Below are 72,089 nucleotides of genomic sequence, written 5' to 3'. Positions count from 1 at the left end.
CCCACTTTGGGGTCCATGTCCCTGCTCCGCTGTGTCAGGTATACTTGGACCCAAACTCGAGCTTGTTAATAAATCCTTGTGTACTTGCATTGGTGTTGGCTCCTCGGTGGTTTCTCAGATTCGCAATCTTGGGCACAACAATTTTTCTATGTCTCCACATTTTTTTTTTAAACCATGACGGAGAGTTTAATCACAAATATGCAGCATTATTACATAACTAGCAGAACAGAATTTGACATTTAAATATATATTACAATCTACTTGTCTCCCCAGAAGTTGCCAAAACCAGTTTACAATAGTTAGGCTTCATTTTGTCCATGGTTCATGGCATATTCAAAGTCTTTAAAGCTGAAAAGACCATCTGAGTCTTGATCTACTTCCCTAAAGTTACGTATCCAACTGGCAACAAAACCAGGATAGAACACCAGGTCTCTTGATGGACAACTCAGTTCTACACCCAGCTCATAATAATTCTGGGCTTTCAGAGATCATGAGGACCTTTGTCAAAAATCCACATAGGTCCTAAATACATCCAGAATAGTCCTTTCTGATAAGTTGGGAACTACCAGCCTAAATGCTTTCTTGAAATCTTCCAAAGCTAAATACCCACGATAGTGCCTGTCAAAAGCTGTGAAGATGTGTCTTGTTTCATTCCAATGGAGTTGGACATTAAAAAGAACCAATTCATTTAATTTAACAACTTATTTAATATATGTCATATCTACTGAAGTGTACATGTCTTATAGAAGTTCAGACTATTTTAGTTTTTACTTCTGTTGCTGTTACAAAAATTACTGCTGGGTTGAACAACACGGGCATTTAAAACTTTAAAAAATACTGCTAGAAAAGTTGCCAAAATAAATGATTAGCTATGTATCTTGTCATCTTTAACAAGAAGTTTAACTTGCTAGCCCCTCATCAACCTGATAACAATTGGGGGTCACTGAGATAGTTGAGAATTTAAGTTCTAGGTTAATATTAAGTGTTTTCTTGAAATACATGTTTTCTATTTCAAAAATCCTCATTCAACAAGCATTCTTTTCTGTCCTATGATCATAAACCTTTTTGGTTTTATTTATTTATTGATTTAAAGATTTTATTTGTTTATTCAGGAGAGACACACAGAGAGAGAGGCACAGACACAGGCAGAGGGAGAAGCAGGCTCCTCGCAGGGAGACTGATACAGGACTCCATCCCTAGACCCAGGATCACACCCTGAGCCAAAAGCAGGTGCTCAACTGCTGGGCCACCCAGGCATCCCTCCTTTTTGATTTTAAATAAATCTTGATTTTGGTAATATTACTCACAGTTGTGGCTTTTTTTCTTCATCTCTTGCTATTTAGAAATTTTTGGTTTGATTTAATTTTTATATTGCTGGAGTATTTTGTAGAGTTTCTCAGAAGGTGATTATAAATGCACATTTACTATCTTTCTTTTGCCTTTCTATGACTACCATTTTGGCTGAAGATTAGATGATTGAGTTGCTATTTCCTTAATAGTTTCTAAACTCATTCCACTGCCCACTGGCTTCTAAAATTACAAATAAATTCTACAGTAGCCTGATCATCTTTCTTTCTTTGTTTTTTTTTAAAGCAGCATTTTTGACTTACAACTGATATGTAAAAAACCATATATTTAATATGTACAACTTGATGAGTTTGGACATATGCAAGTACCTATGATACTATCACCACAATGAAGGAATTTCTAACTGGATAGCTACAACGTTTCCTTTCTTTGGAATCAGAGCCAGGCTAAGTGTATTTGCCTTACTTTATATGGTCATACCCATATAAAACTGACTTAAGAAACTTAAATAAGAAACGACTCTGAATGAAATATCTGAATATGAACTCTGGAGCTAACTGCATGGATATGTGCAAAGGGGAAGAGCAATCAAGGGAGAGGATGCAGCAGCTCAAAGGACCTGAGATGGGAACATGCTTTAGTGTGTTTGCAAAGTTAGCAGATGTCAATGTGGTTGGAGCAGACCCAGCAAAGCAGCAAAGAAGACATGGGGAACCTGTGGAAGCATATAAGGCTACACTGAACAGAGCCTTACAGGTCACAGTAAGAATTTTAGCTTCACCTTTGAGTGAAAAGGGAAGGCACTGGTGGGTTTTGAACCCAGCAACATGATCTGACAGATTCACCCTGCTGCTGTGCAGAGAACAGAAGCAGAAAGTAAGAACAAAGGTGAAGGAAGCAGCAGTTCTGAGTGTGGGAAGTAGTGGCCAAGTCTGGAAATGTTCTGAAGATACAGCAGGGAGAATTCACACATGGACTGAGTACAGGCTGGGAGGAAGTTATCATGGGAAACAACAAGGCTTTTGGTTTAAGCAGCTTGAAGGGGTCTTCCATTTATGAAAGTGGAAAAGATGGTGGTTGGAGAAAGATAAGGAGCAGGAGGAAATTGGGAGTTGGATTTTGAATTTGTGAAGTTGGAACTGCGTGCTGAAGAGCGTGGCCTATAGTGCCCACTGCCTCTGTTCTATGCTCCCTGTGGCCCATATAAAGTAAGGCACCATTCACCCATTCTGCGCCTTTGGTCAGGCTACCCAACCTCTTGAGGTTACAGATTTCTCATGCAAAAAAGAAAGAAAAGGAAGAAAGAAAAAGCAAGCAAGCAAGCAGGCAAGCAGACAAGAAAGAAGAAAAGCAAGCAAGCAAGCAAGCAATTTTCTAGGCTTTCTTGCATGAGAAAGCTGTAACCCCAAGAGGTTGGGTAGCTCCTTATCCTTCTCCAACCGCCATCTTTTCCACTTCAGATCATGTTGTTGGGTTCAAAACCCACCAGTGCCTTCCCTTTTCACTCAAAGGTGAAGCTAAAATTCTTACTGTGACATGTAAGGCTCTGTTCAGTGTAGCCTTATACGCTTCCACAGGTTCCCCATCTCTTCTTTGCTGCTTTGCTGGGTCTGCTCCAACCACATTGACACCTGCTAACTTTGCAAACACACTAAAGCATGTTCCCATCTCAGGGCCTTTGGCTGCTGCATCCTCTCCCTTGATTGCTCTTCCCCTTTGCACATATCCAAGCAGTTAGCTCCAGAGTTCATATTCAGATATTTCATTCAGAGTCAGTTTCTTTTTTTCTTTTTAATTTTTTTTTTATTGGAGTTCAATTTGCCAACATATAGCATAACACCCAGTGCTCATCCCGCCAACTGCCTCCCTCAGGGCCCATCACCCAGTCACCCCAACCCCCTGCCCACTTCCCCTTCCACTACCCCTTTTTCATTTCCCAGAATTAGGAGTCTCTCATGTTTTGTCACCCTCACTGATATTTTCACTCATTTTCTCTCCTTTCTCTTTATTCCCTTTCACTAATTTTTATATTCCCCAAATGAATAAGACCATATAATGTTTGTCCTTTTCCGATTGACTTATTTCACTCAGCATAATACCCTCCAGGTCCCTCCATGTCGAAGCTAATAGTGGGTATTTGTCGTTTCTAATGGCTGAGTAATATTCCATTGTATACCTAGACCACAGCTTCTTTATCCATTTATCTTTCAGTGGACACAGAGGCTCCTTCCACAGTTTGGCTATTGTGGACATTGCTGTTATAAACATCGGGGTGCAGGTGTCCCAGCATTTCACTGCATCTGTATCTTTGGGGTAAATCCCCAGGAGTGCAATTGCTGGGTCGTAGGGCAGATCTATTTTTAACTCTTTGAGGAACCTCCACACAGTTTTCCAGAGTGGCTGCACCAGTTCACATTCCCACCAACAGTGCAAGAGGGTTCCCTTTTCTCTGCATCCTCTCCAACATTTGTGGTTTCCTGCCTTGTTAATGTTCCCCATTCTCACTGGGGTGAGGTGGTATCTCATTGTGGTTTTGATTTGTATTTCCCTGATGGCAAGTGATGCAGAGCATTTTCTCATGTGCTTGTTGGCCCTATCTATGTCTTCCAGAGTCAGTTTCTTATTTAAGTTTTCCATGGCTACCTTATCCTGAAGTTCAGTCCTCTCCCTAAATATTGCAGCTCTCTCTTTGCTTTATTTTTCCCCTCAGCAAACATTGCAATCTAACTTCTTATTTATTGATCACATTTATCATCTGTGGCTCCCACCCCCACTGGAATGTAAGCTCCCCAAGGGACGGGAAGTTTTGATGTGCCTGTTCATTGCAGCACCTAGTGTCTGACAGAGGGAAGGCATTCACTCAATATTTATGAAAAAGAAATAGTGAATTTCTCTTTCTTTGTATTGTAGCTTAGTGTGTGTGATGTTCTTCCACTTGATTCACAAGGTTAGTGATTTGGTCTTCAGCCGTGATTATTCTCTTTTATAAATCCTTTAAGGATTTATAAAATACCTGATATCATTTCCTTTGGTTATAGAGTATTTTTCTGTGCTGTTATTTAATTTTTCTTGTTTTTTATTATATTTTGTTTAAAGTTCTCACTTTTCTGCCCCTAGAGTAGCCACCATTCCTAATTGACTTGACCCTTCTTTGTGCTACTACTGCTATTTTCCTAAATGAGTCGTGAACTTTGACAGTTCTTGTCAGGGCTGTAGACATTTTTGGCATCCATGAAGATCAGGCTGTCAAAGTCTCTTGGGTGGAAGCTTTTCTTTCACCAGCAAGGCTGTTTATAATGCTTGTTTCCAATTTATAAATGGTATGGTTTACCTCTAACTTGCTTTTAAAACATGTATCTCTTCATCAACTGCATTTCAATTACAAAGCAAATTTTATGGGGTGCCTGGGAGGCCCAGTCGGTTAAGCATCTGCCTTTTGGCTCAGGTCATGATCCCAGGATCCTGGGATCCAGCCCCACATCTGGCTCCTTGTTCAGCTTTTTTTTTTCTTAAAGCAAAATTTGCCAGAATTTAAAGATTTTATTTATTTATTTGAGAAAGAGTCAGAGAGAACACAAGCAGGGGGACAGAGACAGAGAGGCCGACTCCTCACTGAGGGGGGAGCCTGACATGGACATGGGGCTCAATCCCAGAACTCTGAGATCATGACCTGAGCTGAAATCAGATACTTAATCAACTGAGCCTCCTAGGTGCCCCTGCCAAAATTATTTTAAACTCAATCTTTTGTATGATTTGCAGAAAGCTAATTATTAGTCCTTTTATGGCTTCATTTCCCAATTCTTGAGATCCTAATTCTCATACCTTCCATAGCACCTGATGCTTCTCTGCAAATAATTTGGTTTTCCTTTTTCCAAGTACATGAGTACTTTTCCATAGTACATGAGTACTATGTTTTATGAATATTGGAATATAATAGACCATCTTTCACAGTCTGTAAGTACATATTTCCACATTTAAAATTCTCTAATTTCAAAATTTTCTCCTCATAGCTCCTTATACTGAGGTCAGCCTTATTTTTGTTCCTGTGCAGGTACATTATTTTGAGGTTTGGGATTTATAGGAAGATACCACATTGTATCTACTGTATTTCAAAGTTAAGTTCTGGACTGTATTGGCTGTAAATGCATGAACTTACCAGGTATCTTTAATTAGAGAAGAATGTGAGCTAGCCCTACAAACGTCAACAGTTTTAGTTTCTCCAGAAACTTTGACAGAGACACATAGCCTCTGGCAACAATCTCACACAGGGTGGGATCTTGCTAGTTTAGAAAGTTCAGGCTTGCTATGTCCACTGCTCTCCGTGGAGCCTTGAAAACCCTTTCAGAAGATCTTATTCTAAAAATCATCTTTCCATTTTAGGACATGATTAATAACATCCTGCTTTCTTGATTCTGGAACCAAATGCAAGATCAACAGGTTTCCAGTCCCATCTATTGGGAGAAGGCAATTATGGTCTCTAAACAAACTTGGGGACTATTTACTGGATTCACACAGACTGTATGGGTTTTTCCTATTATACTTTAGATCCTTTATCCCCTTTGAGCATCATAGACTTGTGAATTTTCATTAGCTCAACTGGTTGCATTAGCTGACAATGTTTTCTTATGAGGCTCAAATGGTCACATATTGGTCAAGGATCATTTGAAACTTTGAAAGTTTACCAATAGTTTGAGTACAATAGTTTATGTAGGGCCATACAATAGTTTAGAATATTATCTAGAAGTAGTAAACATCAATATATGTGGGTTAAAACAAAATTTAGTTGCAATTTTAGGTCCATATTGCTTTTAAATTCCCTCCCTCAAGTCAGTCAGGATATTATATACTTCAGAGTTTTCCATATAAAAGCGAGTACAGAATATCCATGGAAAGTTCTAGAACAAAATATAAAATCCTGGGTTATCCCTCATTTTATATTATGTGCTAACTAAAGTCACCATCTAGAAGAAACAGAAAGTCACTTAAAAAAAATAAATCCAAACAAGCCAACAAGGTGTTGAGATTTTGGCTTCTATCTGGGTCAAGGACAAGTGTTTATCCTTAGTTTCCTTTAAGGTATAAGTGGTCTTTGCCTTGAATTCCCCAGGAATTCAATTGCCCTACATCTACTAGGAAACTACTTTTGCATTTCTGTCTGGCTTCTGCATTTGCGTTAGAACATACCAGAAGGTTCTGCCCTGTCACAACTCCAGACTACTTTACTGTTGTTGTCCTTGAATAACTGCTAGTTTCCTTGGGGTAGAGGGCAGAAGATCTCGATGTCTTCCTAAATGTACTTTGGAACTCAGGTGACTGTCTTCTGTAGGGTTTTGACATGCTGAGAAAGTTTTCATCTAGACTTGTATAACTTCTGCCTGTCCCTAGTTCTGTTCCCCTGGACACCAGTGACTGCTGCCTGGTTTTTTAAAAGCCGTGACTGGGGAGGTGGGCCAGGGGGTGTGGGGCGCGGTGCCCTGGCCTGGCCTCCTTGGAGCTCCAGCCCCGGCGCAGGATGCTGCAGTCCCGACCTGCGAGCACTGCAGCGGCACAGCTGAGAAGCTGCCTCCCCGGCCCTAGGAAGCCACGTGTGGTTCTCAAAAACTGGCATTCTGATGTGAGTTCGTGTATTAAAGTAAAAGGTGATTTAGTTTGTTTGGTGTATAGAACGGACCACGCCCGAGTCCTAAAGATTGAGAAATTCTAGAGTCAACTAACACGACTTCCTGTAACCAAGAATTCTGCAGTGTTGCCATTGGAAACGGACTGAAGGGATTGAAATGTTCTTAGGAAGTATTTTTTGAATCTGAAAAAATGTGAAAGAAAATACTTCGTGTAACTAAGTGGACTCCTCAGAAGCTGAAAGAGTATTTTTTGTACTTTGTTGCTGAATGTTTAGAGAGCTAGGAATGTAAATGCTTTCAGATAGAAAGCTTTTATTTATTTTTGGAAATTGAACAAGAAATGAATCTATGTTTGGATACTTTTTGCAGATTGATGTTGGGCAAAATACATAATTATTCTCTGGTAAGTTTGTATCAGTAATTTGAAAATGAGGTATCAATAGAAGGCAATTCTTCCTTAAAAAAAAAAAAAAAGCTATGACTGCTCTGTACTCTATGATTACCTTTTCAGAGGTTCCTGTGGGCCTCCCTTCCTTTAACTTTATAACTAATTATTACAACTGATGGCAAACGGAATGAATTTCTCCTTTGCTTAACATCAGCTGTTGAACACACTTTCCACACTATCCACAGAAATCATCTATCTTCTTTACTTTTTATGAAAGAATGGGGAGGAGGGAACCAATCCATTCCTTGGCTTTGAAGCTATGTACTCAAATCAATCTAGAATTAAATTAGAAAGGAAAGGGGGAGAAAAGCAGCAGGGAAACCAGTTGGGAGGCTACTAACCTGATAGTGGTTGGTAGCTTGGACCGTGAACACTGGTCCAAATATGGACATATTTCCAATGAAGTGTCAAGATACTTACTGATGGATTGGTTATATTATTGAGTATAAGAGTAGCCAATAATTACTTCAAGGTTTTGGACTGAGGATTTTTCAAGAATGGAGTTGCTTTATTTACTTATTTATTTGGGACACAGAAAGAGAGGCAGAGACACAGGCAGTGGGAGAAGCAGGCTCCTGGGGGGAGCCCGATGTGGGACTCAATCCCAGGACGTGGGCTCACACCCTGAGCCAAAAGCAGACACTCAACCGCTGAGCCACCCAGGTGTCCCAGGGTTGCCATTTTTAGATGTGTTGGAAGCAAGAGAAGCTGGACACATGCTGTGGAGAAGATTTGAGGCTTTAGACATAGTGGTGATATTCTCTAGACAGCAGGAAAAGTTTGTCCAGAGGGTAGGGGGGAGGTCATGGCTGGACATATTCATTTGAGATTCCTCAGCATATAGATTAGCTTAAAGCCAGGAGACTGTAAGGAATCACCTAGGGAGCAGATGTAAGTAGAGAAGAGACCCACAGGTGAGTTGAGGGAAGAACTGGCCAGGGGGATTGTAAAAAGGAGTCATTGAATTCAGAGCTGCAAGGGAAGGAATTGTTTTGAGAAGTATCTAGGGGGTCAAGCAAGAAGAAGCCTGAGAATTTGCTACTGGGTATAGTAACCTAGGACAACATGATCTGAGCTTTCAGCCTTAGGGCCCCCTTCTTGGAAAGCCCCTGCCATGAGAGCCAAGTGGAGGAAGCAGTGAATGAGCATGCAGGCTGAAGGGGAAAGGAAGAAAGATGGAGCAGAGGTCCAAGTAGACTGCTTGTACGCCTGTGGAAGCCACAGGAGCAGAAATAAGGAAAGCCAGAGGCCAGGGATGCTGGTATCAGTTTTTGGTCTGCATGCCTACTTTCTAAAATTTGATTCAGTGGATCCAGAACATTCATTGCCATCTGAATGACCACCTTTGAAAGACCCACCTTCCTCATACCCAGATAGTCCCTTTTGTTCCTTTGCCCTGGATCTATGACTTTCAGGACTAATTCTGTTTTCATTTGGGGCCGAATGTGACACGTGTGCAATGAATCATCTCTTCTGCTGTCTTAGCTGGAAAAAACAAAACAAAACAAGACAAAACAAAAAAACCACTCTTTTGGTGAAGCATTGACAATAAAAGTCTTGTTACATTATATTCAAAAGGTTAGTAGAAGAATGAAAGATAAGGAGTGTGAATGACTCTTTCAAAGAAGTTTTGTTTTGTTTTCCTTTCTCATAAAGGGGAAATACAAATTCATCAGAAGATGTGGATTTAAAAACAATTGTGGGTATTCATTCTTTTTATGGTATATTACTACACATATTTGAATATTATTATTTAGAAGGGAAGTACTGAAGAGGCAGGGGAGAGAGAAGAATTGAACGGTATATTCTGGAACAGGCATGAGGAGATACTTAAGGGACACATGTGATGGAGGATGGTCAGTTCATTTGTGCTAATAAGAAGGACGGTTGAGTATCCAAACAGGTGTAGGCTGGAGGGAAGGTGAGGAGGTAATGTGGACATTCTCTTCTGATCGTGTCTGTTTCTCAGTGAAACAGGATGCAAGGCCAATAGTTCAGAGTAAAGATGAAAGATATTTGAGACAGAAGGAGGGAAAACAGAACTGTTTGTTTAGCTAGCTAATCAAAGAGCTTTATTAACTTTCCATATTATTATTATAGTTTCTGCTGGCATTATTTGTATATAAAAATAATAATAATTTCTAGCTAGCTAAATTCTTAGAACTGGAAGAAAAGAAACAAAAACAATATTATGTCATGTTCTCAGGTAAGCATTCAACTCATAATATCATCATACACCATTTATTTGAACAATTAAATCTATTTAAAGATAAATTTTAACATCTTAATAAATACTTGCATAAATTATATGTAAAATTCTTTAAGATAGGTAGGAAAATTATTCTACTGAAGTGTCACTAATTTATCAATAATTTCCAAGATACTATGCCTATGGTTCTACTTCTCTGAAACTAGGATGTACAACTATGAGGAGGAAGCCTCTGAGCCATTTGGTTTTTATCTGGGAAACCAACATTTTGATGCATAATGAACAGGTCATACAGAGTTGTCACGTGATATTTCCATTTTTTACAAATTTAGTCTTCTAAAATTGAACAACAAAGTTTTTTTCCATCTTCTTTTACTTCTTTTTAGACTCTGGTTCCCTATTCAGTATGATAACAGGTGGGAATGTTATTTTGACTGGCAATAATTAGCAAACATTTCTAGACAGTGCTTAGAATGTGTTGATTCCTTTAATATAAAGCGTAAATAAACAAGGAAAAGTAGAATATAGAAAAAAGTCTAAGTAGAAGATTTATAACTTAAGTTTATTTGGGTGCATACTCAAATTTCTTAATAAAAGAAAATCCATTATTCTGTTAGTGAAATTTTAATTATAATTCAAATATTACTTAGTACAGATAATCTATATAGTTTTAGCCTGCTCTTTGTTCTGTCATGGAATCAGCCTGGGTGTTGTTTGAAATACATTTTACAGATTCATTTGGTGTAAAGATGTTTCCTTCTGGGAATAGAAGGCAGGAAGGGATTGGGGGAGAAGTGTTGAAATACATTAAAATATATATTTAGTACCTAAATATTTTATCCTGCAGTTCTGGTTATGGACACATTTAGATTTCTGTGTAGTCTTGATCTCAACTGGCAGCCCAGAGGGAATGGGAGGAAATGAAAAGAAAGGCAGACTCCTGGAATATTCTAAGACTTGTTGCTATTTTCTATCATTTCAACATAGCGACAGGTTGCTCATTGACTACCAGAAATTCACTTTCTTCCTCCAAACTCTCTCTCCCTCTCTCTTAATATACATACAGACATATATATATATATTTATATATGCCATATATATGTGTGCATGTATATTTATATTTCAAAATATATTGAAAATTCCAGAATTCAGTTGAGAATTACAGAATCATATAGAAACAAAGGTGATTTTTTAAAAAAAAGATTTATTTATTTTTAGAGAGAGAAATAGAGAGAAAGAGTGCATTCTCCAGTGGAGGAAGAGACAGAAGGGAGGGAGAAGGAGAGAAGCAGACTCCTCACTGAGTGTGGAGCCTTGGGGTGGGGGCAGGGTCCAGTGCTCAATCTCATGACCCTGAGATCCTGACCTGAGCTAAAATCAAGAGGCTCACGCTTAACTTACTATGTCACCCAGGTGCCCCCAAAGTGGATATTTTTTTATATATAATTTTTTTATTGGTGTTCAATTTGCCAACATAGAGAACAACTTCCAGTGCCCCCCTCAGTGCCCACCACCCAGTCACCCCCACCCCCTGCCCACCTCCCCTTCCACCACCCCTAGTTTGTTTCCCATTCAGGAGTCTCTCATGTTATGTCTCCCTTTCTGATATTTTCCACTCATTTTTCTCCTTTCCCCTTTATTCCCTTTCACTATTTTTTATATTACCCAAATGAATGAGACCATATAATGTTTGTCCTTCTCCAGATTGACTTATTTCACTCAGCATAATACCCTCCAGTTCCATCCACATCGAAGCAAATGGTGGGTATTTTTCGTTTCTTATGGCTGAGTAATATTCCATTGTATACATAGACCACATCTTTATCCATTCATCTTTCGATGGACACCGAGGCTCCTTCCACAGTTTGGCTATTGTGGACATCGCTGCTATAAACATCGGGGTGCAGGTGTCCTGGCGTTTCACTGCATCTGTATCTTTGGGGTAAATCCTCAGCAGTGCAATTGCTGGGTCATAGGGCAGGTCTATTTTTAACTCTTTGGGAACCTCCACACAGTTTTCCAGAGTGGCTGCACCAGTTCACATTCCCACCAACAGTGCATGGGGTTCCCCTTTCTCCGCATCCTCTCCAACATTTGTGGTTTCCTACCTTGTTAATGTTCCCCATTCTCACTGGTGTGAGGTGGTATCTCATTGTGGTTTTGATTTGTATTTCCCTGATGGCAAGTGATGCAGAGCATTTTCTCATGTGCTAATGTTGGCCATCTGTGTGTCTTCTGTGGTGAAATTTCTGTTCATGTCTTTTGCCCAATTCATGATTGGGTTGTTTGTTTCTTTGCTGTCGATTTTAATAAGTTCTTTATAGATCTTGGAAATTATCCCTTTATCTGATACGTCATTTGTAAATATCTTCTCCCCTTCTGTAGGTTGTCTTTTAGCTTTGTTGACTGTATCCTTTGCTGTGCAAAAGCCTCTTATCTTGAGGAAGTCCCAATAGTTCATTTTTGCTTTTGTTTCTCTTGCCTTCGTGGATGTATCTTGCAAGAAGTTACTGTGGCTGAGTTCAAAAAGGGTGTTGCCTGTGTTCTCTAGGATTTTGATGGAATCTTGTCTCACATTTACATCTTTCATACATTTTGAGTTTCTCTTTTTGTATGGTGCAAGAGAGTGGTCTAGTTTCATTCTTCTGCAGGTGGATGTCCAATTTTCAAAGTGAATATTTTTAAGCCAGGTCTCATGGAGCCTTGGTTTTTTAATGGACCTGTGGAGGAGAAGGTGACATCTCTGTTTTAACAAGATTTTACTTTTGTTTTAAATTTAGGATCGCATGAGAGGTGCCTGGATGGCTCAGTTGGTTAAGCATCTGGTTTCAGCTCAGGTCAGGATCTCAGGGTCCTGGGATTGAGCCCCACATCCAGCTCCTGCTCAGTGGGGAGTCTGCTTCTCTCTCTGCCCCTCAGCCTGCTCGTGTTCTTTCTCTCAAATAAATAAATAAAATCTTTTTAAAAATTGGGATTGCATGAAAAAAAATTTAATAATTTAATGGGTTTCAGAGCTTAAAAAAAAAAAAAAAGAGCTCCAGTGCCTTGCCCACTGATGACACTGAAGCTCAGTTTCCCTGGATTCTTACCTCAGCCATCTTTTACCTGTGCCACAATACGTCTTACACAGACTTTGGTCTGTATATTTAAAATCCTTAATAATTTGGACCACAATATCACACTTCACTAGTAGGTACCACTTTTTAAGACATCCTATGTTCTTAAATGAAAGTTCAAAGTTTAATGTTCTTGAAAATACTTTATTTGAATCGTTTTTTTCTACCGTGGAAAGAAAATGTGGATTAATAAAAAAGAAACTGTACTAGTAATTGAGATGTCAGGTCATATTCTAGCTTTAATGGTTCCATGAATGAAGACTCAATATCCTGCCAGTATAATTATACTAACAAAACATGTCATGTCTTCCTTATAAGGAATAATGTTTATATCATAGATGCAAAAATGTTAAGTGAAGTAATGCCTGGAATATATGAATAAGTGCTCTGTATGTAAACTTCTTTCCATTATAATTAATTATAAAATAAGAAATATATATTATCAAGTCCAAAGGCAGGCACTAGTGGATATTACTTGTGTTCAAGAGGCACATTTAAAATACTGCACTTTTTCTCTTGAATATATTTTAATTCTAAAATTTCTGGTAATTTATATCTACCCTTTAGAATATAAATCTTCCTCCCAAGACCTTCCTTTGAGCAAAGACTATTTCCATAGATTGATTGAACCATATGAAAAATTCATCATTTGACCTTCTCTTACCTAAAAAAGTGGCAGTTTCATATATTTCAACCTAATAATTCAGCTTTTTATTTTTAGCACAGTATCCAACATCAGGTAGATGTTTAAAAAATTATTGAACTGAACTAGTGAAGTAAACTTAGGAATAAACACTCTTCCTAAAATAACGATTTTTCAGCAAGAAGTAATAAGTAAGTGTGTTAGAAGTGAAAGGAATCAAATTGCCAATGATTCTCTCCTTCTCTGTTTTTTTTTTTTTTTTTTTTTCCCTCCTGGGTTTCTGGGGAAGGTATATTAAATAAAAGAAGAAACTCTAACCTGATTATGGATTTTGAATAAAGATTCCTCAACACATTAAGAAGTAAACTGGTGGATAACACTCAGGAATGATGTCTTTTGCCACAATATAATTAGTATTTTCAGTGTGAAAAGCAGCAGGTCAAATGGTGTTTGTGCTTTCCTGTATAGTTTAATGGTGCTCATAATTTTGACCACACTCATTGATAATCTGATAGTTATTATTTCCATATAGCACTTCAAGCAACTTCATACCCCAACTAATTGGCTCCTTCATTCCATGGCCACCGTAGACTTTCTGATGGGGTGCCTGGTCATGCCTTATAGCATGGTCAAATCTGTTGAGCATGCTGGCACTTTGGAGAAGTCTTCTGTAAAATTCACACCAGCACTGACATTATGCTGAGCTCAGCATCCATTTTCCACTTGTCCTTCATTTTCATGGACCGCTACTATGCTGTGTGTGATCCATTGAGATACAAAGCCAAGATGAGTATCTTGGTTATTTTTGTGATGATCTTGGTTAGTTGGAGTGTCCCTGCTCTTTTTGCACTTGGAATGATTTTTCTGAGCTAAACTTCAAAAGAGCTGAAGAGACGTATTACAAATACATTCACTGCATAGGAGGTTGCTCTGTCTTCTTCAGCAAAACATCTGGGGTACTAGCCTTTATGACTTCTTTCTATATACCTGAATCTATTATGTTGTGTATTTATTCCAGAATATATTTCATAGCTCAAGGACAAGCAAGGTCAATTAATGATGCAAATCAGATGCTTCAAATTGGACTGAAAGAGAAAAATGGAATGTTACAAAGCAAAGAAAGGAAAGCTGCAAAGACTTTAGGGATTATGATGGGAGTCTTCCTAATATGCTAGTGTCCTTTCTTTGTCTGCATGGTCATGGATCCTTTCCTGGACTACAGTATTCCACCCACTTGGAATGATGCATTGGTTTGATTTGGCTATTTGAACTTTACTTTTAATCCAATGATTTATCCATTTTTCTATCCCTGGTTCAGAAAAGCACTGAAGATGATTCTATTTGGTAAAATTTTCCAAAAAGATTCCTGTAGGCACAAACTATTCTTAGAATCACATTCATAGAATTATTATATCTACTGTTTACTGTTTTGCAAAACAACTGGTGGTTGTATTTATGAACACAACATGATCAACTACATGCACCAATTGTGGGTCTTTTATCAGTCATTGGAGCCAAAGAATGTATAGTGAGATATAATTCTTACATTTTGCTTCCTATTTGAGACATAGTAATGTGATCTTTGCCATTCTTACTATACACACTGAAGCTTTGTAAGCCCAAAATTTAAGGCTCTACAATGAACATGAATTTTCCAGGCCTTACATGAACTGCCATGAAATTGACAGTGGTATCTTACTTAGTTGTTCAGGGGCTGCATTTGGGAATGCAAGTTAGAATGGCTTTGTCATTCATTTGTTTGAATATATATGTCTTTTTGTAAAATCAAAGAAAGTACACATTATATATTATTAAATAATTATTTACACATAATTTACTCTTTATCATCAATTCTTATTAATATATATTCTAATTTTAAAATATATTAATTTTCATGTTTTTATAATAGTTTTTCTTGATTCTCATACTTGTAGAAAATTCAGAAAATAAAAAATAAAATAACATATAGAAATGAAATGAGAATAAAGACATCACTCATAGCTCACCTCCTGAAAGGACTATATCATTTAAAATTCTTAAAAACATAACTTTTTGGTGACTGTATAATGTTACATTGTATTTATATATAAAACTTTTTTTGTTTTGTTTTTTTCAAATGTTGGGCTTGAACTCAAGGCCCTCAGATTGAGACTAGAGCTTAGGTAAACTGACTGAGTCACCTATGTGCCCCCAAAGATTTTTTTTTCCAAAGATTTTTTAAAAACCATTTCTCTATTGTTGACCTCTTAGATTTCAATTTCTTTTTTTTTTTAATAATGGAAATTAAACCAAATTTTTATTTATTACTTGCTAGTGAAGTTTATAAAACTGTCTGGAAGGATTTTACTATATTTTAAGATTGTGCCACATATGGCAGGACTCAAAATATAAACTCTATGAAGTAAAAAAAATAAAAATAAAAAATCACTTGTTGGGCTCCAGGCTATCCCAAAAGAGAGGCAGCCAACCATCAATGCAGCTAAACATGGAGGATCAACAAGAGATATAATCATGCCTATTAACATGGCATATACAAAAAGAAAAAGAGGAATAAATGGTGGCTTCAAATAAGACTTCCTAACAGGAAGTGGGCAAACATTCTACAATTGAACTGTTTCTCATACAGACTTCGTAGTCTGTTGCATGTTGAGTAGCCCTAGAGATTTGGATTTAGTTATTTAATAACAGTGACTTATGCTCATGAGTAGGTTAGGGTAAGGCAGATAATTTTACATGAAATGACAATGCACTTTTCTGCATCCAAGTTGTTGGATATGTTAAATCCCTCCACCTATCATAGTCTGTTTCAGAACTATGTACTATGCCTTATTTATCTGATTAGATTTTTGTTCGGGTACATTTACCTTTTCATTTAATACATGGTAAGACAAATTGTCGCAAATTACTCCTACTGTCAAACATGACCTTGACTTTTTTTTCACCTGTGAGATCATATTGTCAGATTTTAAATGAGAAAACAAAAGAATTTAGACAATGTTCTGTACCTTACAGCAAGTTTATGTGGTGTTCTTCATTTGCTGCCACACATTCCTCTTCAAATTATTTCTACAAGTTCTGTAGTTCTGTGTGTGTGCGTGTTTTGCCTATTGTGAATAAATCTTTTAAAAGTCCTTATATTTTCTATGTAACCATTATTGCTGGCACACAGTAAAATTTATTTTGGTTTTGAGTTGATTTGTTTGGGCTTTCATTCTATGTAGTCATATTATCCTCAAACAATGTTAAGTTTTATCTCCCTTCCAAAGTTATGATTCTTATTTACATTTTTTGCTATACTTCATGAGTCAGAATTGCTAGAGTAATACTGATGTTGGTGATAATAATCATCCTTGTTTTACAACTATTTTAAATTATTATTCAGGTTTTACTACTGATTCCACATTTTTCTTGGGACAAATTCCTGATTCAGATAATTCTACCTTTTTTAACTCAGTGCTACAGCCCCATTGGTAGCCTCTGTTTTTAATACAATAAGAGATACCCATAACCCACTCTCTTAGCACAAGAAGAAGATAGGCTCACTTTGCCTTTCCATATGCCCAGCTTCTCTCTAGCTTCCATTCCTTCATGCAGAAAGAATATTTGCCTTTTGGTAACCCAGAGTCCATTTTCCAACTGGCATTCAGTTAGCTTTTAGAATTTCCCGCTCTGACTGGATATAGCCTGCTGGAACTTTAGTGAAAAGATAGGCCCCTGCTTTTTTCCTTAACTAGACAGGTGGGCAAGCCAAGCTAATATTTCCAGAAAGTCTCTCTAGAATTTGAATCTTTAGCAGAGGGGAAAAGACAGTGATCTTTAGCAGAATTGTTAGAGAAAACAATGAAGACATGTGGGGTTCCATTCCATCCATGTGGTAAGCTCATGACCAGATTGCTCTTGGTTTTTTGGGGTTCTTGCTTACCAAACTCCAGAGCTGCCTCACACTCTGTCCATTTCCAAACTAAGTTCTCCAGTATCTCAGGTATTCCGTTATTCCAGATAGTCTTCTGGTAAATTCTCTTTGAGAATAATTTTAAGTTGCATCCATGGAAAGAACCTTAACTTGATATACTGTATATGTCAAGAAAGTGATTGCAATGACATGACATTCCTTTACCCAAGTCCAGACAACTTCCAATCAAAACAGTCTCATTTTCTACTTGTCTCTCAAAGAGGTGAACTTGTATAAAATACCAGTCAGGAAGAGACAAAAATAGGTGTATTAGCCAAGAAGTTTGTTGGAACTAATTTATTATTAATAATTACAAAGCCATCTTAAGAGGTCAGTAAACTGGAAGTTCCATCCCCATTTTATTTTTTATTTTTTTTTCCACCCCCATTTTAAACTTGATTCTTGAACTCTTAAACAATACGGTCTTTGGAGAGTCATAAGTACTTGCCCAAAACATAAGGTAAATCATATGACCCTAATCTATTGTAGATTCTGGTGAGTCGCAGTTTCTGTTTAAGCCATACATTATTTTTATTTAAGTATTTTTTAAGATAAGGAGTATATGCATTTTCCAAAGTGTTTTAATACAGGTTATTGAGTATATGGCCAGCAGTAAAAAGTATTCAAAGTAGGTAAATTTATCTTTGAAAGATCCTGACTCTATATTTTCTACATCCCTCCTCCCCCTAAAACCTCTTTCTTGTCTTTAAGCTCCGAGTAAGTTTATATTGCTCCAACATTTTAACTTGATTGAGGCTGATTCTCCTGTGCATATCAACATCAGCATCTAAAATTTGTTTTTGTCTTTTATTTTTCCTGGGAAAGAGAAATCCTTGACTCATACAAATTGAAAGTTCTTAGCATATTTACCAAGTTAAGTGACTTCGAAGCTTAAAGTCATCAATGGCAAACTTCCATCTTCATAAACGTACAAGTTAGAGAAACAAGAACTGAGATAGAAGATAAACTCTAATATTTGTTTAGTGGTCAATGTTTTCACAATGTGGTGTGTCAAAAAAGTAGTGTCCCTCAACTCTGGCTGCTACTGGGAGCAGTAATATAAAAAATAATGTGGATGCTCAGGTCCTATGTCAAGAAAATGATCTGTGGTGAAGAGGGAAAGCTTAGAAGCCAGACACCATGGATTTAAATTCTGACACCATATTTATCAGCTAATGTTTGGACAAAGTTGCTTAAAAACTCTAAGCCTTGGGGAATCCCTGGGTGGCTCAGCGGTTTGGCACCTGCCTTTGGCCCGGGGCGTGGTCCTGGGGTCCCGGGATCGAGTCCCACATTGGGCTCCCTGCATGGCTCCCTGCTTCTCCCTCTGCCTATGTCTCTGCCCTTCTCTCTCTCTCTTTGTGTCTCTCATGAATAAATAAATAAAATCTTTTTAAAAAACCAACAAAACTCTAAGCCTTAGTTTACTCACCTACAAAATAAGGACAATAATATTACCCATCTCACCGGACTGTTGATTATTAGATGAGAGATACTGTCTAGCATGAAGATTTGCACATAAAAAAACACTCAGCAAACATACTTTATTAGTATTATTCCCTATCATTTTATTGGCACGTGCTATGGAGGTGCTCATTCAGAATATGCTAAGGCCGTGTACACAAAGAATTTGATACAGGCAAACATTACATACTGTTTTTTTTTTTTCCTTAAAGGTGATGCAGAATTATTTCATCCTCTTCCCTAATAAGTTTCAAAATTACAATTATGCAAAAGAATAACAGAGAAGATTTATTCCAAGGTCTACACAAAAAGAAATTTAACCTGGTGCCACATTTTTTTTGCCACTGGTCTATGATGTGTCAGTGTCTGGCATACAGTATGTTTGAGAGGCTGTGGGAATTTTTATTTATTTAAAAAATAATTTATATAAAATGTATATATATAATAACTATATATTTATATATGCATATATATAATACTGCTATCTATTTGCAAAGTAACTATTATCTACCTATCTAATGAGTTTGAACGGATACTCTGTAAGCCCAGAAGCACAGTGGTGTAGAGCAGGTTCCTGCAGCACCCACACACAGGGACGTCCTCAGGCTTTAAAACCAGGCAAACCTGAGTTCAAATCCCAGTTCTCTTTGTAGTTAATGTGCTTTCTTTCCTTTGTGCCTTTGCTCCCATATGCCCCCATGCCTGAAATACTGAAATGCCTCTTCCCTAACTCCACCTCCCTTAACTGGCTGACATTTACTCATTTTAAAGGACTCATCTTAAGGGTTATTTCTCTAGGAATCTATAATCACCCCAGATCAGGTAGGTGTTTTTCTCTGAACTCCCAAAATATCCTATGCACATCCTTGCTGGTGCATTTATTAATTGTGCTCAGATGTCTTCTGCCTCACTGAACTAACAATGGAGAAACTATAGGGATTCACAGTTTGATCCCCAGCCAAGTCTAAGCTGATATGCCTATATGGGTTTAATTTTGGCAATAAATGTGTATTTGTTATGAATAGAAGTGATTTTAAAAGTTATTTTTTAATTTTTAAAAGATTTTATTTATTTATTTGAGAGAAAAAGAGCAAGAGAGCACAAGCAGGGACAGTGGCAGAAGGAGAGGGAGCAGCAGACTTCCCACTGGGCAGAGAGCCCCACATGGGGTTCTATCCCAGGACCCTGAGTCAGAAGCAGACACTTAACCACCTGAGAGCCACCAAGGTGTCCCAAGAGTTAAGTTACTAAAACATATCTAGGTTTAGCTTATGTCTACTGCCTAAGCCAACATTTGAAGCCCAAATTGCTTGGAATTTTTTGGGATGTTTGGACTGAGACTCAGAAGTCTTTAATTTCAACCCACAATCCAGGTTCTTTGGACATTTCTTCTGACAACCATTGACTTCGCTCCTTAAGAAAAAGGAATTCAAAAATTTTCAGTTTGCATAGTATGGTGAAAACTTAAGAAGATACTAAATAACTATAGCACATTTATAAAGGAGCTCAGAAGCCCTGGCACATGAATCTCCAGCATCTACCATAGGGCCTGCCCAATACAGGGGGGTTGCTCCAGGAAAGTGTGTCCAGGGAAGGGAGAGGGGAAAGATAGTAGTTAAAACGTGATGTTTTTAAATTAGCAAGAAAAATATTATTTCTCAAGTTATCTCCTGAAATTTAGGCATTTTAATGTCATTTTCTCAAATCAATGGTGACTTGACAGTCCCACTCAGAGTTTCTGAAACGCTCTCAGTCTGTGGATTAGTGCTGGATGTGACAAACATTTTACAGATCATTATGAAATAAGATAAAAACAAGGTAGTGAGTTTTTCATTTTGGAATACTTACTCAACTTAATAGATAGATTTATTTTTATTTTTTTATTTTTATTTTTTTATGAAGTAGGCTCCACATGGAGCCCAACACAGGGTTTGATCTCACCATCCTGAGATCAAGACCTGAGCTGAGATCAAGAGTCAGACACTCAACTGACTGAGCCATCCAGGTGCCCCTAATAAATTTTCTTTTATCTAAGATCATGACCTTGCTCAATGTTCAGGACTAAGATGTTCTTTTCTTTTATGAAAATATGGTGAAGGTTTTTTAAAATGACTATCTGACAAACTTACATTTACCACCCATGTTTAAAAAAAAATTTTTTTTTAATTTTTATGAAATTCCCAAATCCACTCTTCTACCCTGTTACTAACTCTAATGGCAAGAAAGGTGTTTTTGGCAACAAGATCTTATGGTAGGCCTAAAATATACCAGGGTGGCATCTGGTCAGCTCTAATCACAGAAGAAATGAATGTCCTAAGGACTGCTAATAAACCACAGCCACAATCAGTGGTAACAGATGACAAAGGCAACAGCCAAGCACATGCAAAATAATTCTTGCTAAGACAAAAATTGGCCTTTTCCTGTCTTATTCTCCTTTTTGCCACAGATCTTAATTTATTCCACCTGTCTTACTCACCTATAAGCTTAAAATCTGAAATTACTCAAGGGACAGAGAAAATAAGTATCTGGTTAAGAAGTCTCTTGTTTCAGCCAACTCAGGACTAAGTTGTGATGTTAGTTGGATGACTTTTCTGAGACTTCTAAAATCTTCCAGATAGCTGACTCTGTTTCTTTGCTCATGATACCAGCTTTGTAAACAGTTTCATCATATAAGAAGGGAGACTAAAGTAGAAGTTACTGTTTTGCTTCTCTTGCATCAGCTGAAGTTTTCTTCCTCGGATTTACACTTTGCCTTTGCTTAGTAGTCTGAGAATTCCCCAAACATTTAATTCCTCAAATAAAGTTCTGTGACAAATGTTTTCCTAGCTCCACTAAGTACAACTGCTTCCCTAATGACTTACAGCATGAAGTTATTTCCCATCATGATCAAGGCAGAACAGCAGATGTGTTAATGATGCCCTCTGGTCTCTACTTGGAAGTTTTGCAAATGAGAACAAAGTGAAAGAGATAGGTGCTTATACTTGTCCCTCTGGAATGTGGATTCAAATTGCACCTTCAATGTGTCAAAGTGTAAATGAATTACAGTGGACATTGGTAAATATCCAATCAACACATTTAATTACTGTTATTAGCGATTCTCACAAGGCTTTGAACAAACAGAAGAGTCTGTAAACAGTGATATCATATATTTGAAATACATTAACTTTATTTTTAAATGGCTTAGTTTTTCTCTTGTCTGTAAATTGCCCTAAGCTTGGAAAATTATAAAAGTTTGAGGAATAAGGAAAAACACATAGACCATCCTTCCATGGTTCATATTACAAGGAACAATAAAATAAAACACAACAAAAGAGGGGCACCTGGATAGCTCAGTTCTTGAGTGTCGTCTGCCTTTGGCTCAGGGCGTGATCCTGGAGTCCCGGGATCGAGTTCCACATTGGGCTCCCCACATTGAGTCTGCTTCTTCCTCTGCCTCTCTCTCTGTGTCACTTTGTGTCTCACATGAATAAATAAATAAAATCTTTTTATAAAAAAAAAACCTTTAAAACACAACAAAACAACATGCAGTAACACCTGTTTTCTACCACATAGTAGACTAGATGTAGGATTACCACAATGCTAAATTTGGTCATGTACAGCTAGGTGACAGGTTAGTTCTATATAAAAAAGTGAAGTGAAAAATGTGGTCATTACCTGGGTGAGTCATCTAAACTCTTCCTCATGACTCCTGTTGCCACCACCAAATAAAACCATAAGCAAAAGAGACTTGGAATCATTGCTTGTGATGCACACTAGAAACATATAGGCCTGAGTTTATATTAAAGTACTGTTGATTATTTGCTGTTTGGCAATGTTTAGTAGCAGAAAGAAATTTATTAAACCTCTTTAAATTTCAGTTTTCTCATTTGTAAAGTGGACAATATGTAACTTCCAGTGTGTTGTGAAGATTTGTTCATTCCTTAAATCACTTATTCATTCATATAGCAAGTATTTATTGAGCATCTGTTATAGCCTGTTGTGTTAGATACATGCTAAGGGTACAAACAGGAACAAGGCCAACATGTTCCCTCTCCCTCTGGAATTTTTACGAAAATAAAACTAAGCTTTTGGAAATGAAATGAGATGATATTTTATCACATTTTGCTTGATGTACAGTATATAGTTCATAGCACGTAGTCAACAAAGTAGCTATGGCTATGATTATGATGTAGAATTCATTTAGGCATTTCCAACTTAGTCCATATTGCAGAGAAATGTTTTTAAAAGATTTTATTTGACAGGGAGATAACACAAACAAGGAGAGAAGCACACAATAAGAGAGGGAGAAGCAGCCTCCCTACTCGGCAGGGCCCAGTCCCAAGACCCTGGGATCATGACCTGAACCAAAGGTAAATGCTTAACTGACTGAGCCACCCAGGCACCTACATACTGCAGAGAAAATTTAAAGATACATCCCTGACTATCCATTTTGAGCTCAAATCTCTTTCTGTTTAGCCCAAACATCAAATCCTCAAGGTTGTTGTGATCATACTCTTACTACCTCCTCCTCTGTTTCTGTTCCTGTCTGGCCAACTTACATAAAACACACTAGTATTGTTTGTTTGTTTTTAAAGATTTTATTTATTTATTCATGAGAGACACAGAGAGAGAGAGACAGGCAGAAATAGGCAGAGGGAGAAACAGGCTCCATGCAGGGAGCCTGTCATGGGACTTGATCCCGGGTCTCTGGGATCACGCCCTGGGCTGAAATCAACACTAAACCGCTGAGCCACATGAACTACCCCACACTGGTGTTTTTGTCTCCACTTCAGCAGACGCCAAAATTCTATATGTACCAAATTAAACTAATTTGTCCCATTATCCCACCTTCTCCTCCTATGTTCTCTGTTGAAAGACACCACTATCCTTGCAATTGCTCAGGCTGAGTCTGGGAAGAATCCTTGGCTCCTCCTCACCTTTATTCCCCACATCCTGCCCAGTGTGGCCCATCTATTTTAATTTGGAAGCCAACTTTCCCTCCATGGACTCTGGATAAATCTCACAACTGGTTTCATTCTTCAAGTCTTGACCATTCTAGTCCAGTCTCCACACAGTAGCCACTAATTCATGTAAAACCAATATTTGGCCCCTTGAACATCTCTAAGTATCTTGTAGTATTTTTTGTGTTACTTGCACCATAATGTACAAATTCCCTGGCTAACATAAAACACTGTCTGTGGTCTGTCCTGTTTATTTTTCTATCTGTATCTCCTACTCCTCTCCTACAAGCATATTATATTTCAGCCTCACCAAGTTACTTAAATTTCCTGAAAATTCTATGTCTTTTCAGAATCAGGTTTTTCAAAACCCGGACTTGGAACACTCTATTTCTGCTGTTCAGAATGTCCTTCATCAGGGTGCCTGGGTGACTAAATCAGTTAAATGACCAACTCTTGGTTTTAGCTCAGGTCATAATCTCAGGGTCCTGGGATTGAGGGGCTCCCCCCAAACTCCAAGGTCAGGCTCTGCACTCAGGGAGTCTGCCTGAGATTCTTTCTCTCCCTCTCCTTCTGTCCCTACCCCACTCTCTCTCAAATAAACAAATATATCTTTAAAAAGAAAAAGACTGTCCTTCATTAAATTGTTTACATATTCATTTTCAAAGCCATCCCTCAGCCTAACTCTTTCCTGAAGCTGCCTGTTAGAGGGCCACTCAGACCCTGATGGTACCTTTTCTCTGATCTCTAAAAGCAAGTCAGGCATAGTTCTATTACTGCACATAATGCATTGCAGGGTGATGATCTTCCTGATAAATATTGAATAGAATATTTAACAGAATATATGTAAGGAACAAATGTTAGGCATAAAAAGCACTGTGAGTATCCACACAGCCTATACTCGGTTTAGAAAAAGTAGCATTGTTTAAAAAATTATTGATTTTGTAGTTTTATGCATACTCCATGCACTAATTCTTTGTCAGTTACATGTGTAACAATTATCTTCCCCCCAACTAGTAGCTTATATTTGGTTTCTCATGATAACTTCTGTTACATGTAAATTCCTTTTCCTCATGTAGTCAAACTTATCAATCATGTGCTTTATTCTTTGTTTATTTTGTGACAGCAGTAATCCTTTTCCATAATGAGATCATAAAAAGATTTTCCAAATGTCTTCTATAGGTTTTATAGCTTTGCCTTTCATAACTAGGTCTTAAATTCACCTTAATTCTGGAATGGATTGTTGTGCGTGGGATGAGACAGGGTCCAATTTCATTTATCCTTTCTATGTAGTTATCCTAACACCTCTAGCCATTCTCCATTAATCTGTTGTTGGAAGTATCATAAATCACATTTCCATATGTATATAGGAAAATATATGTTTTTAGGCTTTTTGAAGTTTCCATTACCTGTATCAACACCACATTGTATTTTTAAATTACTATAACTTTATAGTAAGTCTTTAAATGAGGTAAAGAAAAGTCTCTTCATCCTACATTTCATCCTTCTCCTCTTCTTCCTTTTTCTTTTTCTTCCTTCCTCTGGGGAGTTTAGGTTTATATGGCCCTTTGTAATTCCTTACAAATTATTCAGACAAGTTGTTAACGCACAGGCACACCCTATGAGATTTTAATGCAGATTATATTAAATCTATGGTTCATTTTGAGGAAAATTAGCATCTTTACCACAATCTTCACTTATGTAGAGACTCATTTATGTCTTTAAATAAATTTTTTTGTATATTTTTTATTGGAGTTCGATTTGCAAACATGTAACACCCAGTGCTCATCCCTTCAAGTGCCCCCCTCCATTCCCATCACCCAGTCACCTCATCCCCCCACCCACTTCCCCTTCCACTACCCCTTGTTCGTTTCCCAGAGTTAGGAGTCTTTCATTTTCTGTCATCCTCTCTGATATTTCCCACTCATTTTCTCTCCTTTCCCCTATAATACTTATCACTATTTCTTATATTCCCCGTATGAAACCATGTAATCTTTGTCCTTCTCCAATTGACTTACTTCACTCAGCATAATACTCTCCAGTTCTATCCAAGTTGAAGCAAATGGAGGGTATTCGTGGTTTCTAATGGCTGAGGAATATTCCATTGTATATATAGACCACATCGATGGACACCAAGGCTCCTTCCACAGTTTGGCTATTGTGGACATTGCTGCTATAAACATTGGGGTGAAGGTGTCTCAGCTTTTCACTACACCTCTATGTTTGGGGTAAACCTCCAGCAGTGCAATTACTGGGTCATAGGGTAGCTCTATTTGAAACTCATTGAGGAACCTCCAGACAGCTTACCAGAGTGGCTGCACCAGTTCACATTCCCACCAACAGTGCAAGAGGGTTCCCCTTTCTCCACATCCTCTCCAACATTTGTGGTTTCCTATCTTGTTAATTTTCCCCATTCTCACTGGTGTGAGGTGATATCTCATCGGGGTTTTGATTTGTATTTCCCTGATGGCCAGTGATGCGGAGCATTTTCCCATGTGCTTGTTGGCCATCTGTGTGTCTTCTTTGGTGAAATTTCTGTTCATGTCTTTTTCCCAATTCATGATTGAGTTGTTTGTTTCTTTGCTGTGGAGTTTAATAGGTTCTTTATAGATCTTGGAATCTAGGTCTTTATCTGATATGTCATTTGCAAATATCTTCTCCCATTCTGTAGGTTGTCTTTTAGTTTTGTTGACTGTTTCATTTGCAGTTCACAAGCTTTTGATCTTGATGAAGTCCCAATAGTTCATTTTCCTTTTGTTTCCCTTGCCGTTATAGATGTATCTTGCAAGAAGTTGCTGAACCCAAGTTCAAAAAGGCTGTTGCCTGTATTCTCCTTTCGTATTTTGATGGATTCTTGTCTCACATTTAGATCTTTCATCCATCTTGAGTTTATCTTTGTGTCTGGTATAAGAGAATGGTCTAGTTTCATTCTTCTGCACGTGGCTGTCCAATTTTCCCAGCACCATTTATTGATGAGACTGTCCATTTTCCAGTGGATAGTCTTTCCCACTTTGTTGAATATTGTTGGCCATAGAGTTGAGGGCTCATTTCTGGGTTCTCTCTTCTGTCACATTGATCTATGTGTCTGTTTTTGTGCCAGTACCACACTGTCTTGATGATCACAGCTTTGTAGTACTACTTGAAATCTGGCATTGTGATGTCCCCGGCTCTGGTTTTCTTTTTCAATATTCCTCTGGCTATTCAGGGTCTTTTCTGATTCCACATAAATCTTAAGATTATTTGCTCTAACTCTCTGAAGAAAGTCCATGGTGTTTTGATAGGGATTGCATTGAACATGTACATTGCTCTAGGTAGAATTGCCATTTTCACAATATTGATTCTTCCAATCCATGAGCATGGAATATTTTCCCATCTCATTGTGTCTTTCTCAATTTCTTTCAGAAGTGTTCTTAGTTTTTAGGGTATAGATCCTTTACCTCTTTGGTTAGGTTTATTCCTAGGTATCTTACGCTTTTGGGTGCAATTGTAAATGGGATTGACTCCTTAATTTCTCTTTCTTCAGTTTCATTGTTAGTGTATAGAAATGCCACTGATTTCTGGGCATTGATTTTTGTATCCTGCCACATTGCCGAATTGCTGTATGAGTTTTAGCAATCTTGGGGTGAAGTCTTTTGGGTTTTCTATGTATAGTATCATGTCATCTGGGAAGAGGGAGAGTTTGACTTCTTCTTTGCCAATTTGAATGCCTTTTATTTCTTTTTGTCGTCTGATGGCTGAGGCTAGGACTTCTAGTACTATGTTGAATAGCAGTGGTGAGAGTGGACATTGCTGTCATGTTCCTGATCTTAGGGAAAAGACTTTCAGTGTTTCCCCATTGAGAATAATATTTGCTGTGGGCTTTTCATAGATGGCTTTTAAGATGCTGAGGAATGTTCCCTCTATCCCTACACTCTGAAGAGTTTTCATCAGAAATGGATGTGTATTTTGTTAAATGCTTTCTCTGCATCTACACTTGATCTTAGCCATAAGGTGGGAAATGATGCTTTCTCTGCATCTATTGAGAGGATCATATGGTTCTCTTTTTTCTCTTGTTGATATGATCTATCACATTGATTGTTTTACAAGGGTTGAACCAACCTTGTATCCCGGGGATAAATCCCAGTTGGTCATGGTGAATAATCATCTTGATGTATTGTTGGATCTTATTGGCTAGTATCTGTTGAGAATTTTTGCATCTGTGTTCAGTAGGGATATTGGTCTATAATTCTGCTTTTGGGGGGGTCTTTGTCTGGTTTTGGAATTAAGGTGATGCTGGCCTCATAAAACAAGTTTGGAAGTATTCTGTCTCTTTCTACCTTTTGAAACAGCTTTAGTAGAATAGATATTATTTCTTCTTTAAACCTTTGATAGAATTCCCCTGGGAAGCCATCTGGCCCTGGACTCTTGTGTCTTGGGAGGTTTTTGATGACTGCTTTAATTTCCTCCCTGGTTATTGGCCTGTTCAGGTTTTCTATTTCTTCCTGTTCCAGTTTTGGTAGTTTGTGGGTCTCCAGAAATGCTTCCATTTCTTCTAGATTGCCTAATTTGTTGGCATATAACTGCTTTTAATACGTTTTAAAAATCATTTGTATTTCTATGGTAATGTTTGTAATCTCTCCTCTTTAATTCGTGATTTTATTAATCTGAGTCTTTCTCTTTTGTTTTTAATAAGGCTGGCTAATGGTTTATCTATCTTATGAATTCTTTCAAATAACCAACTCCTGGTTTTGTTGATCTGTTCTACAGTTCTTCTAGTCTCTATTTCATTGAGTTCTGCTCGAGTCTTTATTAAATCTCTTCTTCTGCTTGGTGTAGGTTTTATTTGCTGTTCTTTCTCCAGTTCCTTTAGGTGCGAGGTTAGCTTCTATATTTGAGGGTTTTTTTCCAATATTTTGATGGATGCTTGGATTGCAATGTATTTCCCTCTTACGACTGCTTTTGCTGTATCCCAAAGATTTTGAATGGTTGTATCTTCATTTTCACGAGTTTCTATGAATCTTTTTAATTCTTTTTTAATTTCCTGGTTGATCCATTCATCTTTTAGCAGGATGCTCTTTAACCTCCACATGTTTGAGTTTCTTCCAAATTTCTTCTTGTGATTGAGTTCAAGTTTCAAAGCATTATGGTCTGAAAATATGCAGGGGACAATCCCAGTCTTTAGTATCTGTTGAGACCTGATTTTTGACCCAGTATGTAGTCTATTCTGGAGAAAGTTCCATGTGCACCTGAGAAAAATGTGTATTCAGTTATGTTCAGATGCAAAGTTCTGTAAATATCTATGAAATCCATCTGGTCCAGTGTATCCTTTAAAGCTCTTGTTTCTTTGGAGATGTTGTATTTAGAAGATCTGTCATTTGCAGAAAGTGCTGTGTTGAAGTCTCTTACTACTAACGTATTATTATCTAAGTATGCCTTTACTTTGGTTATTAATTGATTGATATACTTAGCAGCTCCCACTTTAGGGGCATATATATTTATGATTGTTAGGTCCTCTTGTTGGATAGAGCCTTTAAGTATGATATATTGTCCCTCTTCATCTATTTAGTCTTTGGGATAAACTTTAATTTATCTGATATGAGGATTGCTACCCCAGCTTTCTTTTGAGGACCATTTAAATGGTAAAAGGTTCTCCACCCTTTCACCCTTTCATTTTCAGGCTGTAGGTGTCCTTATGTCTAAAATGTGTCTCTTGTAGATAGCAAATTGATGGGTCTTGCTTTTTATCCAGTCTGCATCTTTTGATGGGATCATATAGCCCATTCACATTCAGAGTTACTATTGAAAGATATGAATTTAGTGTCATCATAATACCTATTCAGTTTCTGTTTTTGTGGATTATTTTTTGGGCTCCCTCTTTCTTTTACAGGGTCCCCTTAATATTTCTTGCAGAGCTGGTTTGGTGGTCACATATTCTTTCAGTTTCTGCCTATCTTGGAAGCTCTTTATCTCTCCTTCTATTCTGAATGAGAGCCTTGCTGGATAAAGTATTCTTGGCTGCATGTTCTTCTCATTTAGGACCCTGAATGTATCCTGCCAGGTCTCTGTGGAGAGGTCTGCTGTTAATCTAATATTTCTCCCCATATAAGTTAGGGATCTTTTGTCAATTGCTGCCTTAAGGATTTCCTTAGGTTTGGAATTTGCAAGTTTCACTATTAAATGTTGAGGAGTTGAACGGTTTTTATTGATTTTTTTTTGTGCGGGAGGTAGGGGGGGGTAACCTCTGTATCTCCTGGATCTGAATGCCTGTTTCCATCCCCAAATTAGGGAAATTCTCAGCTATGATTTGTTCAAATATGCTTTCTGGCCCTCTGTCCCTCTCGGTGCTCTCTGGAATGCCAATTATATGTAGATTTTTCCTTCTGAGGCTGTCATTTATTTCCCTTAACCTTTCTTCATGGTCTTTTAACTATTTTTCTCTTTTTTTCCTCAGCTTTCTTCCTTGCCAACAACTTGTCTTCTATGTCGCTCACTGTTTCTTCTACCTCATTAACCCTCATCGTTAAGACCTCCAGTTTGGATTGTATCTCATTTAATTGATTTTTAATTTCAGCCCGATTAGATCTAAATTCTGCAGTCTTAAAGTCTCTTGATTCCTTCATGTTTTTTTCCAGAACCACCAGTATCCCTATAATTGTGCTTCTGAATTGGCTTTCTGACATCAAATTGTAATCCAAATTCTGTAACTCTGTGTCAGAGAGTACTGTTTCTGATTCTTTCTTTTGTGGCGTGTTCTTCCTTCTTGTATTTTGCTGAGTGCAGAGTGGCTGTATGAGTGGGCTGAGTCAAGAATGTCTACCACAAGCTAAGTAAATTTCACCCTAGATGATTCTGCCGAAGTCAGAGACCTGAAATTGAAAACAAAGATCAGAATGAAATAAAACAAAAGAACCACTAAAGTGAAAAACAAATTTTAAATTAAAGTAGTAAAAAATAAAAGGCCAAGAATCCCAAAGAAGAAGAGAAAAAATTTAAAAGAGGAAAAAAAAAAAAGAATAAAAGGGGGAGGGGACTGGGAGATGGTGGTGGTGACAAAGTTGTAGTGGAGGGAGAATGTAGTGTACCTGAGGGTTCCTGGAGGGTAATCCTCTTGGTTCTGAGTATATTAAGTTCTGTATGTCAGAAATAATGCTCAGTCCCAAATTTATATAAACCAGAAATACTTGTAGAAGGCCCCACCATTGACCACCAAAACATTTGAGATAAAAGAGGGAGGCAGAATGGGAATGAGGAATCTCACATAATGAACTGGCACAGTATACCACTTGGTTCTGGGTGCATGCTGGTCATGTTTTAGAAGGTATTAACTTCCACCATTGTAGAACAAAATGAGGCAGAGAAAACAAAAAAGACAAAAAAAAAAAAAAAAAAAAACCCAAACTGAAACAAAACAAAACAAAAAACCACATATCTTGTATATCTCCCCAAATTAAGCTGAGTATGTTGAAGAGAATCTAGAAGTGGAAAATATATCTAGGACCTCTAATTGTAGAAATATGAAAGTCAAAAATGAAGAATCTTAAAAATGAAGAGGTGGTAAAATACTGTAGTTAAGGTGGGAAGAGAGGAAAAAAATTGGAAATTTACAGTCTGATATAAAAACGAGTCATAATGGGCACAGGCCCAGTGGCATAGTGGTTTAGCGCCGCCTTCAGCTCAGGGTGTGATCTTGGAGACCCGGGATCGAGTCCCACATCGGGCTCCCTGCATGAAGCCTGCTTCTCCCTCTACCGGTCTCTCTGCCTCTCTCTCTCTGTCTGTCATGAATAAATAAATAAAATATCTTTTTTTAAAAAAAGGTCATAATGGAAAAAGGAAGAAAAAAAATAGGATTGGTACCCTCTGGTTCTATATACTGTGAATCCCTGGAGCTTTCCAGTGCTGCTTGGTCCAGAACTTGCTGTTCCCCTGTCCTTCCAGCTGGTCTTCTGAAGCAGGGGCTGCTGTGCTGACTCTCAGGTGTATGCACCTGGGGGAGCTGCCCCGCCCCCTGCCAGGTGCCGGACTCAGTGGGAGCTGTTTACCCCTTGATGCCTCCGGTCCCTGGAGGCCCCTCCTCTCCCAGGCTCGGGTGACACCAGGAGGAACAACAACACTGCCGGGGGCCAGCTCTCCAGCTCTGGATCAGGTCCCCCAGTAACTACCGCAGTCTCCCAGTCCACACTGGCCTGGATGCTCCCGGGCGTTGGGGGGCCCTGATCTGCACAGCTTGGGAGCCCCGGTGGCAGGAGCATCCTCGCTGTCCTGTGCCCTCCCCGCCTCCGCCTGTCCCGGGGGAACTCGGGATCCTGGGCTGTGTCCCCCGGCACCCTGGGATCCGGGGCCTGTGCTGCTGGAATCGCGCTCCCGGGCGGGGCTCCCGAAGGCAGCAGGTGCAGCCCCCTCTGCGTGGAGCCCGCCCGACCCCCGGCTTCTCCCCGAGGCCCCGCGGGGCGCTCCAGCCCCTTACCGCGCTCGGCCCCGCGGTGGGGCGCGTCTGCCCCGGGGCCCCTCATCTATTAGTGACCCCGGGAGACTGGAGGCCCCACTGCCCCTCCCGCGGTTCTGCCCGGGTTCCCTGCTGAGCGCCTTTCTGTCCGGGAAGAATCCGGTGGGGATTTTTTCAGTTTTGCTTCTCGGAGTTGGGCTTTCCTGTGCTGGAGGCTCCCGCCGCCCCCTTAGCGCGGCTCCTTGCGGGCCCCTCCCCCACTGGATTCTTTTTTATATTATTTTTTCTGCCTTCCTACCTTGTTAGAAGCGAAAACCCTTCTCTCTGTGGCTTCCGGCTGTCCTCTCTTTAAATCTCAGGTCTCATTCATAGGTTTTCAGGATGTTTTGAAAGTTTTCTAGGTAAGTTGATGGGGCCGGGTGGGTTGAGGACCCTACTCCTCCGCCGTCTTGCCCCGCCCCCTCCTTTAAATAAAACTTTAAACCTTATCCACAAAGAACTTTCACAACTCTTTTTTAAGGTCCTTTATGTATTTTTTGATTATGTTGTAAAGATAAACTTTTAAAAGGTATGATTTCCTAATCCTTTTTCGTTAGAAAAGCAATATATTTCTGTACACTGATTTTTAGTAGCAACCTTATTAATCTCACTAATTCTGAAAATGTAAACATATGTTTTGAATATTTTACATAGATATTTGTATCAGTTGTCAATAATAACATTTTTTCCCCCATTACCAATCCTTATACATTTTTCTTCTGATTTTCAGCACTGGCAAAAGCCTTCAGCAAAAGGAGGAAATTAAGTGGTTTTAGAGGGCTTCAGAGTGTTCTCCTCATTCTTAAGAGAATAATGTTTCCTCATTAAGTAAGATTTCTGTTGTAAAGTTTTCATTTTTGCAGAGATACTCTTAATTGGGTTTACAGAAATAATTTTTCCCCATAGTTTGCTGTAAGTTATTTTTTAAAGTCATAAATAGATCTGATTTTTACCATGTGTCAAGTGAGATAATTGAATGATTATCTCTGCTCTTATTCTGACATTCTTGTGAATGACTGCAAGTCATGTCCTAAGTCAAAATGTCAAACCATGGTTACATACCTGGATTAAAATGTACACATAATTTATCTTTTCTTTAAATTTTTTTTTAAATTTTATTTATGATAGTCACACAGAGAGAGAGAGAGGCAGAGACACAGGCAGAGGGAGAAGCAGGCTCCATGCACCGGGAGCCCGGTGTGGGATTCCATCCCGGGTCTCCAGGATCGCGCCCTGGGCCAAAGGCAGGCGCCAAACCGCTGTGCCACCCTGATCTGTGAATAAATAAATAAAATCTTTAAAAAAAAAAAAAATAAATAAGAAAATCAGTAGTCTATTACATTTCTGTTTTGGGGTAAGAATAAACTTTAATTTTTCTATCCTATATATCCTTGTGTGGATTTGGTAACCTCATATGTTTATTCTAACCTCATAAAATCAGCTGACTGACCATTTTCTGTGTCCTAGATGGTTTGTGTAAGACAGGCATTTGGTTCTGGAATGTTCAGTAGGTTTTGCTATTAAAACGATCTGTACATGAAATTTTCCTTATGAGAACATTTCAAACTATTTATTTTAATGGTCCTAGACTAGTCACAGGTGTTTCTACTCTAATGTAATATGTGGGTACCAGAGAAACCAATGCTATTAAAATTGTGCTCTATGAATGAATAATAGAGCTAATGGGGTAATAGGATTACTGGCAGACCACCCAAGCCCCATGTAGCACTGTAACTGGGGCCCTAACAAAAGCAATAATACTTTTAACAAAAGCATTAATACAGTAAATTTCCCCTGGAATTTGTACTCAGTTTCACAGTGAATTTCTTTGATGGGTCTTCTGCTTGTGCCTTTGCTTCTGGATTCATTAATACATTTGCTTCCAATAGAGATCAGTTTAATAACAAAATCTAAATTAAAAATATAACCTCAGGCATGCCATTAATTATCAATAAAAAAAGTTAACATTGGAGGAAATACCTCTGTCACCTTTTTTTCTTTAAGATTTTATTTATTTATTCATGAGAGACAGAGAGAGAGAGGTAGAGACACAGGCAGAGGGAGAAGCAGGCTCCATGCAGGGAGCCTGACGTGGGACTCAATCCCAGGTCTCCAGGATCAGGCCCTGGGCTGAGGATGGCGCTAAACCGCTGAGCCACCAGGGCTGCACCCTCTGTTACCTTTTTACATATACTCTCAGCTTCCCCAGAAAGATTCAGGCTGCTGCAAGGAAAGCCACTCTTCAAAACCACCAAAGCAGCTATACTACTTATGCTTCAGGAAGATCCCTAAGACCTATATATATCTCGCTAGGGTTCTTTTTTCAGTTGTGAGGAAGCTTGTCATAATTACTTCAAAACATTAATGTGTTGGGAAAGATCACATGAGAATCAACATATAGTTCTGAATTACAAGGACATCAACTGACATCATCTTGCTATGGATCAACTGGATATGAGCAAATTTATAGTATGGAAACACACACTGTCCAACAGACTATCTCCCATTTCTCCTTGAGTCAGTTTCTATGAAATATATTTTTCTAGGTATTTCTAGGGTTTTCCATTTTTTTGGTATAAAGTTGTTTTTTTTTTTTTTTTTTAAGATAGTATTTATTTGAAAGAGAGAGAGAGAGCACAAGCAGGAGTCGGGGGTAGGGGAGAGAGGGGCAGAAGAAGAGAGAAGCAGACTTGCCCCTCAGTGGGGACCCTGCAATGGGACTGGATCCCAGAACCCTGGGATCATGACCTGAGCTGGAGGTAGCTGCTTAACAGACTGAGCCATCCAGGTGCCCCTGGTATAAAATTGTTGATAGTATCCTATTACCTTTTTAATATTTGCTGAATATGTAGTTACACATAGCCATAAGTGTTTTTAATTTCTAATATTATTTTCTTTCTCAAAAATATCTAGACTTTACTTAGACTTTCTTTTGTATGTTGGTTTCCTGTATCAAGTACTGCTCTTATTTTATTATTTTTTCCTTCCTTTTCTTTGGGTATTCCATTGGTCTTTTCTAACTTCTTAATTTGAATGTTTATTTAGCTAATTTTCAGTCTTTCTTCTTTTCTAATATAAGCAATTAAGGGACAAATTTCTTTTTCAGTTTTATTTTTAGATGATTCTTTCAAGCCTTAATATATTTTATCATTGCTTGGTTCAAAATAAGTCCCAGTCTTACTCTTTGATTCTCTTTTTAGGTAGTAAGTGATTTAGAAGTATATTTTTAATATCCCAAGGGGGTATTTTTTAGTTATCTTTTTATTTATTTCTTACTTAATTGCTCTGCACTTAGACAACCTGATACATATAATATCAGTCCCTTGAAATTAGTTGAGATTTTACTTTATATCCCAATATTTTATCAGTTTTTGTAAATGTTTTACGAATATCTGAGAAGACTGTTCTGCAGTTGTTTTGTTGTGTTCTATTATTTTCACTAGGTCTAGCTTATTTAAAATCTTACTGATGTTTTGTACTTATTCCTTCAATTATTGATAGATATATGTTAAAATCTCCCACAAGGATTGTGGATTTTTTCTATTTTTCCTTGTAGTTTGGTCAGTTTTTTCCTTTATAGATTCATAGACTGTGATTAAATTTAGATACATTTCATCATCTTGGCAAATGGAATTCTTTTTGTTATGTATCCTTTTCACTAGTAATACCTTTTGCCTTTACATATTATCTGATATTAACATGACTACACAAGCTTTCTTCTGATATATATTTTTTGGAATATTTTTCTCTTTTTTCATTTTCAAAATGTCTGTAACCATCCCTATGTTTTAGATGCATCTCTTTAAAACAGCTGGATTATTTTCTATTGAATCTGATGCTTTCTTTTAAGAAGGGGAGTTGTAGAAGATAAGTTCAAATAGATAGCCAGAATAGCTGAACTTTTAAGCCAAAATTGGAGCTTTGAATGTTATTTCAAGAAGGGAAGCCATTGGAGAGTTTTGAGCATGATCATATCACACATGTCTTTCTCCTTTCATGCCTCTCTCATTTCTTTTCTCCCCCCTTCCCTCCCTTCCTTCCTTTCCTTAATTCTTTTCTTTTTCATAGTATAAAAATTCTTTGTTTAAAATCTACTTTGTTAGTATGTGTTTGGGGTGGGAAAGGATAAGGATAAAAATAAAATGGAAACAGAGTACAGTCATGCAGTGTAAACTGAAAATCTCAGTACAAAGCATTTGAGTGACAAGGAAAGTTGCCACGGTAAGTATTTTTTTAATTCAGAGCAGTCGTTATCAGACTAAAGTAAAAGTACTTCTCTTTTTTGCAGATTAAAATAGCTAATATACACTTTTTTTTCCAAAGATTTTATTCTATAATTTATTCATGAGAGACACAGAGAGAGAGAGAGAAAGAGAGAGAGAGAGGCAGAGACACAGGCAGAGAGAGAAGCAGACTCCACGCAAGGAGCCCAACGCGCGACTCGATCCTGGGACTCCAGGATCACACCCCGGGCCCAAGGCAGGTGCCAAACCACTGAGCCACCCAGGGATCTCTGTGAAAGGCTACTATACACTTTTAAAAAATCTTTAATGTGAGTTGGATTTTCAGAAACAGTAAGAAACACTTTAAGCCGAAGTGATTTGGCTGGGTAATAAGCTGTGGTATTTATTTCCTAGAAAGGAACATGAACTACCCTAAAATGGCTAGCTTTTTGTGTCTGAATCTAAGACTAGTGGAAAGGAGTTTCCAGAAGGTTTTGAATCATATTATCTCTAAAAGACTTTCTGAGTGTCATAAGACGTATGAGTTTTGTTCTAAAAGCAACTTCATCATTTCGTAATTGTGCCTTAATCAACATTGTTCTAGAGGTCTTAGCACTATATATTAAGAATAAGAAACCAAAAGCCTTGGAAAGGAGGAAACAAAGCCGTAATTTTTTATAGATAGTATTATTAATTGCGAAGAAAATCCAAAAAAATTTTTTTTCTAAGTAATAAGAGAATTCAGCAACTTGCTCCATTCTTCCAGATCTCAGAGAGTTGATGATATTTATTCTTTAGTCACATTTATGTGGGGGCAAAAAAAAAAAAAGAAAGAAAAAGAAAAACAATGGATAGTACAGCTTCTCAGTGACTGGGATATGAAACAAATGTGGACTGTGACATTCTCAGATTTTCCTTTTTAAAAAAATTTTTTTTAAGATTTTATTTATTTATTCATGAGAGACAGACAGAGAGAGAGAGAGAGAGAGAGGCAGAGACACAGGCAGAGGAAGAAGCAGGCTCCACGCAGGGAGCCTGATGTGGGTCTCGATCCCAGGACTCCAGGATCACGCCCCGGGCTGAAAGCAGGCACCAAACCACTGAGCCATCCAGGGATCCCCACATTCTCAGATTTTCCTAAAGAGATGGAGGACACATATGCATTTTTCTACTGGAACCACTGATCCCATCCCTGTGTGGTTGGGATCAGGTCCCTTAAGGCCACCTGTAATGCAACAGTTCAGATTTGCTTTTACAGCCATTATGTAATGGCAGACTTAGAGACCTCAGGTCAGGTGACAACAATTTAGGTAAGCAGAAATTCCTGAGAGGATGGGGGAATGCTTTAGGTTTATTAAGCTGTTCAACTTTAGAACAGCGAGGGTTTGTTTTTACTTTCTTTCCCCCTTAAAATTTTCAGTCCCAGTTCCCTCGAGACTAATTGATAAATTCTGAAAAGCACAATTCACATAGTTCAGATCTTCTAGTTGCATATAAAAGAAAAAAGGCAGTGAAGTTCCTTCCAGAAGGAATTGAAATAACAATGGCATCTTCTGCAGTACAACAGGTTTGTGGAGAAGGGATTAAGGACAGACCTGTCTTTTCTCTCTCTTGAGGTTTTGTTAAGAATTAAATTGTCACTCTAATTATGTGATAGCATTACTTGTTACTTGATTCTTCTTTTCTGCATTTTTGTCATGTACAAAGAGAATGGAGGAACATGAAAGATGGTAGGTGCTGGATTTAATATGAATTTGTAATAAAAGGCAGAGTCTTTCTGTTATGTGAACAGGATAATACGTTTCCTTTTGGCAGTGCAACAGGTTTCTTGGGAAGAAGATATGGAATCCTGGAAAGGGTTACCTCTTCACAAGTGACTGAGTACATTATCACTGGTGTTCACCTAATTAGTGTAGAGAGAGTTGATGGAGACCTAGGATTTTACATGCAATCTTATTCCTTTACTTGCTTAGGAACCGTTATTTTTTAGTCAAATGTATTCTTGAATGTGGTGTTCATCCCAACAAGGAAGGAAGAAAGATGAGAAGAAAGTCATCTTGGTAGTGTTCTTTGTATATCCCTGATACAGAGCTAAGGCTGTTCATGTGTGTTATTTAATATGCTATGATTCATTGACATGGAATATTTGATAGGAGCTGAAAAACTGAAAGAAATCAATAGCTTGAGTTAAGGTAGAATAATTCCAGAAAGGTCAAAAGAATGATTAATAGGAAGAAGGACTTTGTAAAAATCTGTTAAAAGTTTAAAAAGTGGTTGCTAAAGCAAAGAAATATTTACTATGGCAGCACTTACCAAATTTAAAAAGATAAAGAGAAATGAGATTGCATTAGAAAAATCAGAAAATTCCTTATTATTGTGGTCATGGTCCTGCAATTTAATTACTTTCCCAGGGAATGTAGAAAATACTTTTATTTTTAGCAATTTAATAGAATACACTTTAGATATGGTATTTATTTATTATTCATGAACAGGCAAGCAATTTGTTATGTTCTGAGTCTAATTTTGTGCTTCTTATAGATAGAACAATAATGGAGAAAAGACTAGACTTTAATTTTCTTGCCATTCATGTATCTATGTATGCTTATATTGACACTTGAAGAATATAACCTTGAAAGTATTTTATGCATTTAACATCCACAGACAATGACTGTGAAAGATATGAAAGATACGGCCATCAAAGGGTTTAAATTGATGATGGATGTCACATTCAAGAAACATGCCAAATACACCATAGAAGACAATGATTCTCAGAGGGAAGTTACTTCAAAGTTTTGTTTGATGAAGTCACCAAATAGTCATCTGCTGTACCCCTCCCTGCTCTATGGTGAGGGTATGAGGAAGACATATACTAATGTATGCATCATGCTATGTGTTTCAAAGAACTTTCTTAGAGTTCTTAGAGTTGATTTGCTAATTAAGGTTCCTGAATTCTAGACAAAAGGGAGGTCAGCTCATGTCCTATGATTTGAAGCTTAGAAGGATTGAGTATGACTTTCCAAAAATGGGCAGTAGGATGATCATAATATCAAAGTCAGTAAACCATGATCACAAAATTTGCAATTAAATCTTAAAATATATTGTCACAGAGTTGTCTTTAGCATGAGAATACTATGTGTGTGCCATTTTCATTAAAATGAAATTATTTGTTTCTTTTAGCTTTACTTCCTTTTTTAAAAATATTTGATTATTCATGAGAGACACGGAGAGACAGGCAGAGACACAGGCAGAGGTAGAAGCAGGCTCCTCATAGGGAGCCCTATTTGGGACTCAATCCTGGATCCTGGAACCACAATCTGAGCTGAAGATAGGAGTCCAACCACTGAGCCACCCAGGCGTCCCAGCTTTACTTTCTAAGAAGTAAAGTGACTTAAGGGGTGTCCAGGTGGCTCAGTTGGTTAAGCATCTGACTCCTGATTTCAACTCAGGTCATGATCTCAGAATTGTGAGATAGAGCCCTGCTAACCCACTGTCAGCATTCTACTCTGCACGGAGCCTGCTTGAGATTCTCTCTCCCTTCCCCTCTGACCCACCCCCCTCCTTTCCTGTCTTAAAAGAAAAAAAAAGTAAAGTGACTTAAATATAAATCTACAAGGTTTTCTTTGGCTTTCCTATGCTTTTTGATGAGTATACTGAAGGTTATTAGAAACTTCCTTTCTATTTTATAGTACAGTGGACTCTTGAACAACTTGGGAGTTAGGGGCACCAACCCTCCCACCCACAAAGTTGAAAATACACTTCTGGTTCCCCCAAACTTAACTACTAGTAGCCTGCAATTGACTGGAAGCCTTACCAGGAACATGAAGAGTTGATTAACACATGTTTTATATGTTATATGTACTGTATTCTCACAACAAAGTAAGCTAGAAGAAAGAAAATGCTATGAAGAACATCATTAGGAGGAGAGACTACATTTACAATAGAGTACTGATTATTGAAAAACATCCACATATAAGTAAACCCGTGCAGTTTGAACTTGTGTTGTTCACGGTTGGCTACTACATTTTCTCCCAGTATTTTCTTCCATGCTGATGCTTAACTGGTAAACAGGTGGCTAACAAGAATGGTAATTAGCGATTGTTCGACTGAGCTCGGTCGGGAGCTGTCTCCACCGGCTGTGCGGGTGTCAGTTTGTCCTGCTTCCTCTCGGCCCTTAAGTGTCTGCGGCTGACGGCCACGGCTGCGGCGGGCGGGGCCTGGCGTTTCGAGGCCGAGTGGCGCCGGGGTGAGGGGCGCGGAGGAGGAGGAGGAGGAGCAGTAGCAGGAGGAGGAGCCGTGTGCCCTGGCACCGAGCGGCCGTGGCCGTGGCGTACGCCTATCTCTTCAGGTACATCATCATCGGCGACACAGGTGTTGGTAAATCATGCTTATTGCTACAGTTCACAGACAAGAGGTTTCAGCCAGTGCATGACCTGACTATCGGTGTAGAGTTTGGTGCTCGAATGATAACTATTGATGGGAAACAGATAAAACTTCAGATATGGGATACGGCAGGGCAAGAGTCCTTTCGTTCCATCACAAGGTCATATTACAGAGGTGCAGCAGGGGCTTTACTAGTGTATGATATTACAAGGAGAGATACATTCAACCACTTGACAACCTGGTTAGAAGATGCCCGCCAGCGTTCCAATTCCAACATGGTCATTATGCTTATTGGAAATAAAAGTGATTTAGAATCTAGAAGAGAAGTAAAAAAAGAAGAAGGTGAAGCTTTTGCACGAGAACATGGACTTATCTTCATGGAAACTTCTGCTAAGACTGCTTCCAATGTAGAAGAGGCATTTATTAATACAGCAAAAGAAATTTATGAGAAAATCCAAGAAGGAGTCTTTGACATTAATAATGAGGCAAACGGCATTAAAATTGGCCCTCAGCACGCTGCTACTAATGCCACACACGCGGGCAATCAGGGAGGACAGCAGGCCGGGGGAGGCTGCTGTTGAGTCCGTTTTTACCGTCTCACTGCCCAAATGTGGCTCCTCACTTCCTCTTTCACTCTCCTGCTCAGCTGAGACATGAAACTATTTGAAATGGCTTTATGTCACAGGAGACTCTAATCCTTCGAAATTCTTGTATAACTTTGAATAAATGGTTAATGTTCACTTAAAAAAGACAGATTTTGGAGATTGTATTCATATCTATTTGCATTTGATTTCTAGGTCAATTGATGTGATTATTTTTGTTGAATGTTGTCTTGTGCCCTTACCTACGAACTGAACTGTATTAAACACTACAAAGTCATCTTGAGTATTTTAAATCAGTTTGTGTGGTTAGGTTTCCCGACACCTGTGGACCTAATGTTTAATATTCTAGAACTGTCCTCAAAAAGTTTGTCAGTTTTCAAGGCTATAAGGAAAACCAGAAGGACTCTTTTAATTCTGTATTTATCATTTACTTTCTGTATATACAGTTTAACCTGCTTGGGTGTAATTTGCCAAGCTTGAATTCTTTAATGCATTTGCATAAATTCTATACTGTTTAGAGCTTAAAGCTACAGAAGCATTGTTAGGAATTGCTTGGACACTGAATTTTAAACTTTTTGACATTGTTAACAAGCATGTTCATCTTTTCTTGTCACTAGTCCAAGAAAATATGCTTAATGTACATTACTAAAGGCTATGTATGTGTTAACCTGTTTTAATGCCAAAAGTTTGCTATATGTCCACAGTTTCTTTAAGACCTCCTCAGAAAAGGATTTGTTTGCCTTAATGAATACTGTTGGGTAGAAACACAGTATAATGAGTGAAATGGGCAGAAGCAAGAACTCCCTACACCTAAGCGACTCCAAGAAGAATGAATGTCCACATTTAGATGGCACATTATGAGGACTTTAATCTTTCCTTAAACACAATAATGTTTTCTTTTGCTTTTATTCACATGATTTCTAAGTATATTTTTCATGCAGGACAGTTTTTCAACCTTGATGTACAGTGACTGTGTAAAATTTTTCTTTCAGTGGCAACCTATAATCTTTAAAATATGGTAAGCATCTTGTCTGTTTTGAAGGGGATATGACAATAAATCTACCAGATGGAAAATCCTGTCAAAAGTAGAAAAGCTTTAGTAATTTACTCAGTGTGATGGTTTTATCCTTTTTTTTCTCTCTCTCTCTCTCCCTTGGTCTATAATGAAATTGTTACAGCAGTGCAAAATAAAATCCTATGTATAAAAAAAAAAAAAAAAAAAGAATGGTAATTAGCTTAAACACACACACACACACACACACACACACACACAAAACAAAAAACCTTGGTACAAGAAAGGGAATGAAATTCCTCACCTTCAGTTTTTTTCATCTTCCTTTTTTTCCTATGAGGATGTAGGAGGAGCACATGAATGTTATATGCATATTAGAAACCCCTATAGTAATTGCTTAAAAAGAATGTAACTTGAGAATTAGTGGTACTTACTTTAGAAATTTTTAGGTGAAAATGTTTGCTAAATCTATCTTTCAGGAATAAATCTGTCATTTCTGTAAACAGGAGTTGGGGGATTAGCTGGCAGAGATCCCAAATGCAGTTTGGTAGCATCCCTATATGGTTGTAAACAGCCATGTTCCTCCTTCTCTATCTTTAATTCCATTGCTAAAATGTGTCCCATAAAATAGTTAGGCTATTATTTCTCCACAGGGGGGATAAGACGCCAGAGCAGGAAGGATAAGTAGGATAGAACTGCCTTGGATTCAACAGTTAAAATTAGTTGGAGAATTAGCATCCAAAAATATCAGTTGGAGGGCCAAAACCCAACTCATAATTCAAAATCAAAAAGAAGAAGGAGGAGAAGCAGAAGAAGCAGAAGAAGAAAAAGAGAAAAGAAATAAAAGAAAAAAGAAAAAGAAAAAACCCCAATCCAATTAAAAAATGGACAGAGGACTTGAATAGATATTTTTATTTTTCTCCAAAGAAGATGTACAGATAGCCGATAGGCACATGAAAAGATGCTCTCAACATAATTAACCACCATGGAAATATGAATCAAAGCCACAATGAGATACCATCTCACACTTGTCAGAATGGCTATTATCAAAAACATAAGAAATTACAAGTGTTGGAAGGATGTGGAAAAAAGGGAGTCCTTGTGCACTGTTGGTAGGAATGTAAATTGGTGTAGCCACTATAGAAAACATATGGAAATTCCTCAAAAAACGACCATGTGATCCAGTAATTACACTTCTATTTATTCGAAGAAAACAAAAAAAAAAATCATAAAGACATATGCACTCTTATGTTTACTGCAGCATTAGATTAATGGGTAAAAGAGATGTGGTATATATATTTACATTGAAATATTATTCATTCATAAAAAAATGAATCTTTGCCATTTGCAAACATGGATAGACCTTGATGGTATTATGCTAAGTGAAATAAGTCAGACAGAGAAAGACAAATACCAAATGATTTCATTTATATGTGAAACATAAAAACCAAAACAAATGAACATATGAACAAAACAGAAACAGACTCATAGATACAGAGAACAAACTGATGGTTATCAGAAGGGACAAGGGTGGGGATGGACAAAATAAGTAAATGGAATTAAGAGGTACATGTCCCAGTTAAAAAATAAGTAAGACATGGGGATGTAATGTACAGCATAGGAAATATAGTCAACAGTATTGTAACAACTTTGCATGACGACAGATGATAACTAGACTTGTGTTAGGATCATTTTGTGATGTTTATAAATACCAAATCAGTACTTTGTACACCTGAAATGAATACAATCTTGTATGTCAATTATTCTTCAATAAAAAAAGAATCAGTTGAAGAAAGTTTTAAATTTCAAATCTGCATTCATCATCCTGCAGCTCTCTTAATTGTTTTATGTATTTTTTAAAATCATTTTTCTTTTTTTAAATCATTACTTAAATGTAAGAACAAAATGGGAAACTCCTTGACTACTGGCTAAGACCACTGGTTTAGGGGGCAACAATGAAACTAGAAACCCTCTCTCCTCCCATTCTATTCTCTCCTCAACCTTTATTTTCTCTGTTTCAGAGACCCTGAGAACGAAGGTTTCTGAACAACCTCATGCTTTTTCTTCAGCTTTTCTTCTGCTTGGAACCAGCTTTCTCTCTTCTGTTTAAATTTCACTCATCTATTGAGAACCAGATGGAAAGTCTTGCCCCCACCAGATCATTCTTGTCTACCTCAGCCTGAAATTCTCTTGTCCATATTTTGTTTTACATATTTTGCCTAGACCTAGTTGTTTTTTATCTGTGGTGCAGAATCATTTAGGTTTTAAGTGTTGGTGTGTTTTGCCTTATCGGCTGATTTGTAGAATCTCTGCAGCCAGGGACTAGTTCATGCTTTCTTGTTCTTTCACTATGTCTTGTGTGTTGTGGGCACTCAGTAAATAGTTATTGCTCAATGCGTGATGGTGCTCATGGGTGCTGAGGATCTATCACTTGGTCTATTAGTAACTGGTCATGTCTGATATTTGTGAAATCTTTAATGGCCAAAGACTCTCTACAGTATTAAATGTTATGCTTTGTAGTAGATAGTGCTTTTTTCTCCAATGTACTTTAAAAAGGAAAGTTATCCTAATTCATGAGCATGTTGCCTTCCAAAAGAACTTATCAAAATCTACCACTCCAAAAACAAATAATCCAGTCAAGAAACGGGCAGAAGAAATGAATAGACATTTCTCTAAAGAAGACATAAAAATGGCCAGCAGACACATGAAAAAAGGTTCCACATTACTTGTCATCATAGAAATACAAATCAAAACCACAATGAGATACCACCTCACACCAGTGAGAATGGGGAAAATTAACAAGACGGGAAACGACAAATGTTGGAGAGGATGAGGAGAAAGGGGAAGCATCTTGCACTGTTGGTGGGAATGTGAACTGGTGCAGCCACTCTGGAAAACTGTGTGGAGGTTCCTCAAAGAGTTAAAAATAGACCTGCCCTACGACCCAGCAATTGCACTGCTGGGTATTTAATCCAAAGATACAAATGCAGTGAAATGCCGGGACACCTGCACCCCAATGTTTATAGCAGCAATGTCCACAATAGCCAAACTGTGGAAGGAGCCTCAGTGTCCACTGAAAGATGAATGGATAAAGAAGATGTGGTCTACATATACAATGGAATATTCCTCAGCCATCAGAAAGGACGAATGCCCACCATTTGCTTCGATGTGGATGGAACTGGAGGGTATCATGCTGAGTGAAGTAAGCCAATCAGAGAAGGACAATCGTCATATGGTTCCACTCATACAGAGAATATAAGAAACAGGGCAGAGGATCACAGGGAAAGGGAGAGAAAACTGACTGGGAAGTCATCAGAGAGGGAGAAAATCCATGAGAGATTCTTAACTATAGGAAACAAACAGGGTTGTTAGAGGGGAGGTGGGTGGGAGAATGGGGTAACTGGGTGACGGGCATTAAGAAGGGCACATGATGTGATGAGCACTGAGCATGTGATGTGATGTGATACACAACTGATAAATTGTTGAGCACTACATCTGAAACTAATATACTACATGTTGGCAAATTGAATTTAAATTTAAGAAATATACATGTAAATGGTATTTTGCAAATTTCTGTATGCAGAATGAAGATACTGAGCCAACAAGGGGAGGGAGTGGAGACAGCCTGTCATCCTAAAGCTCACTTAGTGTCTGCTGCTAGCTCTCTATGTGACCCCCATACTAAAACATCAGGCTTTCATTTTTGCCCGTTCTGTACTGACCAGAGCTCTGAGAAGTACCACAGAGGTGTGCTTGCCCCTCACACAGAAGCAAGGGTGGCCCACCTTTGGCGTCTACCTGTGTCTGATTCAGGTGCTCTGGTTAGTGAGATGCTAGTCAAAGCTCCACACCTGGCTGAAGACGAATGTCTCCAATCATTATACATCCTTAAGTGATTCCCCCTTTCAAAATAAAAGACACCATGAAAAGAACACAACACATAATGAAACAATTTTCAAGTGAAAATAATTTCCTGGTCCCACAAGGCAGTAGACTTCAATTAAATAAAATCTGATTATTTGTTCCAGACTTATTTGAGAAAGAAGTGACTGTATTTTCTAATACATATTCAGTCTTTCTATGAACATAAGGAACATCAGTTACAATAAATTAGATAATTAATTGGTTGCTTCTCTTCTCCTTCACCTCCCCTTCCAGTCTTCTGGACTTTTCTTCTTTTTTAAAATTTCTGGCCCTGGCATAAGGTAAGAGCTTGCTAAATGTGAGTGATATAATTTGTAACCAGGAAAGTATACAGTGAATAACGACCATTTAAACTCAGGTTAACATTCTATGAACTTGAAAATAAAGTTTAAGGTAAATAAATGAGAAAGATCATAACTAATATTTTAGCATAAATTAAATCTCTTCCTTGAGTCTTCTATATTTTTCTATGAAAATTTATATAAAATATAGACTATTTTATGTATTATGTACTGCATTATGTATCTTTTTTAAAAAGATTTTATTTATTTATGCATGAGAGACACAGGCAGAGGGAGAAGCAGACGGGACTCGATCCCAGGACCCTGGGATCACGCCCTGAGGCAAAGGCAGATGCTCAACTGCTGAGCCACCCAGGTGCCCCCTATATTATATATCTGACAAAGTTTCATGTGTCCTTGCTTTTTCTGAAGGAAATATGGGATTGCTCTTCATATGGAAATGGATCTTGCCCAGGATATCAAAATGGATCTTGGACAACCACTGGGTGTCCAAGCTGTTATGTTTTCATTTATGGCAGGAGCCATATTCATCATGGTGTTTGGCAATCTTGCCATAATCATTTCCATTTCCTACTTCAGGATGCTTCACACACCAACCACCTTCCTCATCCTCTCCATGGTAGTCACTGGTTTCCTCCTGGGACTCACCAATCATGCCCTATAGTATTGTCAGATCGGTGGAGACTTGCTGGTATTTCGGGTTTACATTTTGCAAGATTCATTACAGTTTTGACCTGATGCTTGGCATACCATCCATTTTTTTATCTTTGCTCTGTGGCCATTGATAGATTTTATGCTATCTGTTACCCTTTATGTTATTCTACAAAAATGACGATTTCCCTCACTAAGCGGTTGCTACTTCTCTGCTGGTCCGTCCCCCAAGCATTTGCTTTCTAGGTGGTCTTCTCAGAGGCCTACGCCCATGGTATAGAAGGCTATGATATCTTGGTGGCTTGTTCCAGTTCCTGCCCAGTGATGTTCAACAAGCTATGGGGAACCACCTTGTTGATGGCAGGTTTCTTCACTCCTGGGTCTGTGATGGTGGAGATTTATGGCAATATTTTTGCAGTATCAAGAAAACATGCTCGTACAATCAATAACTTGCCAGAAAATCAAAATAATCAAATGAGGAAAGACAAAAAAGTGGCCAAAACTTTAGGAATAGTGATGAGTGTTTTCTTATTATGTTGGTTTCCCTGTTTCTTCACAATTTTATTGGATCCATTCCTGGACTTCTCTACTCCCGTGGTTTTGTTTGATGCTTTGATACGGTTTGTCTATTTTAACTCCACATGTAATCCCTTAATATATTGTTTCTTCTATCCCTGGTTTTGAAGAGAACTGAAGTACATTTTACCAGGTAAAATTTTCAGCTCACATTTCCATAATACTAATTTGTTTACTCAAAAAGAAACCGAATAGACTTCTGTATGAATGAATTGAAGAAAAAAACCTAGAACTTAGAAAGTCACTTAAAGTGTGTGTGTGTGTGTGTGTGTGTGTGTGTGTGTGTGTCTGCTTTTGGCTACCATGGCAAGCTTTTCATTTCTAAGACTTGAGGAAAAAATAGGAATTTTCTCTTTGAACTCCAAATCCCTCTTATTCAGAATACATGATACACCCACTACTTTTAGGTATAATAAAAAAGAAGAAAGAAAGATAAAGAGAAGATGAGGAAAAGTCTGGAATGGTGTGAAGAGAACACACAGGACTTTTATACCAGTTGGAAGGGATCAGGGTACAAGCTGAGCTTAATGACTGCTGCCCCCTCCTACCAGCACCAGCACTTTGTGTGCTATTTCTATTCGCTTTTTGTTCCTTGGCACCTGACCAGATATATTTTAAAACATCAACTAATAATCACAGATAAATGAATATAGAAATAATTTAAAAATTGCATAATCTGTCAGAAACCAATCATTGGTTACCAGAGAGTTAAAGCTTTACTAGATTTTACTGTGGTGAGGTTAAAGTTTTCTTTAAAAAAAATAAGGGCAGCCACACATTAAAGACCACAGATTTCACACATATATCATCTTAACCACAGCCGCTGGCAGTTTTCTATTTATTTGCAGGAGACTTCTACTCTGTGTTTCCTTCCTCCCTGAGACTCATCCACATTTTGTGGATTGGTGTTCTGATTTATTTATTTATTTATTTATTTATTTATTTATTTATTTATTTATTTTAAGAGAGAGAACACATGTGCAAGTGGGGGTTAGGTTAGAGGGAGAGAAAGAGAGAGTGCCAGGCCGACTCCATGCTCAGTGTGGAGCCCCACTCATGTCTGGATCTCACAACTCTGAGATCATGACCTGAGCTGAAACCAAGAGTCAGACACCAAAGGACTAAGCCATCTGGGTGCTCCTGTATTCTGATTTTTAATAAATGTAAATATATACCAAAAAGTTGTGTTTTGTTTGTTTGCCTTAATATTTATGCATACATTTTTGAATCTTAGAGTGGTAGGAGGAGAAAGCTAAAAAGAAAACTAATATTTATAGTGTGGGGGGGCTCTAGGTACTGGAAACTATATATTTGTTAATTCAGTGTCCTTTTAACTGTAAACTAAGATCCATAAATAACTCATGAAATGAAGTTAGTGGTCTGCAACTGGTGGTGTGCTGCTAAGTATTTAACACCTGGCCCTGAAAAGAAAGAAAGAAAAACAAAGAAAGAGAAAGCTTTGATTTGTAGAATTTGACAATTTTTCTTTCTTTCTTCATATATATATATATATATATATCAAGAAAATTGTCAAATATATATATATGTCAAATATATATGTATATATATACATACAAATATATAAATATATTGTATATATATTGCCCTTTACATTATTCCATGAAACTGATTCATATATATATATATATATATACATATATATAATGTATATATACATTTAGCTGATTTAGCTAAATACATTTAGCTGGTTTTAAGTTATGATTGTAAGATCACCTGGCTTTCAGAATTCCTGAAAATTTAACCTGTTTTTGTCAGTGGATATGAGTGGTGCCAGTACACCACTGGCTGCAAATGACATTTTTCATGAAAAGCAAAGAACAGAAGAAAATAGATCTCAGAATATGTCACTTATATTAAGGGTAAATATTACCTTACAACATTTTAATTTTAGTTAGTGTGTGTGTTAACCGCATTCCACTAAAATTTTTTTGGTTAATTTCTTTACACTATATCAATGAACAGATTAGCAATTTTTCCTCTTTGTGGAAGTTTACATAACTGCCTGTAAGTCTGCTTTGATTACTTAATTGCACAAATCACAAACAACGACCATTCAGCGATCAGCTGAAATATTAGTTTTGCCCACCTGCCCAAAGATAGCCCTGCCACTTATGGTCTAGACCTTCCATCCTTGCTAGCCTGCCGATAGGTTGGTCCCTCCCTATAGCCTTAACTGGAGGAAAAATGGCAGAGATCCTTTGAGATGGTGAAAGAAATTGCAAGTACAAAATAAATGGAAACAAAAATTTTTCAAGAAGAGAGTAATTAAAGCCATATGCAGTTATGAAAGCTAATATGGTATGTTGGATGCTATTGAGTCTATTTGGTAATTCTTTTTAATGAAATACTGATGTTTATGCTGTTTGGTATTTGAACACATGCACACAGATGTCCCTATCTTTATTTTTTCTTTTTATTTTAAAAGACCAATTGCTAAAATACATAAGCAAAATAGATTTTAGTTTTATTGTAAAGTAGAATCTTTTTTTTAAGATTTTTATTTATTTATTCATGAGAGACACACACAGAGAGGCAGAGGCACAGGCAGAGGGAGAAGCAGGCTCCATGCAGGGAGCCCAACGTGGGTCTTGATCCCGGGTCTCCAGGTTCAGGCCCTGGGCCGAAGGCGGCACCAAACCACTGAGACACCTGGGCTGCCCAAAGTAGAATCATTTTGAATTAATATTTATTAAATTTTCTCCCAATTCTTTGACATATGACTTTAGAAAATAAAACTAAATATCTTGGTGTAAGTTTGCTGACATTTGTTGAAGAGGTTTAGACATTCTTTTCTTTCTTTCCTTTTTTTTTTTTTTTAACAGAAGGATAATGTTTGTGATGGTGGTTGATGTTTATGCTGGTGCCTACAGATGTGATAAAAATTTGGCAGCCCAGGGATGCCTGGGTGGCTCAGTGGTTGAGCGTCTGCCTTTCGCCCAGGGCGTGATCCCAGGGTGCTGGGATCGAGTCCCTCATTGGGTTCCCTGCAGGGAGCCTGCTTCTCCTTCTGCCTGTGTCTCTGCCTCTCTGTGTGTGTCTCCCATAAATAAAGTCTTTAAAAAAATTGTTAGCTCTATGTGCACCATAAAGTTTTTTACAATGCTTCTTTTCTTTTTGTTAGATATCCTATCCATATTTTAAAAACATCAAATAGTTCCTCCATAAAGTTCTGCTCAGTTAGTCCCCTTTCATTGAAACAGATCATTTTTTCTATAGGTTTTCATGGCACTTTTTGGTTTCAGAATATAGTCATCCTGACTTGTTTGCTAGTGAAGGAAGTAATACATCTTCCTATATACTGTCTGGCTTTCATCATTTCCCAGATTTAGTAAAGTAGTCTCCCTTCCACAACCAGGATTTTTAAGGAATTTGCAAATGAGAAAACTGAGCCCAGACATATTAAATGATCTGTCCTGGATTATACAGACGGTTATAAAAACGGAACTAGAACCTGGCTCTTCTTACGCAGTGTTCTTTGTCCACTGACTGAACTGATTTTTTTCAAGATTTGTGAGACTTTAATTGGCTTTTCTTACTAAGGATTTTAGTCAAATTGATATAAATCACTAAAGCAAAAATAAATACTTCCCTCTTCCACCAATATCTTAATACATTCAGGAGTCAAGGTCTAAACAGCAATCTTTTCTAAATCAGACAATTGTCCCTCCTTTGGATATCAGCCAATGTTTAATTTAGCCTACACATATCTGTGTATTTTTAATATATAGAAGGATACCTTATCTTTGCTACCTTATCCTCCCAGAATGAAGCCAAAATTCCCATGAAACTGATATAAAATAGTCCTTCATATGGGAAAAAAAAAAAAAACCTGAGAAGTACTTGGGACATTAAAAATACACAGAATATTTCAATATCCTCCAGGAAAGAGAGTTAGAAGGGCAATTACACTGGGGCTCTGCACTTTACTCCTCTGTTGGAGCTCCTGGATCTGAATACCCCACTTCAGGTCTCTTGAGAGCAGAGGCAAACTTACATGAATCAGATATCTCAATCCTTAACACTGCACTTCCTAGAACTTCCTGACATCACACCTGTAAAGCCACCATAAGAGACTCAATGGTTCCCAACTAACTTTTCAGAAGAGGGAAGGTACTGGGTCAATTTAAAAAATTGGAAATGTACTATCCCTTTAAAAAAAAAAAAAAAAAGCCAATTTACTCTCTTTTACAAAATAGTTGGACCAGATCACTAAATTTCATAGAAAACCAGAAATTGTTGCAGTAGAGGATGTAGGATTTTTTTCCTAACTGGAAAATGATTATTATGAAATTTAAGTGAAAGAAACTTTGTAAATTTTCCTTCAAACTTTATTTGGCAAGGTTTGTAAATTTCTATGTGGTGGCATATAAAACATGTTTTTATAAAATTCAAGAACTATGCCAAACTCGATTTAATAAATATAAGGTACTTAAATGTCTCAATAATGCTAAATTGTACTCTCCCCTTTAATATTATAATTTAATAAACAATTCTTGTTATATTCTACTTAATTCACTACATATTTCAATTTTGGTATTTTTCTCTTGCCAGCAGCATTGACTTAAGGTATTCAGCTGTTCTTTGCTGCTCAAAATTATTTACTCACTTCAGATACAAAGAGTCCAAACAAAAAATGCAGTTTCCTTATTGTCTAGAATTGTTCTTCTGGAATTCATTGAACATACAAATAACATAGGTATCTTGCTAAGAAGTGCACTTTGGGATAGCTTAAGATTTTTCATTTCCCGGGGATCCCTGGGTGGCGCAGCGGTTTGGCGCCTGCCTTTGGCCCAGGGCTCGATCCTGGAGACCCGGGATCGAATCCCACATCAGGCTCCCGGTGCATGGAGCCTGCTTCTCCCTCTGCCTGTGTCTCTGCCTCTCTCTCTCTCTGTGACTATCATAAATAAATAAAAATTTAAAAAAAAAAGATTTTTCATTTCCCAAAACATTCCTGGGAGATGACAATGTGGCTGTTCTATGGAACATGCTTTGATGAGCAAGGCCGAGTGGGAGAAATGATAAGCAGATGAAGCCATAGACTTTCTGCTGTCCAAATACCTCAGATGTGAATTGTTATCATAATTAGAGAAAGAAAGACATGGTGGGAGGGTCACTGAACAGGAGCCAAAAGACCTAGGTTATAATGTTGGTTCCAGCCTTTAATGGCAATAGTTACTTCAAGGCTTTAGTTATAGTGGGAATGTGCCTTTCAAGTAATTTAGAAACTTTAAGACATAAAAAATTTTAATTGTGGACTGGGTTTCATTTAGCATACTGTTTATTTTGGGAGGAAGTTTATTACCTACGTTCTGAGCAGCACTTAACTGTTTTCCTGATATTTTAATCATTCCTAAACCAGATGTCTCTACTACCATGAGAGAAGATGCTTATTAACCAGATTTCGGGTGTTGTTGGGATTAGTGTCCTTGCATTTAACTCAACAAGCTGTTACTACATACCTGCCATGTACACAGCTCTGTAGAAAGTGTTGCAAGAGTTGGAAGGGTAATGGGGATAGACAGAAAATTTTTTCAAGAAACTTACAGTGAAGGGGCACCTGGGTGGCTCAGCAGGTTAAGTGCCTACCTTTGGCTCAGGTCATGATCCCAGGGTCCTGGGATAGAGCCCTGCTTTGGGCTCCCTGCTCAGTAGGAGCCTGCTTCTCCTTCTCTCTGTTCCCTTCACCCGCATTGTGCTCTCTGTCTCTCTCAAATAAATAAATAAAATCGTATTTTAAAAAAAAAAGAGATTTACAGTTAAGATAAGGCTATTTTAGAAAACAATTGTGCCAGAAGGAAACAAAGGTATTTGAAATCAAAGTCCCTGTAACATGAGGAAGTGGAATCACCTATCTCTGTGATCTTTGGCCACCCTAATACTGTATAATTTCATGAGGTTAACTCCAACTGGGAGAGTCAAAAAAAGATCCTGGAAGGAAATGATACTTCTGCTGAGCCTTGAAGTGGTCAGAGATGAAAAGGGCAATCAGGTGCAGGAAAGGGGATTGGCTAAGCCATGGAGTGAGCATTTGCAGGGCAGTATGGGGACTGCTGTGGGCAGAGTGTCTGTGCTATTGCCAACTGCAGGAAGAAGAGGCAGCAGACAGATGCTGGTAACATATACTTGCAGCGTGCAGAAGCATGCTCTGCTGTTCTAGCCAGGGTGTGCTTTCTCAGGCTCTTTCCCTTGTGTCCAACGGAAAACGTGTATGTGATCTTGATAAAAAGTATACTTAGAACAGTTCCTCTTGGGTCCTCTAACACTTTCTCTGATGCATAATTTTAGCAGAGATTCTTCTGTTCTGCTGGTTTTCAAAAATGCCATTGTTTACAGCTAATTATAAGAAAGATGTTTGGCTTTGCTTTTTGTTTTTGCTCTTCTTTCTGCCCTCGCTTTCCGAAATGCAGGTTGCTCTGCCTGTTCTCCGTGCATTTTTACTGTCACTTTAAATGTGTTTCCTGATAGCCAGCTGCTTTTGAGAAGGCAACATGCTCAAGAGGTCGCCTCTACCCGTGGCCAGCTGCTATGTGATTAGACAAGGCTGACTCACGAACTGTGAGCCATTTGGAATCAATCAGTCATTTACGTGCCAGATGCTACTTTTACTTTTTGGTGTCATCACATGTAAACTACTACAGTTATAAAGTAGCCTTACAGAAAGAACTATTTTCCTTCTGTTTTTTAGTTTTCAGTGTTATATTTGAATATAGTCTACCTGTCATCCTTGAAATGTCTTCCAAGGAGTCTTTGTGATTGTAGTCTTTAAATAGTCCTTATAGACTATATTAGGTATTAAGGAATTAAGCAGAAAAGATCCAATATATGAATTTTCATAAATTTCAAACCTTTGCTTTTTGTTTGTTTTTATTATACTACCTATACTATTTACGCCTTATACTGTCACCCTGCTGTCTTGATTTAACAAATTCAATAGAAAATTAATACAAATCTGCTCTTTGGGTAAGATTTACTATCAGGTTAAGCATGATGATAGAGCATTAAAAACAGAATTCATATTTGAGACTTTGTAGCTTAAGATAAATTTCTTAGAAGATTATATTAAAATTGACATCATTTTTTGACTTGTGGTAAGAGAAATGAAACACTGTTAGCGTTAGTTCTAGGCCTTTGAATCAGTGCCGGTTTTGATAAGAGACTCTTTCTTACTGGCACACCATGAGCAGACTTTCAGAAGAGTGCATGGTTTCAGAGGCTAGTTTGAAATTTTATGTGGTTTTCTTAAGCAGTTGGGCAATCAGTTGAAATATGCAAGGCTTCAGCCTTAAATTCCAGGACAATCAGAATTCAAAGGAGAAAAAAAAAAAGAAAGCACATTATTTATTAATGTTATCCAAATTTTTTTTTTGTTATCCAAATTTGTGTTCAAATTTTTTAAAAAACTTTAAAATTTCCTTCTTATTACATTTAATTTGAGTCAGTGTATTAAAGAACAACAGTACTAATTATTCATATCTCCCTTTGCTGATCCTTCATACTTGATATTTCTCAACAGTTAAAAATGAGAAAAATCTTAATTTGGATTACAGTGTATGTACGTACATACATACATAGATGGCAATGGCGATTTTAAGTTCTTTACCAAATAGGATCCAGAACAGGATATTGTGTTTTCTAGCAGTGGTGATACTTGTATTAGTTGGTGCCTTACAGATAGCATGTACAAATATCTGCCTCCTTCTGTTAGAACCATGGATCATAAATTTCCCATTTTCTACTACATCTTATATAATACTAGCACTTTAAGGTTATGGAAATTTGATTCTGAACCAAAAATTTGCTGTTGGGCTACCTTTTCCTCCTACTAAAATCAATGTGTTCACTGAAGATTCTCTTCAATGAGCTTTAGCTCCATGATATAATCTTGCATTGAAAATCTGACTTCTTACACATGTATGTGATTGGAGATACGCCAAACTTTTTATCAGTCGGTGCTTGAAAGTGAAACTTAAGGGAGAAAAAGAAAAAGATCCCCAGAGTAAGTTCCTCAAATTATCAATATTTGAACATTTTAAACTTACAAAAATGGCAATTTCATAGAGGCATGTAGTTCAACATAGTAAATTACATGGAAGATTCAAAATAAGGCAAACTTGGAGGAGATGCCATAATTCTTAGGAGGAAAAGCAGGGAGGAAGGTAAAAATAATGCTAATGGTGTTAAATATTTTCAGAGACAACTTCTCCACTTCATAGAGGAAACTGAGGCTCTGGGACACTGAAAAACTTGTCCAAAGTAATATGGTTAATAAGTGGTTGAGCCAATCATCAAACCAGGTCAGCCTGATTTCAAAGCCCTACTGTAGGATGTAAGACAGCTAGGAGACTGGAAACTGCATCACACAATACATCTTTGTAAACATTCATTTGAGGTCTTCTCCAGTTCTGAAAGTACCAAAGTACTGAAAGTGAAGTTTCCCTTGTATAAAATAGTAATGTGCAAGGTGGAAAATTTGACCTCATGTCAAAACGCCTCCTAGAATCCTCTCAATCCTTAAAGTGGAGCAGTTATTTATATGCAGTACTCCCATGATGTTGTTTCAGGGTCATAATTGTCATCATTAAGGTCATATGGGCAATTGAGATGTGACAGGGAGTTTCTTGGGCAATAATATACTTGAAGTACATAAGTCTTCAAGGACTTACATACTGTGCAAGTTTAATTGTGAGTCTGTGCTTTCCATACACTATTTAATTTATGAGAGTATGTGAGTTTCAGCTGGAAGAAAATCTCCAACTCTGCGAAGTGATTAGGTAAGGTGCTAAAACATTGCATAAATGACTGGAAAGAGCCAGTATAACCCCATCTTAATGCATTCATGAAACGCCAAGGAGTCATGTGCCATCACTGTCACCACCTCCCAGGTGCATTTAGCTGAAGCAGTTAGGAGCCCCTGCCCCCACTGACTCTTTTGTATTTATCTAAACTCAGTATCTTGAATCCTCTTCTCAGTAGCCTAAGGGATCAGTAAAATATGTCTACAGTAATCTTTCTACTTGTCTAAATGTTGCCTAAATAACAAGAGATTATTTTATAGCACCATAGAAGCAATTTAGTCCTGGAAGATAAGCTCATGAACTGTGCTCTTGGATCTAGTCTATTTGTTTATAGCAAGGTTTCAAGCATATTGAAGCAACTGCTTTTATTGGAAGAATGCATATATTTTTTAAACAAACCAAAACTTATCATTTACTTATATTTTATTCATTTGAAAATTTATATTTTTATTAATTCGAAAATATTTATATTTTTATTCATTCAAAAATTTATATTTTTATTCATTCGAAAAGTGTCTGTCATAAGCGCCAACCAAGGTGCTGAGAATCCGGAGGTTAATAAGATATACAGCTTCCTTGCCTCATGATAATATATTAAAAAGTTGTGCCTGATAAGATGTAGTTGTTACTTAGAGTTTATTTTAGGAGATAAAGTCAAGAAAATACAAGATGTGAGTTGGTGTATATTTTAACACAGATTACATTCAACAATTGTTTATCCAGTGCTATCACTTGTATGCTAAAGTGGGGTCCAGGTTAAATGCTCATAGCCTTTCCTTAGTGAAAAAGAAGAAAGGAGTGGAGGAGTATCTACAGAGGTAGAGACTTGGTCAGATGTACCTCAGAATTAAAGTACTATTCAATGAATTCCTACATTGGGCCACATCCTTTATTCCTTGTATTTCTTTCATCTTATTTCTGTTTTTCTTCTATTTGTTTACAGAAAGATGATTTAAAACTGATGCCCTTTTGGCTACCTATCATTCACAGACTTTCAGAGCTGAAAGAACCTGTAAGGTCCATCTAGTCTAGCATACCTCCTTTGACCAGAAGCTCACAGGTAGGGAGAGGTGAAGTTCAGACTAGAAGAAAAACCCTGAGTCCAAAGTTCTAGTTCCCTCTTCTTTGGAAATAAACCCTAAACTAGAGCAAACAGGAGAGCCATGTGGAAGCCAGCTCAAAAGAGATCCTCTAAGACTTTGTAAAGAGAAATCTTCCTGAGTCTTGGGAAAGGAGCTTCTCCATCTAACATGACACAGGTTCCTCTGTCATGACAAATTCTTTTTTTCTCTGGGTTAGTCAGGAAAGAATGATAGAATCAGAAGGAATGAAAGGAGCTTCTGACACTTTGAGACCAGAGAGGGACTTTTTGTGCTCTTTCTTAGGGTTCCAAAGGCAAAACTAAGTTGAGTCTGCCAAAATGCTTGCCTGCACCAAGGTGCACTCTGGTTGAATCTCTATGGCTTGGGAGAATCTGATGTAGGTCTAGAGTCTCTTATGTCTGACTCAGTCAAAACTGGACTTGTTTTTCTGTAACCCACTAAGTAGATATGATACACTGTGAGAGGTATACCGTCAAGTGTCTCCAGAACCAGCCAGTGAGCTTATTTTTCATGGTAAGGTGTATGTCCCCAAAGTAAATAGCAAAGCAGGTGCAATAACTTACTAAGAGTTTGGATTTATGCCAATTTGTCCATTATTTTTCATTCAGCCCACTGTGAGCAATAAGGGGAATCATGTGAGATTTACTGGCTCAAGTCTGTGAACGTAAAATTGGTGGTCCCTATGAGTCACTCAGGGATGGCATATATGACATGGCTCCAGTAGTTAGAATTTCAGATGAGTAATAAAATTCAAGCAACACAGGGAAGAGAAACAAGGAGGATAGGGAAAAAGAGAAGGACAGAGGAGAGGACAGGAAGGGAATAGAGAGTAGAGAAGCTATGAAGCATTGACCCAGGTTCATGGTTTGACCCATAGGTACATGATTTTCCTTATATTTCTTTTTAAAAAAAATTTTATTTATTTATTTGAGAGAGAGTGCACAATCAGGAGGAGCAAATGCCCCAGTTTTCCATATATTTCAACAGTCATATCCATTTAAAACTCTTACAACATCTACAGACTCTTTAAAAAGAAGACTTTGAAATATTGAAAGAATGCATAAAGAAAAACACTGTGAACTCACTTAGTTTTCGTGTATTAAGTATTTTTAGGAGAGATGTTAACTTGTAGTTCAAAGGACTTTCTAGAAAAGTCATTGTTCAAGGTAAAAGTTGACCACAAATTCTTTTTTTTTTTTAACAGCTTTACTGAGGTATAATTGGTATACAAAGAACTGCACAATTGGATTAGTTTGGACATACACAAACACCTGTGATACCATCTCCATAATCAAGGTAATGGACATTGCCAACACCTTCTGCCCATCCCTTTTTAGTTTTAGTTGTTTGTGTGTGCGTTTTGAGAACACTTATATGAGATTTAGCCTCTTAACAAATTTTGAAGTACACAATACCATATTGTTAATTAGAGGTACTATGTTGTACAGCAGAGCTCTAAAATTTCTTAATCTAGCATAACTGAAAGTTTACATCCATTGTACAATAACTCCTCACTTCCCCATTCTGGTAATCACTACTGTATTCTCTGCTTCATGAGTTTGACTATTATAGATACCTATATAGGTAGAATAAACTCTTGAGGAGCTTCCAATAAATTAAAAAGAATAGAGCACTCAATAGATAAACCCATGTTGAGTAAATAAATGAATGGATGGAATCGAATAAACAAGAACAGGAAAGAATAAGCAGTTGAAACTTTTCTTTCCCTAATGCAGCAAATAACTCATTCCTGAGTTATTTTAAATGATTACATAAATAAATATGGAAATGAATTAATAACAGATGACTTTGAATCTTATTAAAATCTCAGGAGCTCACATTTATGGGAATCATTTTAAGAAGAGAAGAAACACTGATTCATCTTCCTAGAAAAAGGGTTTTGAAGTAATAAAGCACCATGGATCTAAGTTACATTCCTGAAGACTTACCAGTTGTCCAAAATTTGGAAATAAATCCTGCCCTCCCATCAACCATTCTTTATGTTGAAATGCAAAGGATATAGAAAACAATTTTGAAGAACAAACTTAAGGACTTCCCCAGCAAGTATTCCATACTACTATAAAGCTACAGTAATTGCACAGTTACCATGGTGCAAGGATAGAACACAGCAGAAATTCCAGAACCAGATCCACATATATATGGTCACCTGACATAAGATCGCAGCACCACTAAATGTATACATATTGTAATCCCATCTATAAAAATTGTAGGAGGGGTGCCTGAGTATCTCAGTCAGAGAAGCCTGCAACTCTTGATTTCAGGGTTGTGAGTTTGAATCTCATGTTGTGTATAGAGATTACTAAAAAATAAAATGAAATAAACTTTTAAAAATTTGCAAGGACCGGAGAATCTAATCTTCTTTTTTTTTCTTTTTTTTTTAAATTTATTATTATTTTTTTTATGATAGTCACAGAGAGAGAGAGAGAGGCAGAGACACAGGCAGAGGGAGAAGCAGGCTCCATGCAGGGAGCTCGACGTGGGATTTGATCCCGGGTCTCCAGGATCGAGCCCTGGGCCAAAGGCAGGCGCCAAACCGCTGCACCACCCAGGGATCCCTAATCTTCGATGAAAGAAGACAGAGTAGTGGTTACGAGGGAATCATCTGCATGCTGGAAATATTCTCTTTTTTTTTACGATTTTATTTATTTATCAATGAGAGACACAGAGAGAGAGAGAGGCAGAGACAGGCAGAGGGAGATGCAGGGAGCCCGATGCAGGACTCGATCCTGGTACTCCAGGATCATGCCCCGGGGCCAAAAGCAAGTGTTAAATCTGCTGAGCCACCCAGGGATCCCCACATGCTGGAAATATTCTATGTCTCTTCTGGATTACGGCTATGTAGGTCTATATGCATTTAAAAACTCATAAGCTGTATGCTTGATATTTGTGCACTTACTGGGTATGTGTACTACAATAAAAAAAACTTTTAAGAATGTAACAGAAAAAAATAATAACACATTTTAAGTGGGAATTACAAAGCTATGGTGATAAAGTTACTAATCTGCTAAATTCTCTTAAATATTACAAATACTGAAAATGGCAAATTTACAAAGATTACTTTTAAACTGAACATAGATTATACTAATACTATGAATTTGGATGACAGCATTCTATAACTAATTCGGAGCCTCATGCGCATGAGTTATAAGAGTATTTTTTTAAAGACTTTTATTTACTTATTCATTAGAGACACAGAGAAAGACAGACATAGGCAGAGGGAAAAGCAGGCTCTTTGTAGGGAGCCTGATGCGATACTCGATCCCATGACCCTGGGATCACGATCTGAGCCGAAGGCAGACGTTCAACCACTGAGCCACCCAGGTGTCCCAAGTTATAAGGGTTTTTAAACCCTGCATACAGCTAGATAAAGTTCTAATTAATAGTTTGAATGACATATATAAAAATAAAATAAAGAAAAGCTTGTTTAAAAATCTATTTTTTAAAGGAATGCATGCATATTAAAAAGTGCAAAAGGAACCAAGGTCTGTACATTAAAAAAATAAATTTCCCTCTAGTCTTTGTCCTTTCATCTTATAGACCTCTTTTTTTTAGAGGCAATCTCTTTCCTACATATCTTTCTGGACATACACAGGCATCTCCACAAATAATCATAAATGTACATATTGTTCTCTCACAATTTAAAAAAAATGCAAAATATCTATACATGCTGTTCTGCCACTTAGTTCTTTCACTTAGTACACATCTTAGGGAGTCATTCTATACTGGGGAACAGTTTTGCCTAATTGTTCAAAAAGTCTGTAAAATATTCCATTATTTGGAAATATCATAATTTATTTAACTGGATCCCTACTGTTTCTGATTTCTGCTGTAACAAGTCATGCTGCAATAAATATCCATGTAAGCACATGTATATTCATCATTGGATATCAGTAAATACCTTAGTTGTTAGCTTTGTGATATTTGTTTTATCGCATTTCAACGATTACAGTATATCACTCCTCCTTCTGTGACTGAGCACAATGCATAGTTATTGATGCCTAACCAGAGGGATCCAGAACAGACACAGTGATAAACTGGAATCAAATCCTGTGCTCTAGAAATTTGAATCCTAGAAAAGAAACATAAGAAGAAAGAGAAGAAAACATAAAGGCAAATGAACACATATTTCGCAAAGCTTCTCAGGTATAATATACCTAGCCTGATCCATTTAAATTTTGTGTTTAATTTAGATATGTTACTTTTTTAGTGTATGAAGAGAATCCTGTTGAAAATTCAAGTGTGCTGTTTGTATCTATTAATTGTCTGCCTTTCCCTCCTTCTCTCCTTTCCTTCCCTCCTTTTGTTTTTTTACTTTAATCTTTGATCTTTATTTTATTCTTTATTACTTCATTCTTATTTCTTTTATTTTAATTTATTCTTATTTATGCTTTGTCCTATACTATTCTATGCATCTTCGGGGATGAACAGCTGAGAGTGGTTTACTGGTAAATTAATGCCAAGGAAAGAAAAAAATCTTCCTAAGGTCATTGTTTTTCCTTTTGCAAACTAAGTTCTTTTAGTAATAATTAAGTCCTGGTGCTCTAAAAGTCCTTTTACCCTCTGTAGAGCCCCAGAAGAGCTGTGACCATTGGTCAGACAGCTCAGAATCTGACTGCAGCAGCCAAGTCAGCCAAGCCTGTACTTTATGCTTTATCAGCTCGGAAGCTCACTGAGGAGTTATCTTCATGCTAAATAATTTTGTTGAGTCAAACACCATTGAAGCATTGGAGCCTCAGCTTGAGACTGGACAAACTCTTAAAGCCATTAAGAGGTCACACATCCTCCAATATCTCTTAAGAAAATTTCATGATTAATTTCTTTTGGTTAAAATAACAATTTTCCTTTCTACTCTCCTGACAGGACCCGGCCTGATACAATGAAAATTTATAAAAATATACTATAGTTACTGGTGGTCCGTCTAGGAAGAAGCTTAGAAAGAGAAGTTTTATAAACCCAGATAAGCATTAAAAGAAAACCCAACCTCTTTTAACCATCCCTATTTGCTGAGGCTTTTCATTTTATAAAGAAAAATCCTCAGAGGATGAAATAAAGTTAGTTTTTACTAGTTAATTTAAATACAAATAATTTTATTCTTTTTTTTAAAATATAAATACTTAAGCTCTGATGCTGTCTAAAGCATTGAGTATTTAGATATAACAGTTCTGTGTCCCTGATGGATGACAAAATTATCAATGTAAACAAGCTGAAGCTTAGTGTTCAGAACTGAGGTAGCCTAATAGAAACACTTTCCCCCAGGGATCACATGACACCTACATGGTGCTGGGAGTTTTCACTTTTCATTTGGTTGGTTTGAAACATGGTTCTTCTTACTTTTGTTTGGCTGAGACCTTCATATGGAAAATTATGGATTTCAGTGCAGTGTGAATATCACTGAACTGTGGATGGCAGTAAAAGGAAAGGGTATAAATGAGTCAAATTTTCACTAGGGATTAAACTTTTTTCTATCATTTGGTAATAAGTGGAGTGAGCATTTTTTTTGGATTTTAACTCATTATTTTTCCTTCCTTACTCTTCCTTCTTCCTTCCTTGTCTCTCCTTCCCTTTCATTTTTCTCCGCTTTGGCCTTCTGTGAAGCTAGTCTATGCTGTTTCTTTGAAGTCAAAGGGAAAACCGCACAAACTGATTCACTCCCCAAGAGCCAATTCTCTGGTGACCTGCTGTAATCGCTTTGCTGGTAGCACATTGAATCTTGTTAAAGGGCACACCCATCCAAAGTAGGACAAAAGTAGGTAATGCAGTCTCAGGAGGCATATTCTGTGGATATGTACTGATGACAGCTTAGCCTGCTGAGAGTCTACCCAGAAGAGCTTGGGCCTACGTGCCTTTCCTGGTCGGTATCAGCAAAGAGGAGAGCCATGAGGCACGATGCCCAGTTGCACAGTAAGAAACCTTAGTACAACAGATAATTCATCTCTCAATGATTTTAGCTCCAAATTACCTAATGAGACAAATTCTGGTGAGCCAGAGAAAAATATAATAAAAGAAGGAAAAAAATTAGATATATTTATTTATTGATTGCACATTGAAAGGAACCAAACTTAAAATACTGATCTAAAAAATATATCTCGATACTTAAAAAAAAAAACACAGAGATTCTAAAGAGGCAATGATAAGAGGACCCACAGCTCTTCTTTCTTGAATATACTTCACAAGTAAGTGCCCTTATGGGAGAAACTACTGTGTGAGTGAGATACATCAAAATAAGATAAAAACTTTTTTTTTTTTTTTTTTCGCAGAAATAGTCTCAGAGGTAAAACAGCTGAGGTATGTCACCAGCTAAGAGAAGAAAAATCATGCCTGGTAAAGCAGGTATGTTATGTCCTTCCTAAAATTTCCACTTTATTTACAATACATTATTGACCTTGATGGATATTTTCCCTCTTATTTGAGAGAAATGCAAATATATTAATATTTAATTAGTATTTAATGACTAGGGAAAATTATTATGTAGGTCCTTTTCCATTTTTTCTTTGCAGTGCTGGGGAAATCATTCTTTCAGAATCCTTGTGTCTATTTCCTTACTAGGTTATCTTTTCCTTATTAGGTTATCTTTTCCCTTAAGGAATTCTCCAGAGTTGTTTGCAACTGTTTCTTATTACTTCCTAGCAAAAATAACTAGCAATTTCCTATGCTTATATCTGGTGATTGTTTACAATGTTGTCATTCATTTGGCATCTGGAAATGTTATTGTTAAAAATCAAGAAATATATATATATCATATACATGTGATAATATTCTCTAATAAAAGTGAGATGTCATAGTAGATTTAACTTTGTTTAATCTTATTAAAAATGATTGTATCTTTTTTGAAGGTGAATCTTCAAAGTAAAGGAATCTATTTTGTTACAGTTTTAAATAACAAACAAAACCCAACTGTGCTTGATTTCATGACAATTTCCTTGTTTAAGGAAGCAGTAGACCAGCAGCCATGTAGGCATTTGTTTACTTGCTTTTGTGATTTGTGGCCAAGAACTTAAAAGTATTATTACCTTTGACATTACCTTCACAATTCACCTCTGTAATAACTTTTTAAGTAAACGTATGCATTATTCTTTTAGTCTTATTATAACACTTAAATGTTTAAACACTTACCTGATATATGTAACCTTGCAGCACAATCTTTAGATGATGCTATTTCATTCAGGCAGCTGTTTTATACTTTGTTTCCTCCCACACAAAATAAATAAGATGAAATCAATGATACTCACTTTGCAAACCTAGAAAGTTATACCAATTCTTTCAGGCATTAAGTTTTCAAAAATGAAACTTCAGACTCTCCAAATTATACCATCAACTAGTGAAGGGTGTATATTTTTTTATAAGGAATGCTGTGTCTGTGGATGTACAGTGACAAATGCTTAAGTAATTTTGTGATACCTGTTATCCACCTTTAAAGATAATTTTTTAAAGAATTAAAAAATTTAAAGTCACAAAAATAAAGAAAATAAAAATCAGAATAAAGTTAATTTATTAAGAAAGTTAATTTGGTGTTTAAGATTTCATTATATTCAGTATTTTATGGCTAAAGTGATTAAGTAGTGAAATTATTTGTACCGTGTGTTCCAAAATCGATAATCCAATTTAAATGGGACTTGAATAAGTTTTTGTCCTTCTTACCTCTTACTTCTCCCTATGTTTTGGTTTCTCAAGTTCAACTCCATCGCATAATATTTGATTGGATAAGTGTATGATTAGATAAAACATATCTAAAGAAAAATGGTAATCTGAGACATTAAGTTATTATGTCTAGAGCAAATAAAATGTGTCATAATGTTAACATTTCAAATAATACACATTGGAAAAAATTATTGAGCTATAGTAGCAAGTACTGTCAATATTTTCAAAGTTATTGCATTCTTATTTAATGTATTCTTCTCAAGCCAAAGTCCACTTCTTCAACCTGGCCTTATAGCTCAGTAACGTTTGTTCTTGGTCATCAGAGTCACACATCCAATTCTGGCATTGGAAAAACAAATCAAACTTCAGTCATACTCTGGGTGAGTCAGTCTCATTATTTTCACATTTTTAGGTCAACAGCATAAATTATGTAAAGTGACAGTTTACACAGTGAGCACGTCTGTGTGTCCAATTTGTTACCAATATTAGCCTTGCAATCTATGGACAAGGAGACCTCAACTTAAATTCAAATTCATGGATGCAGTTGCTAAATGGAAGGAGATAACCTATGAGATTTACAGAATCTATCATTTCGGCATCCCCTTCCCTATTTTTTAGATTACTCGTGTATATAAGTTTGTAGGCTTTAGCACATTTTTAGTTTACCATAAATTGCTCTAAATTCTAAAAACTATATTGTTCACATTGGAAAGAGAAATGTTTCTTAAATTGAGTAGATGTGTCAAGCAATGGGATCCAGAGCATTTGCAAATACCCACAAGAGAAGTTAACGGGGAGAAAAAACACAATTTTTAGATTGTTATTATTGTTTGAGCTAAACACTAAATGATGGTTTCATAAATCCTGGTTATTCAATAATCCTAGTTATTCCTGGCTTTTATCAGCAAACTGGTTAATGTAAGTGGAACAGACAAAAGTCTTGATGTGTCTATAGATCTGGAATCCTGAGTAAGGACTACATATTAGTGCAATCAGAACATGGGCACTTACCTGGGTCACTTAGGTGGTTTTAACTGGGTTACTCAGACATTGGGTGACAATATTCATTTAGTTGCTTTTAATCTCTTCCTAGTTAAGAGGCATTCCTTAGATTGATAGTATTGGCATCTCCCAAGAGCCAATAAGAAATGCAGACTCTCAACCTCCATTCCAGAATCAGAATCTGTGTTTTAAAAAGATCACTAGGTGATTCCTATGTACATTAATATTTGAGAAGCAATGCTTCTGGTAGATAGGGAGTTCGATCTGGGATCGGATATGCAGCTAGCTGGGCCTTTCTGAAAAATTGCCAACCAACAATTTTTTATTGTTTTTCCTCTTTCTTTCACAGAAAGGAGAGAAGCATAGTACTTTTGCAAAAGACTAATAGTATCCACAGGACAAAGATGATGAATTCACCTGACATTTACAACCCTCCAGAACTACAATTTTGCTTTGCCTTGGTCAACAATTCATGCCCTAGAAATATGAGGTCTATGCTGAGTGTGTGTACCATGTATATTGTCATGATTGGTGCTATAGTGATGACCATGTTGGGCAACCTGGTTGTGATAATTTCCATTGCCCACTTCAAACAGCTCCAGCATCCTACCAACTTTCTGATCCTATCCATGGCCACCACTGACTTTTTGTTGAGCTGTGTGGTCATGCCTTTCAGTATGGTCAGGTCCATTGAGTCTTGCTGGTATTTTGGAGACCTCTTCTGCAAAGTCCACAGCTGCTGTGACATCATGCTCTGTACCACCTCTATTTTTCACCTCTGCTTCATCTCAGTGGATCGCTACTATGCTGTCTGTGACCCTTTGCATTATGTCATCAAAATTACCATCCCTGTAATAGAGGTCTTTCTGCTCATCAGTTGGTCTATTCCCATCTTTTTTGCCTTTGGCCTGGTATTCTCAGAGTTAAACCTAATTGGTACAGAGGACTTTGTTGCAGCCATTGACTGCACAGGTTTGTGTATATTGATATTTAATAAACTCTGGGGGGTGCTGGCTTCCTTTATAGCCTTCTTTCTCCCTGGAACTGTAATGGTGGGGATTTATGTACACATTTTCACAGTAGCTAGGAAGCATGCTAGGCAAATTGGCATGGGTCCTATCAAGAGACAAGCTGGGTCAGAAAGCAAAATGAAAGTATCATCCAAAACAGAAAGCAAGGCCACCAAGACATTAAGCATAGTCATGGGAGTGTTTGTGTTGTGCTGGCTGCCCTTTTTTGTCTTGACAATCATAGACCCTTTCATTAATTTTACAACTCCTGAAGATTTGTACAATGTCTTCCTCTGGCTGGGTTATTTCAATTCCACTTTCAATCCCATTATATATGGCATGTTTTATCCCTGGTTTCGAAAAGCATTGAGGATGATTGTCACTGGAACAATCTTCCACCCTGACTCTTCTACCCTAAACCTATATCCTGCAGATACTTAGGCAATGTTCTCCATTCTCCAAGATTCTTTCCTAGTAGGGAATCTTGGATGATCTTTTCCCAAAAGTAGGGCCATGAACTTACTGGGTAAGGAGATTCCTCCAGTTGGTGTTATGGACACTTAAGTAGGAGCAATAGATCTAACCTTCTGGGTGTACCAGAGCTACCAAAGTGGTTGGTTTCTGGAGTTCTGGGGAAGGCACCTCCAATAAAAAGAAACTCTGTCGCATGGCCTACTAATTCCTGAATTTACAAAATCAGGGATTTAGAATTTCATTCTTTTGGCTTAAACCCAATGGGGGATCCTCTTTTTTTTTTTTTCTTATACACATCAGAAGAAGAGACACAGTTGGTTGTCACACTTATTTACAGCCACACCAAGTTTATCTAAATCTTTCTTAAGATAATTGTTATATCTGGGGCACCTGGGTGGCTCAGTTGGTTAAGCATCTGCCTTTTAGTTCAGGTCATGATCCCAGGGTCCTGGGATCGAGCCCCGACCTGCATCAGGCTCTTTTCTCAGCAGAGAGCCTGCTTCTCCCTCTGCCTCTGCCTGCCACACCTGCTTGTGCTCTCTTTCTCTCTTTCTGTCAAATAAATAAATAAATAATAAAATCTTTTAAAAAAAGATCACTGTTATTGTATCTTAGAAGAGTGGGGGAGAGAGCTTGAGAACACTGGGAACCTGGATTATTGAGCATGTGAGTGATGTGGAAGGGGAGAAGAAAGCAGACAAGCGCAACTACTTTCATTTTTTGTGTTCTGACTTTAACCTCTTTCAAAAAGAATTGATGTGAGTTTTGTAATATTTTGATAAAATTGAAATGTCTTATTGAATAAGAAGAATAAATAAAGAGTTTGGGAATATATTCTTTCTTTCTCCCAATATATAACTGTGTGTGTGTATATGTATATCTATATGTATATATGTATATGAGTGTGTGTGTGTGTATATATATATGGCCTGTGTATATACATATAGGTGGTATTGCCACATATTTGGGTTTCTGTGTGTACATAGTAATTATTCACCGAGCTTCATTCACAAACTTAAGTTCCTGCCCTATCCCAGAGTTTTAGGATAATACTTAATGCCTCAAATCTCTCTTCATGTCTTTTTCTTCCTTCTATCCCATAAACTTGTTTTGTTACAATCTTCTTTTCATCCTTCACACCATCTCTTCATCTCTCTAACCTGGTAGTTTTCAACCAGGGACAGTTTTGCTCCTTGTGGACATGTGGCAATGTTTGGAGACATTTTTGGTTTTCACAACCAGGGAGGGAGGACTACTGACATTGAGAGGGTAGAGGTAAGGAATGCTGCTAAACAGTCTCCAACTGCTGCACAGTTGGAGCTGCACAGACAGCTACAACATTAAAGGATTATCTGGCCCCAAACTTCAATAGAGTTCATGGTTGAGAAACTTGTTTTAACCTTAGCTAAGCTCACAGCATCCATGTCTATGTCTGTCTAGATTTCTTTTAAATATATTTCTTTTCAGCTGTATCGTTTCTTCCAACTTTGAGTCCCTCATTTCTTACTACCAGTGAAATATTTTTTTGAATGTTCCATTAAGATCTCAAACTCAACGTATCTAGCATCATCCCTCTATGCACACCCCACTAGCAAAGGCATATAGTGGAAAATGGCTTATTGACTCAGAAACACTTGCAATATTCAAAATACAGCTTTCATGCTCATATAGTGAGCTTCCTGAGAGAATAGAAATCAGATTTTCCCTTCCCTTTCCTAATACCTCAATAGTGGAAGTGTTTTATAGAAAGGTTTGGTCATGTAAAAATATTGTTAACTATCTCATAGATTGACAGGTTGGAAATTTCTTAAATGGAGATATTCAATGAAAGGACTTTTCCAGCCAAATAGAATATATCTACAAACTTATAACTGTTCATATGTGGCCAATGCAATTTATTTATAACCTTTGCTTACTTTTGTAGGAGGTAAGGTTACTTTGCAAAATGTAACTTTCAGACACTGGTAGGTTTTAAGGAGAAAACTTGTTACCATCAGCATAGGTTTTAATGATAAGTGCATTTTATTACAGTGATTCTTATAATAATATCAGAATGTTTGGTTAGCCATACCGTCTTCATTCTTTGACCTGGCCAAGAGACATTAACTTCCAGGCAGGACATCTTACTCTTTAAGGTTTCTAATGTTCATATACATACATACATACATACGTATATGGTTGAAGTTTCTAAAGTTTATTATATGTATATCCTAAATGCTGTTGTGAACCTTTTTGTTTTTTTTGACTCTATTCTCACTGTGGACTAACTATTAGGAATGACTCATTACTCCAAACACATTTAATAACATCTCTATTAGGTTGAGAATCCCCAATACTCTCTGTATGCCTGTGTTCTATTGAATATCAAGAGCTTCCTGGGGCTTCTGCTTGTAATTTAGTCATTTGAATATAGCAAATTTGGTCTTGAGATGTTTCACCAAATTATTGTTGTCAAAGAACAGGAATTGAAATTGAAATTAGGTTTTGAGATGCTTAGTAGAGTATTGGTTTATTCTTTAATGATTACAGTAATTCAGTCCTTTAGGGGGAGATTTCCTCTGCCCCTAATCCTGAAGGTAACATTCCAGAGGCTAAGATACTGCTTCCTTTTGAAGAACCAAAGAAGCAGGAGGAGTTTCTGAGGCTTTAGGCAAAGATAGACCCTCTCTGGGTCTGATGGGGCAGTAGATAAAGCAGTGCATGATGGCAGGAGCGTTTTGCAATCGGCTTTCCATAATGGGTCTTCCTCTCTCTTTAAGGATTCAGCAAGGCTATTTGAACTGCTTGAGCCTAGGGACTGAACAGGAAGGGCAGCCATTCACTCAGTACATACTCATTTATCTGTTGACATACAGCTAGTTTGAGGAAAAGTGAATCATTCCATTATTATTCCAAATCCAGTGCTCTTCTTTCCAGAACATATCTAGGTTGAATAGAGCAGCCATTATCTCAAGAGGATGGTGGCTGCCATAGACACTTTGCTCTGTATTGAAAACCACTCAGTTCAATAAATATTCACTGCTGAGCATCTACTATGTGCCAAGAGCTACTTCTGAGTGTTTTTGGTTTAGAGATGAATAAAATTGAAATTCTGGTTTCAAGGGGCATATAGTCTAACAGGAGAGACATAGCCACTCAATTACAGTACATGGTAATTTGTCCTATGATAGAGCCAGGCACAATAAGCAATAGGAATGTGGAGGAGGAATATTTTGCCCAGCTTGGGATGTAAAGAAGACTGTCCTCATTTTAGGTCAAAGGAATGTGATTAGATTGAGCTACTTCCAACCACTGAAATATCTGATTTTAGCACTCCCTCTAATCTCTAGCATAAATCCTTGTTTCTTTAAGAGATCATGCAATTTTCCAATATTACAAGATTCAAAACCAGGTCTAATTCTTGGTAAAGTTCATGCTTTTTACCTCATCTACTGCTAATCTAGGTTTTCCCTTTCGTATGCATTTAGTTGATCTTTGGATTGCAGAGGAGCTACTAAAAACTAGAAATCTTATATTCCCTAATCAAGATCTGAAATGCTTCTTTATTTGTATCTTCAAGGGAATTGTTTTTACTATTCTTTCTGCAAAAAAAAAAAAAAAAAAAAAAGCCCTCACTTCCTTAGACCTTAGTGATCAGTGTGATTGCTGTTTCAGACTACAAATATGAATAGAGCCAATTCTTAAAAACTTACTGACTGCCTGTCCCAAATATTGATGAGCATTTGAGGGTTCCTTGGGGATCATGGACTAGATTTTTTCTTTTTTGAGAATATCTCCTAATAGCTTTTCTATCTCCTGAACCGACACTAATAGTTTATTTCAAAGTAGTCTGACATTGCTTTGGGGGGAAAACATTAATATTTCTGCCTTATAGCCTAGGCTAGTGGCTTTAGTGTTATTATAAACTGAGGGGTGTCATGGTATGTGACAATCCAGGATCCTTTCTGGTCTGATTATTAAGCTCTGGAGTCAGAAATCTATTTCCATGCACATGGACTTGATACAAGGCATGTTTCTAGCAGTCACCACTGGGTTTAGCCCAGACTTTGTAGAGAAGGTGGAAATGCCTGCCAACCTCCTTCATTTTTTTCCATTTTCTTTCCTTCTTTTTTTTTTTTTTTTTTTTTTTTTTGGCCTTTACACCGTCTACTAAAGGCCACACTGGCAGATATAATCTCTTGTCACCTTTA

General features: G+C 37.4%; 1 protein-coding gene and 2 pseudogenes across 1 annotated transcript; all 3 read left to right on the top strand.

The window, feature by feature from the left end:
* The first annotated feature begins 40,483 nt into the window (after window positions 1-40,483).
* LOC140632140 (ras-related protein Rab-2A pseudogene) lies at window positions 40,484-42,460 on the top strand (annotated as a pseudogene).
* A 4,539-nt stretch (window positions 42,461-46,999) lies between these two features.
* On the top strand, window positions 47,000-48,027 carry LOC140614025 (trace amine-associated receptor 2-like; annotated as a pseudogene).
* Window positions 48,028-66,769: 18,742 nt separating this feature from the next.
* Window positions 66,770-68,431, top strand: LOC140613983 (trace amine-associated receptor 4). The gene has a single exon (XM_072792689.1). The coding sequence runs from the start codon at window positions 66,820-66,822 to the stop codon at window positions 67,864-67,866; it is 1,047 nt and encodes a 348-aa protein (XP_072648790.1). The 5' UTR covers window positions 66,770-66,819; the 3' UTR covers window positions 67,867-68,431.
* The last annotated feature ends 3,658 nt before the right edge of the window (window positions 68,432-72,089 follow it).

This window comes from Canis lupus, chromosome 1 (genome assembly GCF_048164855.1).
Source record: "Canis lupus baileyi chromosome 1, mCanLup2.hap1, whole genome shotgun sequence".
NCBI lineage: Eukaryota > Metazoa > Chordata > Mammalia > Carnivora > Canidae > Canis > Canis lupus.
Note: the sequence above shows the minus strand (reverse complement) of the source record. Positions and strands in the feature narration are given on the sequence as shown.

Excerpts from the sequence above, each read along its gene's own strand:
- LOC140613983 (XM_072792689.1), top strand. The coding sequence starts at position 66,820 with ATGATGAATTCACCTGACATTTACAACCCTCCAGAACTACAATTTTGC.